We start from the raw sequence: 72,089 nt of genomic DNA on the forward strand, positions 1-72,089 counted from the left end.
TTTGAGCATTTTTATCCTGAGGTTATAACACTTATGATGCAACTACAGCCCAGCCCATGCAGCAGTATATTAATGACTAATGAATTAATGAACAATCGAGAATCCTCACGGCAACTTTTATCGAGTGGAAAGAAGTTAGCGTTCATCCTCCACCTTCACTGTTTATATTATGCTAACATAGCTGTGTCGCTAGCTATCACTTAGCTCATTGTTATATATCAGTTATATATCAGCTAGCCAAACTAAAGTAACCCTACAAACGCCACTGCTGTTTACTTTTCTGTCTTCATTTATGTCAGAAGTGATAGCAGAGCTGTACATCTTAATTTGTTTCAGAAATCTCTCAGTCAGGACAGGCTATATTATATTTAGATGGAAGCTAGCGAGCTAACTCCTTGCTAATTTCTAACTCCGTTAAGTTTAATAAATTCCGTTTTCATGGATGCCTGGATGTTTAACTTAATTGCTACACCTGGTAGAGCAGCCACACTGATCTTTTTATTACAGATGAAAGAATTTAGACACTTTTTAACTCTCAGTGATGCCGCAGGCTTATGGACATGCAGCAGAGTTTGGGACCAGACACGGCTAATGAGGTCAGACTTAAAGAACGAATAGAGCTTTTTGAAGAAACAGTAACAAAAAGTTAAAAAATAGTTTAATTTACTTGCATGGCTCAAGGACAGTCGCTAGCTTTTGGAGTTTTACCAGCTCTGATGGAGTTATAATGACTAGCTTGTGCTTTTGTTTGGCTGTTGCCCCAGTCTTGTTTGCTCTTGGTGTAGTTCCTCCATATTAGCAGGGCTGTCTATAAGGCGTCTAATTTTTCTTGCTTTTCAGTGTCATAAAGCTGTTGAATTTTACTTGAAATAGTCTTTTGGCAGAGCAGTTGGAAGTTGGATCACCTGACGCTAAGTGTAGTACATTTTCTAACCCCCTATCTTCTACCACTGATAGTGGGTTACAGTCCAGAGCAATCAATTTTGCAAGAGAATTTGTAAATTTGTCCAATGTTGACTTACTAATTTTAGTCCTTAAGTTAGTCATTTCATCAAGTTTGGGCTGCCATTACCTTTTGTTGGTACTCAGACTGCTAGCAACATGTTTTGCATTTAGATGGTAATGGAAAGTTGAAGTGCTTCTGTGGTATGCAAACTCCATTTTTCACAGTTTGCACAAAGCCACACTTTCATCAAGCCTTCCATTGGGTAGTCTTTTGAAATTAAACTTGCCTCCAATCATTCCTAGCAATGCACTTTCTTCTGATTCTGATGTGTGCATCAGTGTAATCGATATACCAGAAAATTGTGCATTGACAAAAGTTAGCCTTTGCCTGGAATGCAAACTGCAATTAAATACATAATTTTTTTAGTACATTGTTTTTTTCAAATTAATTAATTGCAATTAATGCTCCTAGTTTTTATATAACCAATTCAAAGTACTTATAGAACAATCAGGTAATAAGATAACACGCAAATTATTTTTGCTACTCCAAAAAAATATTTCTGTCCACTCTAACATAAAGGAGAACATCACAAGCCTGATACCTGCAGGCCTGAAAGCAGGAGGTGTATCACCCCTCATGTCTTCAAATCAAATCAAATCAAATCACTTTTATTGTCACATCACATGTGCAGGCACACTGGCACAGCACATGCGAGTGAAATTCTTGTGTGCGAGCCCCACAAGCAACAGAGATGTGCAAACACAACAACACAAACGAGCAAAATACAAGAATGGCCAACCTGAAACTAATAAATATATGTACAATATATAATAGTGTATGCATTTCTGGATGTGTATACTAAATATTTTCCTACGTGTGTGTGTGTGTGTACACATTTTTACAAATTAAATAGTAAAAAAAAAAAAAAAAAAAAAAAAAAATAATAATAATAATAATAAAATATATAAAATATACAGAGTTGAATATGTGCAAATATGTTGCCTCTTCGACCTGGAGGCAACGTTTACATTGCAAGCGGCCTTTGGTGGCGTTTTGGCAGTAACTGCAATATTCAGCAGTTGCCTCATTGTTCAACACACTGCACAACACACTTACTACACATTCCTAACATGCCTAACATACCTAGACCCGGTTTGTAGAGTACGCTTGGGGAGTGTGATTGTGTGTACAGCGTTTCTTTATGTCTGTCTCCACGTTGGTTGAGTGTGGAGTGAGTGCATATGAGAGCATGAGGGTGGGAATGGATGTTTGTGTCTGTGTGTGCCTGTATGTCTGTGTCTATATGTCAGGTTGGGTATCAGACGCCACCTCTCTGGGGACATCTCAGGCCCTCCAAGGTTTGGAGGCCTATCTCCACCCACCACCACTTCCCCTGCCGGTGGCGGACTCCCTCAGGTGTCGGTGTGTTGGTGGTTCTTTGTGTCTGGGGGTGGGCGTCCGGGTACACACCGGCTCACTCCTTGGCGGCCGCTTGTCGGGGCCTGGGGCCTGGGGCTCGCTCGGGCCCCTTTGGAGGTGGGGTGCCCCCGGCCTCTCGGCCTAGGGCTCGGTCACTCAGGCGCAGCTGGGGGCCGGCGGAGCTCACGGGCGCGTCACTGCAACCCCCCCTGGCTTCTGCTCCGCGGCTGCTGAGTGAGCCCTCATCTGGGACTCTCCTCAGCTCTTACTGGAACAGTGGCGCGGCTGCCCCTCTGTTGGTCTTCCATGGTCTCTTGTGTTCTGGGGGCCTCTGGATGTCTGGAGTTTTGATCTCCTCCATACCCGCTTCACACCCTGGAGGACGGGGCTGTGGCCCCCCCACACTCCCTAGCAGATCATTACATGGAGAAACCTTTGGAATGCAAGCATGCTGATCCACACAGGTATGCACACATGGGTATTCACAGACGCGGACTAAAGCTTTCTTGGCTGCTGCCTCAAAGCACACTGTGCGCTGTCTATCTTGCGTGCTGCACAATATCGTTTATTACTTAGTAAATACTAATATCTATGACTAGCTAGTTTATTGTGATGGTGCTTTGTTTTCTCTATTATTATGTTGCTCTTTGTTGTTTGCTGTCTCCTCTGTTTGTTTGTTTGTTTGTTTGTTTGTTTGTTTGTTTTTTTTTTCTCCATACAGGTGACCCAGGAGTTTTTTTTTTTCTCTCTTCCCCCCCCTTCTCACCGTCTCTTCTCCCCTTGGGTTTTCTTTCTTTCCCTCCCCCTCTCTCTCTCATTCATTCCCCCTGTCCTATTTAAAAAAAAAAAAAAAAAAAAAAAAAAAAAAATGACAAAGGATGAACTGAAGCTCTGCCATCACGTAATGTCGCATACTGCTGTTTCTGATGTCATTTAAAAAAAAAAAACAAAAAAAAAAAAAAAAAAACATGCCAATCTCTTACATCTCAAAACTCGCTCTCTCTCTCTCTCTCTTTCTTTCAGCTGTTTTCCCCCTCTTCCTAAACAACCAAAGCCATTTTGCCATATCATCTTCTGAGTGGTCGATATGGCACATTTTTCCATCTATATGAAAAAGGTGTTTTTTCTTTTCTTTCTTTTTTTGATCGCAAGAAGAGACTGCTTTTGAGCGCTTTCCTTAGAAAACACTGTTTTTACCGTTTCTTTCTGCAGTAAACATGACAACAATATTCAGGAAAAAGACATTGTGTGTATTTGTTATTGTAACTCTGGTTTTATGTGGCCTATTAACACAATTTAAAAACTGGTACATACTTTGAAGTTCACACTTTTAAAACAAAAATTGGAGGCTCAGGGTTGACATAGCATCTTGTTGCTGTGTCATCTTAAATTGGTCATGTGTAGTTTGATTCATCATCGGATACCTTCATGATGATATAGAGCAGTGGTTCCCAAACTTTTTTTGCTGGGCCCCCCTTTGTTTTACAAAAAAAATATTCGCCCCACTCCCGCGCGCCCACGCACAATCACATCCTCCAACCACACACACCCATATTTTGCTCCATTGCGGTTTATTTCACACCTCAAACATTTAGTAAACAATTAAGCAAATACAAGTAATCTGCAGGTAGTAAGAAAATAAACTACTAACTCTTTTACGCTGCGTCCGCACGTACACGGGTGATTTTGAAAACGCAGCTGTTTCGTCCACACGTAAACGGCGTTTGGAATCACCGAAAACGGAGATTTTTAAAAACTCCTTTTTTGGGTTTATGTGTGGACGAGGAATACAGAGTTCGTCACACAACGTTAAAGGTATGTGCCTTTTTCCACGTCACGCTGTGCGCCACGTTATTGTTTACAGGAGATAAATTGCAGAACGGCAGATAGTCAGATTAACAGTATTTTGTCTCTATCTTCAGGCTTTACACACTTACATTTACACATGCAGTTACTGTCCCTCTATTTAGAAAGGCAGAGGCGTCACGGTGTAATTATGTTACATGTAGTTGTTTTTTTTTTCTGTGTAATAATATTCAACATTGCTATCAATACATTTTTCAAAATATGCCTCTCTGTGCAAAATGGGTTTAAAAACATGAACAACTGTGGGATATATATATATATATATATATATATATATATATATATATATATATATATATATATATATATATATATATATCTAAGACTCTTAGATAACTTTGAAATGTTAATCTTTGGTTTATTTCAGTGTTTTATTTGTTCCTCAGTCCGTGCTCACATTCTCGGCAAGCGAGTATGGACTTGCGTACTTGAGAATTGAGAAAGGGCCATGGTAAACTAGGATTATTTTCCATTTTTTATTTTATTTATTTTAACCTTTTAGAAATATGTTTCATGTTACCAACATAATTTGCAACATTTATAAAGAGAACACAGTTGAGATCTAGTTCAACGTTGACATCTGCTCTGTCTTTTTGTGATTTTTAGATGCCACTGCAAAGAAGAAAGTATGTGATGGAAATGAAGACATACAGAATCTTCAAAACCAGTACACTGACACATCACAGCTCAGAGTTACTAACATGGTGTACAAGGCCATGTATGCAGTAGCACATGCCATCCATAATGCAGTGTGCAAGGAAATAAATGGCACTGCAAAGTGTGACAAGTTAACCAAGTTAGAGTCCAAACAGGTCAGAAGAAATAAATATGTTGATGCCAGTGTCTTTCATCAACTGCAATATGAGTTGATATGTAATCAGTGTTCCCTCTAAGCTGCGCGCGTGCGCAATTGTGCACTGCTGGCACGGTCTCTGCGCAGAAAAAAATCTGCATTGCGTAAACAATTCTAACCTGAATTGAAATTAAAGTAAATACTTTAACAATTCTGTTTTGCAGTGTTAGTCAGTAAGTGACTGGCTGCTCCTGTATGGGATTAGAACGATGCCACCTTATCCCATAGCGCAGCTAATCACGCGACTCACATTCGTATATACGCAGCTAATCAAAGTCGTTGACAGGCTATGACAGCGTCCTTATGTGCCGGTGTTTTAGCTAGCAAAACGGTGTGGCTGACAGTGTGGAGTGAATCCACGTTAATGACAACGTGTACAACCATTGGAGATGTGAGCGGGACAGACGGAACAATTGACGGAAAAAGTGTGGACTTATATACCAGTATATACCAGTTTTAAATTGTGTTGATAGGCCAGTTATGATAAAAATATATGCAATGTTTGGTTTTCTTCCTGAATATTATCGTTGTTTATATTTACTGCAGGAAGAAACGGTACAAACAGCGTTTTATAAGGAAAACGATCGAAAGCACTCTCCACCTGTGAGCAAAGATGAAACCAAAACACCCCCCACCCTTTCCTATTGGTGGAAAAATGTACCATGTCGACCAATCAAATCATGGCATGTAGTGTTAAGAAACGGGAGGAAGTTTTAGGAGTGACGGCGGTGTTTTGAGAAGTGAGAGATTTGCAACGTTGGGACGCAAATCTTGTGTAGTTAGTGTGTAGTGTAGTCAATAGTTTTGTTGTGTGTGTCAGAACAATGAGGCGACTGCTGAATGTTACAGGTGTTACAGCAGTGATACATCTCCTGTTGTCAGGTCTGCAGGTATCAGGCTGTTGTTCTCCTTTATCTCATAGTGGACAGAAATAATTTTTTGGAGTGGCACAAATAATTTGTGTGGCATCAAATTTGTTGCAGAACAGCTGATTGTTCTGTAAATATTTTGAAATGTTTGTCTAAAAAAATGCCTTGGCTGCATGTTTAGGTAAACAGCTGCAAAAAACTTTGTTGTTTGCAAAACTCAGTAACTTTTTTGAAGAAGTAACTATATAATTAATTGCCCAACATTGGTCTTTATATACTGTATATTGCAGACAGAGAGTTACAGGAATCTCTCCCAGACCACAGACTCATAATAAAAGTCAGAGCTCTATTTAAAAAAAAAGAAAGAAAGTTGTGTTTATAAATTGGAGTTCAAGTTATTTTTACTTCCAATAGTGTTAACATACTACACAGGTCATGAACAAGATTTTTTAAAATTTCAATGTAAGTGGGCTAAAGCACTTAATTAAAAGTAGTCTAACATAAATATAAATGCTGTTATTGGATTATTTTAATAAACCATGTAACTTGGATGGATTCGATGATGGCGTGGCCACAGTGCTCACGTCTACTGTTGCTCACAGTGGTCCAAGGGACCGCTCAGGGAGTTTGCGTGTTCGCTCAGACACATGAAAGATTAGAGGGAACATTGTATGTAATATTAATATTTGTTATTGAAATAGTGCATTTTTTTTCCTTTCCCCTCCCATTATACCTAATTTCATCTTTTCAGATTTTAATTGAGCTGAAGAACGTAAATTTTTCCCGAAATGGCTATGATGTGTCATTTGACGCTAATGGGGATCCTGTGGCTATTTATGAACTGGTTAACTGGCAGAAAAATGAAAAGGGCGCAACTGACATGGTGACTGTAGGGCTGTATGATGCATCACGGCCCGTGGGCCAGGAATTCCAGATCGACAAAAACATTACCTGGATGGAGGGTAGCATGAAAGTAAGCATTCAAACTTTACTAAACAATGATTACAGCTGCATAGTAAATATTTACATGTATTCTCCAACATTTATGTCTTTGACAGGTGCCAGTGTCAGTGTGCACGGACAGTTGTCCTCCAGGAACTCGTAAAGTGTTGCAGAAAGGAAAACCCATCTGCTGCTATGACTGTACAGCATGTCCTGAGGGGGAGATCAGTAATAGCACAGGTAAAGAGAAATGATTGCCATGCATTTAAAATGTTTCATTGTGTATATATGAAAATCAAGAAAATTTTGTATTTATGTGTTTTTTATCCAGATTCGACTGATTGTTTACCTTGTCAAAAAGAATTCTGGCCTAACGCAAAGAGAGACACTTGCATCCCTAAGCCTGTAGAGTATCTTTCCTTTCAAGACCTCCTAGGAATTATCCTGGCTACATTCTCAGTTGTGGGTGCCTGTCTGACCATCGTAATTGCAGCTGTATTCTTTTGTCACAGGAAAACTCCAATTGTCAGGGCCAACAACTCTGAGCTGAGCTTCCTGCTGCTCATCTCACTGGCTCTGTGTTTCTTATGTTCATTAACTTTCATTGGAGCACCATCTGAGTGGTCCTGCATGCTGCGTCACACTGCATTTGGGATCACCTTTGTGCTCTGTATCTCCTGTGTACTTGGGAAGACTATAGTGGTTTTAATGGCTTTTAAATCGACACTTCCAGGTAGTAATGTGATGAAATGGTTTGGCCCTCCACAACAAAGAATGACTGTTGTGTCTTTCACCTTTCTTCAAGTTTTAATATGTACTGTTTGGTTGGTAGTGAGCCCTCCCTTTCCAATAAAAAATCTAACCACGTACAAGGAGAAAATCATATTGGAATGTGCATTAGGCTCTGCTGCTGGCTTCTGGGCTGTGCTTGGATACTTAGGCATACTTGCTGCCTTTTGCTTTGTTTTAGCAGTCTTAGCCCGCAAATTACCTGATAATTTCAATGAAGCCAAGCTTATCACCTTCAGCATGTTGATATTTTGTACTGTCTGGATCACATTTATCCCAGCATATGTCAGCTCCCCTGGGAAATTCACTGTAGTTGTGGAGATTTTTGCAATTCTGGCCTCCAGCTTTGGGCTAATAATGTGTATATTTGCTCCCAAGTGTTTTATCATATTGTTCAAGCCTGAGAAGAACACTAAGAAATATTTAATGAACAAAAATCAATCATAGTATATCAGAGCTTCTAGTACTTGCAATTATTGTACAAATTCAATGCAAAAACAAAACTTTTCAATTTTTTTTTATTTCAAAAATCTCTTTATTTATAACTTTTTTCTGTTAAATAGCTTCAAATTTTACTTTTAAAGATAAACTTTTTAAAGTTATTATTTTTTATTTATTTTTTGGTTTATTTTAATCCAATAATATTTAATTTGGAGTAAAGTAAATAAACAGAAAATCACCTTTCACAATAACACTACATGATTCCGAGTTATTTTTCAATAGTTTTCAATTCCCCCAAGCCCCCACCAGAGAATTGGAACTCAACAAAAAGAACCGGCCTTCAAAATTTCAGCATTCCATTATACTCAGTAATAAAAAAAACATCCACCATCAATCCATTTTCTTCCGCTGTATCTGGGGCTGTGGGGGCAGCAGCCGAAGTAGAGAAGCCCAGATTTCCCTCTCCCTAGCCACCTCCTTGAGCTTGTCCAGGGGAACACCAAGGCGTTCCCAGGCCAGCCGAGAGATATATCCAGCATATCCTGGGTCTGCCCCGGGGCCTCCTCCCGGTGGGACATGCCCGGAACACCTCACCCAGGAGTCATCCTTGTCAGGCGCCTGAACCACCTCAACTGGCTCCTTTCGATGTGAAGGAGCAAGGGCTCTTCTCTAAGCCCCTCCTCAATGGCTGAACTTCTCACCCTATCTCTAAGGGAGAGGCCAGCCACCCTTCGGAGGAAGCTCATTTCCGCCGCTTGTATCCACAATCTCGTTCTTTCGGTCACTACCCACAGCTTGTGACCATAGGTGAGGGTAGGGATGTAGATCGACCGGTAAACCGCTTTTACGCTCAGCTCTCTCTTCACCATGATGGACTGGTGCAGTGTCAGCATCACTACAGCCACACCACCAATCTGTCTGTCGATCTCTGGCTCCCTTCTCCCATGACCCGTGAACAAGACCCCAAGATACTTAAAATCCTCCACTTGGAGCAGGAACTTGTCTCCAACCCAGAGTGGGCACTCCACCCTTTTCCGGCTGAAAACCATGGTCTCAGATTTGGAGGTGCTGATCCTCATTCCCGCTGCTTCACATTCGGCTGCGAACTGTGTCAGTGTGAGCTGGAGTCCATCACCCGATGAAGTCACCAGAAAAAATTTATTTTTTCATGGGCTCTCCGAACTCCTCCCACACCCGAGTTTTTGCTTCAGCCACTGTCCGAGCCGCATTCCGCTTGGCTGGTTGGTACCTATCAGCTTCCTCCAAAGTCCCACAGGCTAACCAAGGTCGATAAGACTGGGGGCTCCCTTCTCCTCTGGTGTCCACCATTTGGTTCGGGGGTTACCACCACGACAGGCACCAACCACTTTGCGGCCGCAGCTCATTGCAGCAGCTTCGGCAATGGAGATGCTGAACATGGTTCATTCGGCCTCAATGTCCCCAGTTTCCCTCGGAATGCTGTTGAAGGTCTGCCGGTGTGCGTTTAATATCTCGCGGACTGGGGCCTTTGCTAGGCATTCCCAGCCTAGCAGAGACTGTTTCCAGAGCCCAAGCCCTGCGTTAAGCTGGTACCTCTCAACCTCAAGCACGACCTCAGGCTCCTTCCCCACCAGAGAGGTGACATTCCATGTCCCAATTGCCAGTCTTGGTAGGCGGGGATCGGTCCGCCAGGGCCTCTGCGCCTGGCGACCGCTTGGCACACAGTGCAAACAACTCCTATGGCATCTCCTATCGGTGGTGGGCCTGCAGGAAGATGGGCCCATATCCCCTTATTCTCTCAAGGGTCTTCTGAATCACTCTTTGTCTGGTCCCTCACCCAGGACCAATTTCCCATGGGAGACCCTACCACGGGACAAAAGCACTTGAACAACATACTGTAGCCCTGAGATCCCTGGGACACACAAACCCCTCCACGATAAGGTAGTGGTTCGTGAAGGGGAATTTAATGCTTCTTTCAGCTGTATTACAACAATGTTCACCACTTCCTGTTCTGACAAGTGATCAGCGTGTGACACAGGAGAATGTTAGGGATAGGGTAAGTTGGAAGCTGATGATCTACTGCGGAGACCCCTAAACAGCGTAGACAAAAGAACAAGAACTAGGAATAATACTGTGGAAGAAAATTTTTCCCAAGAAGCAATAACATATAGTATGGTAAGTAATAAAATGTAAGTTTCTATGGGGCATTTCAAACAAAACATATTTAACATTAAGATCTTTATGTGGTACTAAACTCATGATCATAAGGTAATATAAGTTCACATTTTAGGATACTTTTCATACTATTATCCTGATAATAATCCTGGTCCTTTGTTTGAATGTAATGATGTGATTATTAAATGTCTTTTTCAATGATGCTGTGGCTTATTTCCCAGAAACAATTTTTAGTTTCTATGTAAAAACCATAAATCAGGAAGGCATAATAAAGAAAACTACACATTTCTTTTTTATTTTGTAGTAATAACAGATTGATTAATGTCATGAGGTATAATGATTGTCTATATGCGGTAATATAAGGCGCTTGGAAAGAAAGTAACTAGACTTCTTTGAGTTTTTTGAAGGTGTTTCAACTCTCATCCAAGAAGCTTCTTCAGTTCAAAACCAGATGTGAACTGCATTGTTGGTACCTACAGTGCAGTTTTGAGATTTCTTTTCAGGCGCCTCAAACCCCATTTAGATCTCAATGAGTGATGGACCTTCTGAAGATCTGTCCTCCTTTTCTTTATTTTTAAGTTGACTTATTGCCGGCAATGCGAACCAAGCTCTTGCAACGGTTGTATAGGGATTGAATGGCCCGTAGCAATGGGCCAGACACCCCATACTCGCGCAACACCTCCCACAGGACGCCCCGAGGGACACGGTCGAATGCCTTCTCCAGGTCCACAAAACACATGTAGACTGGTTGGGCAAACTCCCATGCACCCTCAAGTATCCTCGAGAGGACAAAGAGCTGGTCCAGTGTTCCGCGACCAGGACGAAAACCGCATTGTTCCTCCTGTATCCGAGGTTCGACTAGCGGACGAACCCTCCTCTCCAGCACCCTGGCATAGACTTTCCCGGGGAGGCTGAGGAGTGTGATCCCCCTATAGTTGGAACACACCCTCCGGTCCCCCTTCTTGAAGATGGGGACCACCACCCCGGTCTGCCAGTCCACAGGTACTGCCCCTGATCTCCACGCAACATTGCAGAGACGTGTCAACCAAGACAGCCCTACAACGTCCAGAGCCTTCAGGAACTCGGGGCGGACCTCATCGACACCAGGGGCTCTGCCACCAAGGAGTTGTTTAACTGCCTCAGTGACCTCGCCCCCGGAAATCGGTGGGTCACACCCCTCATCCCCAGACTCTGCTTCCTCCCCGGAAGACGTGTCAGTGGGATTAAGGAGGTCCTCGAAGTATTCCTTCCACCGCCCGACAATTTTCTCAGTCGACGTCAACAGCGCTCCGCCAGCACTATACACAGTGCAGGTAGAGCACCGCTTTCCCCTCCTGAGACGCCTGACGGTTTGCCAGAATCTCTTCGAGGCAGTCCGAAAGTCTTTTTCCATGGCCTCTCCGAACTCCTCCCACACCCGAGTTTTTGCTTCAGCCACTGCCCGAGCCGCATTCCGCTTGGCCTGTCGATACCTGTCGGCTGCCTCCGGAGTCCCACAGGCTAACCAAGCCCGATAGGCCTCCTTCTTCAGCCTGGTGGCTCCCTTCACCTCTGGTGTCCACCATTTGGTTCGGGGATTACCACCACGGCAGGCACCAACCACCTTGCGGCCGCAGCTCAATGCAGCAGCTTCGGCAATGGAGACGCTGAACATGGTCCATTCGGACTCAATGTCCCCGGTCTCCCTCGGAATGCTGTTGAAGCTCTGCCGGAGGTGTGCGTTGAAGATCTCGCGGACTGGGGCCTCTGCTAGACGTTCCCAGCACACCCTCACTACGCGTTTAGGTGCACCAGGTCTGTCCAGCGTCCTCCCCCGCCACCTGATCCAACTCACCACCAGGTGGTGATCAGTTGACAGCTCAGCCCCTCTCTTTACCCGAGTGTCCAGAACACTGGAGCGGTTCGCAGCCGAGTGTAACGCAGCGGGAATGAGGATCAGCACCTCCAAATCTGAGGCCATGGTTCTCAGCCGGAAAAGGGTGGAGTGCCCACTCCGGGTCGGGGATGAGTTCCTGCCCCAAGTGGAGGAGTTCAAGTATCTCGGGGTCTTGTTCGCGAGTGATGGGAGAAGGGAGCTGGAGATCGACAGACGGATTGGGGCTGCGGCTGCAGTAATGCGGACGCTGCACCGGTCAGTCGTGGTGAAGAGGGAGCTGAGTGTAAAAGCGAAGCTCTCAATTTACCGGTCGATCTACGTCCCTACCCTCACCTATGGCCACGAGCTGTGGGTAGTGACCGAAAGAACGAGATCGCGGATACAAGCGGCGGAAATGAGCTTCCTCAGAAGGGTGGCTGGCCTCTCCCTTAGAGATAGGGTGAGAAGTTCGGCCATCCGGGAGGGGCTTAGAGTAGAGCAGCTGCTGCTCCACATCGAAAGGAGCCAGCTGAGGTGGTTCGGGCATCTGGCAAGGATGCCCCCTGGGCGCCTCCTGGGCGAGGTGTTCCAGGCATGTCCCACCGGGAGGAGGCCCCGGGGCAGACCCAGGACACGCTGGAGAGATTATATCTCTCGGCTGGCCTGGGAACGCCTTGGTATTCCCCCGGACAAGCTGGAGGAGGTGGCTGGGGAGAGGGAGGTCTGGACCTCTTTGCTTAGGCTGCTACCCCCGCGACCCGACCTCGGATAAGCGGACGAAGATGGATGGATGGATGGATAGACTTTCTAAAAATCATCAAACCATTAAACAATTCTAAAATTGTAATATTGTAAAGTTAAATAGATTTTAGAAGGATGTTTGTTTGTATTTTAATCCTTGATTTAAAATTTTTTTTTGCATTAATACATCTCATTTTGCATTCAGAGTGTGTTTATTGTGACACAGAATCTTCTTTTTTGCTCATGAATATGTCATTTGAAAACTGTGAGTTAGATCATCATTCAGACTGTATAGCTACTTATGAGCTATTTATGGTTGATTTATGATTAGAATATTTGTATTGAGAAAATAGTGGGGCTGTCAACATTAACGCAGTAACGCGCATTAATCTGTCATCACCACGATTAACGTGATTAATATTTTCATCTGGAGCACAGAATGACTCAAATCCCTGAATTGTGATTGTCAACACATTTTGCACAGTTTGTACAAAGTTTGTCCATTCTGCGCTCCGGATGGCCTAATTGTAAATGCAAAACTATCTGTTTCTAATTAATAGCATATTGTTAACCTATTAAAGCTTAAAAAAATGTGTGACTATAACCTGGAAACACCTGTGGTAAGTTCTGTATAATAAGGATAAATAGAAACAGCAAAGAACAAACTAGAAAGGTTTAGCATGGGAGTATCCTAGCAGTGCCTTCATAATAGTGTAAAACCCGTCCCACATTCTATTGAGAGGGGCCCTGAGTTCCTGTTGTCACTTACTACTGATACTCCGTTTTTTGCTTGTAATATGAAATGTGCATTAAAATAGACTATATTACAATTAGGGATGGGTACCGGTTCTGACATAAACGGTAGTAACCAGACCGAAAAGCAGCGCACATTTCGGTGCTTTATTTCGGTGCTTTTTTTTTCCTGAGCTGTGATACACTTTAGATTCTAGCCAATCATTTTACGTTTCCGAGGATAGTAGGCGGGTCCAGGTACGTACGTTCTTTTAGAGCAGAGCTACAGATTAAAAATGTCCAAGGCAAAGCGGTCAAAAGTCTGGCTGTACTTCACAGCAAAATATGCAAACTCAGCAGCCTGCAACAATGGTTTAAGCTGATACTGTGATACTGTCAAAGGAGGTAACTCCTCAAATCCGATGAAACACCTGGCGACGCATAGTGGGTTTTTTTTGTTTTTTTTTTAAAGCCAAGAAATGCGCCGTATTTGATAGCTTGCTGCGAGACCTCACACCGTGCACATCTACTGCAGGTGGGTTGCCTGTTATCGGACCCGGAGCAATATCCCCCAAAAACCCGAAGAGGAGAGTCCTGGCCCCTAGCCCTGCCAGTGTAGCAGAAATGATGACGGATGATGATGGCAGCAGCAGCCGTTCTTCTCTGCGTGAGTAGCTTAATGTTGTTGTTCGTGTGTAATTTACGTTGAGTAGGCTAACCACGTTATTACATTAATGCATGTAAGGTGAACTAGCAAACATCATCATAGCTACATGCGGCTGTCTTCTTGTTTGATGGCAGATGCTCCCTTCACCCTGGCCAAAAAGGCTAAAATGACCAAAGAAAAAGTGGAAAACAGCTAAACATGAGAGGTTTTTGGACAAAGTTTGTGTTTTTTCCATTGTTTAAGCACTGCTTCCAGCCAAGAGTGATGCCATATATGACCCATAGCTGCAGAAAAGGCTAACATTGTTATCTTTTTACAAAAAAACAGCTGAACATGAGAGGTTTTTGGACCAATTTTGTGTTCTCCATTCTTTAAGCACCGGTTTGAGCACCGTTTAAGCACCGGCACCGTTTCAAAAGTACCGATTTGGCACCGGTATCGGATAAAACCTAAACGATACCCATCCCTAATTACAATAAACCACACGCAAGCAGTCCACTTTAGTGACTCATTAGCAATGTTGGGAAGGTTACTTTTAAAATGTATTCCACTACAGATTACAGAATACATGCCCCAAAATCAATTTTATAACGTATTCCGTTACGTTACTCAATGAAAGTAACGTATTCTCAATACTTTGGATTACCTATTATATTATCATGCTTTTTACAACTACATGAATGTACTATTGCTGTGTGAATTATTACTTTTACTGAAGGTTACTCGCCATACCAATACCAACTAGATGTTTAAATCTTAATATAAAATTAGTAACAGTAGTGTGGACATTAGGTAAGGCTGCACTTTTTGCAGCGATCTTGTATAGAAAACTATTTCACACGTATATAAAACAGGTCCGCGGCTCTGAACCGTAGTAAAGAGACCTCTGGCTAATAAGTCGGGTTCCGTGTGGGGCTCGTAGCCAAAAACTAGCTTTACTTTGTTGTCTGGGTCAACTTTGCTAGCGAGAGACAGAGTGAGGCGTTGAAAGGTTGTTTCAACAGAACTTACAGCCGAGTCTTAATAGCTTACTTACAACTGGGCTCGTCAGGCACTCTTTTTGGCTGCAGTGGTTATTATTATATTTGCATTCTTCCAGCTCCCGTTTCTGGTCGGTGACAACTCGTACTTTTCGACTCTCCTTTTTCTCCCTCCCTCGTGCTCACAAAACGGACTACACTGCCTATGAAGCTACATTCTTTAGGGCTATGCCTGTAACACTCTGCCTATTGCCTTCATATTAAATCATTTTTGTGAATAATTTTTAAAAATGTTTCTTCATGTCTATATGCGGCCGCAAGTAGGGGTGACATGGGCTGCGAGATTGAGACACAGGTATTAGAGACTCTTAACGCGTGTTTTGTTTGGGGCGTGGAAACCAAAAATGGTGAGGGCATAGCCGAACACATGAAATAGGAAAATACCGCAGTGTAATCCCTTTATTTCAGCAAAGTAACTGTATTTTGAATATCACCTTTTTAAACGGTAACTGTAACAGAATACAGTTACTCATATTTTGTATTTTAAATACATAACGGCGGTACATGTATTCCGTTACTCCCCAACACTGCTGATTAGTTCCAAAACACAAAAGAAAAATAAGTAAAAATAACAAAGTTTGTTGAGCAATAATAAAGTATTTAACATCAACTGAAACCAAGTAATTAAACAATATTGTGGACCTACATACACTCTCACCAACACACACACACCTTAAGTGCAACAGTGTTTCTCTGTTAACAAACACTTTGTTGCTGACCTGAGTCGTGGCTCGGGTGTATTGGGATCTAAAACAACATGGCCGCTTCACTTGTTGCCAAGCAGTAAAATAAAAAGCATGTATACACAACAGTACTCCCGCCTCCAGGGAGTTCAAGGGGATAGTTGGGGAAACTGGGTCAAGGCCACCAGCAGGGCACGGCAGCAGCAGCACTCACAGGTGCTGTATCTACGTGTTCCCACGTTAACACATAAGCAGAAGAGACCTCTCTGGCACGCCAGCAAGATGTCCGTGTCCTCCTACCGAATCAGATAACTCAGCTAAATGCCAGTTCACATGCTATTACATTCAGTCTTAGCAATATTAGCATTAGCTTAATACATAAGAAGAGAGCAGGACAGTTTGTCTTGTAATTGGAAGATTGCCGGTTCGAGCTCCAACAGTCTTGGTCCATGGGCAAGACACTTCACCTGTTTCCTACTGGTGGTGGTCAGAGGGCCTGGTGGTGCCAGTGTCCGGCAGCCTCGCCTCTGTCAGTGCGCCCCAGGGCAGCTGTGGCTACAATGTAGCTTGCCATCACCAGTGTGTGTGTGTGTGAATTGGTGGATGACTGAATGTAGTGTAAAGTGCTTTGGGGTCCTTAGGGACTAAGTAAAGCGCTATACAAATACAGGCCATTTACCATTTTTACCAAACATCCTTGGTTAAGCTAGCGGCTTCAGTCTATTTCACAGAGGTGTGCTTCCACATTGAAATGGATGAAAACGCTTACGTCTCAGTCCTGCGCATGCGCAAAAGTGAGTGAGAATTAAAGAATTTGAAGAAAAGCTATCTGGAGCATGTACAAACTGATATTCATCTTTTAAGTTTCACATCTCAAACAAAAACAACAACTGGTGAAAATATAAATAATACGTAAACAACTTAACAACCCCCAAAGCATCTAGGTCACGTCATGTGACAGTGCAACATCTAAACACAAGAGGTGGGAGGGGTAGCAAAGTGTGCCTGCTCTCCTTACACAGGAGCGGCGAGTCTGGTGACCTGGCTGTTTCGTCTTTGCCGAAACCACAGCATTGCAAACAAGAGCAGAACTTAAAGCAAAGAATCAATCTCATCAAGCTAGTATCGATCCGATACCGATGCTGACTTGGTATTGATACAATCGATTTTTGGATCGATCTACCCACCACTAACACACATCACATACCTTACAGGCCTTTATATACATTCTTGAACACAGTGAACATTTGTATTTAACCATCAAAATAAATGAACTATTTATATAGCCAGGGCTACATACCTAATGTCAGTCTTATCCCCTGGGTATTCCATGCCCCATAAACATCCAGTCCACAGTGCATCAAAACCTACGTCACACATTCACGCAAGGTCAGCCATCAGATGCACACTCTTAGGTGTTCAACCCCATCCACCATGATAAGATGGCATTTGATGGAGCATACAATTGATCTGAAAGCATTATTTAAACTAAATAACCTAGAAAAGTAAGTAACCTAGTTTGCACATTTTGATTGTAATGCTGCCTCATTTTCAATTATCGTGAGGACCACACATTTAAATATAGCTCACTTTATCTCAGTCTTCCCCACTGTTTAGTTGTGTTTTAAAACATTACTCTAGAACAGCGGTGCTCAGCCACCGGGCCCGTCCGTGAGTCATTTGGTTACCGGGGCGCAAGATTTGAGGCTCGGTTGTGACATTTATGGCTTTCAGGGTTTTGATAATTATTTTTGTATTTTTTGTATTGTTAACTCTGTCTCCCTGGGTCTTTTCTTATGCGTTATGAATAAATCTTCTTTATTTTGGCACCAGTGCTGGTTTTATTTTGCTATTCATCGGCGACACCTTAAAAATATTGTTGGACATAAACCGGTGCGTGGCACAAAAAAGGTTAGGGACCACTGCTCTAGAATACCTTGAGTGGGTTTCCTCAAAGTCCTCCAAGTGCTGGATGAACATATGTTTAAAATATAACTTGGTCAACTAGTAATCACGACTACAAATGTGCTATGGAAATGCTATTACCTTACGTGTCTGTCTGCTAGTACTTGTGCAAGGACTAGCATCCACAATGTAAGAAAATAATGCATCTGGCTAGATGGAAATGTCTACCCATATCACTCATGGGAAGGGTTGCCGCTATAAAAATGATGGTCTTACCAAAAATAAATTATTTATTCTCAATGATCCCAACTAAACCGCCACAAGATTGGTTCAGATCTCTAGATTCATGTATGTCCAAATTCCTTTGGAAAAATAAACCCCCACGTATAAGCTTAAAAACACTACAAAAGACCAAGGATAAAGGAGGACTAGAACTGCCTAACTTTCAGCACTACTTCTTAGCCAACAGGCTTCAGTTTATCTCAGGATGGCTAAAACATACCCTCTTAGATGAACCTTGGCTAGATGTAGAACAAGCACTTTGCAATAATCTAGAGATCTCAGACCTACCATTTATCAGCTCAAACATCCAACGACATGAATGCTTTAAAAGCATCAACATCAGCTCTTCTCTGACAGCATGGTGGGAGTTTCTAAAATTGACGGCGTCTTCATTAATCCCATGCAAACGTACACCTATCTGGAACAACCCTGACATATTACAAAACAATAATATGATAAACTTTTCAGATTGGAGTGGTAAAGGAATCAAATATTTAGAACATATACTAGAAGGAACAGAATTTATTTCATTTGACGGACTACCCATATGGAAAAGCTATTTATAAATCTTATAAAGTTTGTATCTGTCTTGTGTGAAACTTGTATGAAAAGCATATACGAGTGAAAATAGATATAAGATCACTTGAAAAAATTATATAATGAAACTTGTATGTTTTGGATACTTACTAAAACAATGTATGAAAGTAATGAGAAAGTGGCCACTTTCATGAGTAAATCATGTAAGCCTTATATGATTTACTCATGAAAGTGGCCACTTTCATGAGTAATCACATATAAGTTTTTACTATTTCTTTTCCATATGGGTAGTTACACAATATAGGATCAACAAGAAAAGATTTTTAGAATATTAACAAATGAAATCCATAGTAAAAAAGAAATTTAAACCGGGTCAAGTTGAACTACAAACACCACCAAGTGTGGTTCAATTTCTTACTCTTAAAACCCCCAAATTACTATCCAAAATATACAGAATGCTTTCTAAAACAGATGAATCAATATCACTTCCTATTGCAAAATGGGAAGCGGATTTATCACTTAACTTAGACCTAAACTTCTGGTCTCAGATTTGCTTAAAAACCTTTCATCTAATTAGAAATCCCAGTCTTCAATTAATTCAATACAAAATATTACATAGAGTGCACTATACAGGTCATCGGATGTTCAAGATGGGCTTTACGTCTACCAACAACTGCTCACACTGCCAAACCAATTCACCGGACAATTATATCCACGCTCTTTGGTTCTGTCCACCAGTTCAGAAGTTTTGGCGCGAGATATGTGAAGACTTATCGAAGTGTCTGAAATGTAACATTCCAACTTCCCCCTTAGTGTGTTTGTTAGGCAGCTTAGATAATGTCACTTCAGAAAAGAATATCGCCCATATGGTTTTCACTGCCCTATGCATAGCCAAGAAAACAGTCCTCATGAACTGGAAAAATAAAAATAATCTTAATTCTAACCAATATAGAAATTATCTATTAGATTACATTAGTCTTGATACAGCCTCTGCCACCACATCAGATCAATTGCTCTGGGCTCCTTTGATCAGCTCCATCACCTAGTGGGGGTGGGGGGTCATAGTTTGGTCCCGCCTTCACTGTTGTGATTGGTGTGGGGGTAGGGACAGGCTTAGGGCGTCGGGGGGTTCCCCGGAGGCATCTTCCTTGGGGGGCTCAACCCGGGGTAGCGGTCACGTCCGGTTAGGGGCTCTGTTGGCTCTCAGATGACTGTTTCCTCGCGGCTGCGTGCAGCGGGGCTAGGGGAGGGTCTGTGCTGACGGACGTGGGTTACTGACCTGGTAGCCTGGCTGCCCCTGGGTGGGTCCGGGATGGGCGTGAGGTTCTGGGGGCGCTCCGTCTCTGGGCTGGGGCCCAGGCCGGGCCTCGGGGGCTTGGGTCCTGGTTGGTGTGTTGCCGGGGTTGTGGGCGGGTGGGTGCATGGGGGCCCAGCCCTGGAGCGGGGTGCCGCCGGTGCATCGAGCCACCTGGGAGGCTCTTCAACTGGTGGGGAAGATTGTCACATCTTGCAGGAGCTTTCCTCTCCTCAGGGGCTCTCTCTGCAGGAGGGGGAGATACAGGAGAGGTGGAAGAAGATCTCAGCCTGGGTGTTTATTGTCTTATGTAGTCTGGAAGATGAGTGGATGGTGGGGTGGGTGCAGTCTTCTCTGTGGTGGGGTTGGGTGGACTGTCCCGGACTCTGTGGGGCCGGGAGGCGCTGCTGCGCTGGGCCCCGGTCTGGATGGGCCTGGGCCCCCTTTCCCTGGCGGGTCGCGGAGTATGGGGGTGCCTACTGGGGTCAGCGGGGGTGCTGGCCCCAGGGAGGGGTCACTTGCCCCTCCCTTCCTTCCCTCCCCATCTCCAGCTGCCTCCCTCTTCCCGCTCCACCACAACCACCCACACATGCAGTTCCTTGGAGTAGGGGTATGTCACCAGGGTGCAGAGGAGGCCACCCCCCCTGTCCCCTTCTGGCTGCCTCTGCCTCAATTTTATCCCACAACTTAGACATTCACATTACTCACACTCTCATTACACATACATATAGGATCTTGGGGGTGGGCACGATACACGGAATCCAAAGTACCATCAGGGTGTACACCCCACCCCTGGCGTCGTTGCCCACCTCTCAATGTTAAATACACGTAGACATTGAGGGCTAGCAGGAGGGACCATGCGCTTACCTGCTGCTCTCTGGCAGGTAGCTCCATGCCCTCCTGGGTTTTAAATGCACCTTAGAACACACATGCATCAACACTACAATGAGCGGGTGGAGGGAGGTTTGGAATCTTCTCTCACCCCCGTTCTCTGCGACCTGCTGGAGTGGGGGGGCTAGGAGGAGGAGTTGGCCGTCCGACTGCGGTCTGGAGTGTGGGGCCTTCCTGCTGCTGCGGTCTGCCTCCCCCCACCGCAGGGAAAAGGGTAACACCACCTGGGTCTGGGTGCAGTTTCCCCCTCCAGGGGCAAGGGTACCTAGACCCGGTGTGTAGAGTACGCTTGGGGAGTGTAATCGTGTGTACAGCGTCTCTTTATGTCTGTCTCCACGTTGGTTGAGTGTGGAGTAAGTGCATATGAGAGCATGAGGGTGGGAATGGATGTTTGTTTATGTGTGTGCCTGTATTTCTGTGTCTATATGTCAGGTTGGGTGTCAGGCGCCACCTCTCTGGGGACATCTTAGGCCCTCCAAGGTTTGGAGGCCTATCTCCCCCTACCACCACTTCCCTGCCAGTGGCGGACTCCCTCAGACATCGGTGCGTTGGTGGTTCTTTGTGTCCGGGGATGGGCGTCCAGGTACACACCGGCTCACTCCTTGGCGGCCGCTTATCGGGGCCTGGAGCCTGGGGCTCGCCCGGGCCACTTCGGAGGTGGGGTGCCCCCGGCCTCTCGGCCTGGGGCTCGGTCACTCAGGCACGGCTGGCTGCCGGCGGAGCTCACGGGCGCGTCACTGCAACTCCCCCTGGCTTCTGCTCCGCGGCTGCTGAGTGAGCCCTCATCTGGGACTCTCCTCAGCTCTTTCTGGGACAGTGGCGCGGCTGCCCCTCTGTTGGTCTTCCTTGGTCTCTTGTGTTCTGGGGGCCTCTGGATGTCTGGAGTTTTGATCTCCTCCATACCTGCTTCATGCCCTGGAGGACGGGGCTGTGCCCCCCCCACACCCTCTAGCAGATCATTACATGAAGGAACCCGTCCCTCTTCTCAGCTGTTTCTCTTTCCCTCTTTCTTTCTCCCCTTCTTTCCCCCAGTCAAGTCTGTCCCGTATTCAGTAAATGAAAATAAAATGAACAATAAAAGGTGAATCAAATGGACCATTACGGCAAGGCTGGGATGGTCAATTTGGTAAAGTAAATCCGTTGGGCATCTTTCTTTGCCTTTAGACAACAATTCTGATGGCAAAAGAGCCAAACGGGACAGGCAAAAGAAAAAAGAAAAAAAAATGCAACATTAACTAAAGTGAAATCCGTTTATTATGAGCTAACTAAGATTAAAACAGCTATCAAAGATGGAGTGGAATGTTGTGAGAACAGAGAAGCACCTGAGCTACTATTTTAGTGAGGTTAAGAAACACATAAAAATCCCAAATATGCAACATTTCCTCCCAATGCTTTGAATGCAGACTAATGAATGACTTTTGTGCTCAAAATTTTAACTTGTTTAGGGGCGATCGTGGCTCAAGAGTTGGGAGTTCGCCTTGTAAACGGAAGGTTACCAGTTCGAGCACCGGCTTGGACAGTCTTGCTTGTTGTGTCCTTGGGCAAGACACACCCGTTGCCTACTGGTGGTGGTCAGAGGGCCCGGTGGCGCCAGTGTCCGGCAGCTTCGCCTCTGTCAGTGCGCCCCAGGGTGGCTACAATGTAGCTTGCCATCACCAGTGTGTGAATTGGTGGATGACTGGAAGTGTCAAGCGCTTTGGGGTCCTTAGGGACTAGTAAAGCGCTATACAAATAAAGGCCATTTACCCTTTTTTAATTCCTTTGTATTACTACAGATAGTAGTTACAGAGTAAAGACAATGTTAGTAGTAGTAATGGTTATGTAGTACAGTCATATAATAAATCCCGACAATTCCAGAATTTTCTTGCAATTTACACTTTCCAAAAAATAGATTTAAATTATTAATACTATGATATTTTTCTGTCTTAGGTATACCAGCATAAGATTGTGTGTGATAATATATGTTTTTCTCCCCCCAAAATTGGTGCAAAAACAAAAATATACACTCTTTCTACTCTATGAAACATTACTTAAGGATTAAAAATCTGTTGATGTTCCAATCTAAATTAAATAAAGCTGTATTGTATCATTTGCTGTTGCCAATTATTGTGAGGGAAATCTTGGGCCCAATCAAAACCATACTGTGAAGACTTAGAAATTCAACACCATGTAAGGGTTAATCCATGACCACATATTCTCAAGAAGGTGAGAAGATGACAAAACCCCTTTGTTTGAAGACCTATATAAACCAATGGAAACAATGTGTGCCCATATACAGACAATTTTAGATGGAAATGGAGATTGCAGCTCTTGTAATTGGTTTGGTATTGCCTGTTTGTTTGTTTCACCTCAACTCAGCTGTTGCCTTTGCAGTGTGTCTAGATGGTATGAGACAAATGACTAGGCATATAGGAGCTCAAGATGGTACGACGGCATCCTCTCTGAACTGCAAGCTGCAGGGAAGCACTCGTCTACCAGCATTTTCAAAGGATGGGGACTTTGTTATTGGTGGTGATTTTTCCCTTCACGTCTACATGAACACAGTTTACAGTGACTACACCAGCATGCCTGAGCCTGTAAAATGCAAAGGAAGGTTAGTAAGTAAGAAGTTCAGTAATGGGAAGAAGAAGAAGTAAAAACATGTTGGACTGTATGAGGAGAGAAATGTTTTCATGTGTGTTATGATCTACGGAACTACATTGATTCAGTATAGTGTTAAAAAATGTAAACAATGGTCTTTTATTCTTTATAAAAAAAAATGTTGTATTTTAAAAAACAAATTATACAATATGTTAAATAACAGTTTTATAAAGGAAACACAGGAAAGGAATTATATTTAAAAGGAAATGAAAAGACTTTAATTTGTTTAAATTATCCTGTTGTTGATTTTTTCTTTATTTTATTTTTTAACATTTAACTTAAACTAAATCTACAGTGTATATTATAACAGTGACACAACTATTTGCAGTATTATCACCAGTGAACTGCAATCATCGCGTACAATGGTTTTTGCCATAGAAGAGATTAACAACAGCACAGAGCTGCTGCCCGGAATCAGGCTCGGGTATCAGATCTATGACTCATGTGCATCAGTGCCTGTAGCAGTGCATATGGCATTTCAGTTTCTAAATAGCTTCGACCCTGTGTTTTCCACGGATAACAATTGCTCACATTCTGGTATGGTGATGGCTGTTGTTGGTGGCTCGGGGTCTACGACATCCATCAGTTTGTCCCAAGTCATCAGTTCTTTTAACATTCCCCAGGTAAATGCCAATTTCCAATTTCTGTCAATTTTCGTATTTAAAATATGCTATGTGATATTTGTGTTTGCGGTATTTTCTGAGCTACACTGTTTTATTTCTTTTGGTTTAGGTGAGCCACTTTTCGACATGTGCATGCTTGTCTGACAAGCAACAGTACCCAAGTTTTTTCAGAACAGTCCCCAGTGATCAGATTCAAGCTGAAGCACTAGCCAAGCTAGTGAAACACTTTGGCTGGACTTGGATAGGTGCTGTTCGGTCAGATTCGGATTATGGAAATAATGGCATGGCTTCATTTCTAAAAGCAGCACATAAAGAGGGGATCTGTGTGGAATACTCTGTATCTTTCTATCGGACAGACCCACAGAGCAGAATTCAGAGAGTGGCAGATGTTATCCGCAGGTTTCCTCATCAGAGATAATTATTGTGCATTGACTTGTTTAATTATTTGTAAAATAAATGTTTGATCATGTGAAGACATTTAAAAAACATTTTTCTAATGCATTACATTGTCTCTCCAGGTCTAAAGCTGTAGTTGTTGTGGCATTTGCATCTTTTGGAGACATGAAGATCCTGTTGAAGGAGCTCACATCACATGAGCCTTCCCCACCCCGCCAGTGGATAGGCAGTGAATCATGGGTAACCAACCCAGAATTAACGAGGTTCAGTTTCTGTGCTGGGGCCATTGGATTTGGGATTCCGAAGTCTATAATCCCAGGCCTCAGAGACTTCCTGCTGAAGCTGTCCCCCTCACAAGTGGCTTCTTCTCAAATACTTACTGAGTTCTGGGAGGATGCATTTAACTGCACACTGACCAAAAGTAAGACATTTTTCTTGGTTTAAATTATCTGATCAACTGCTGATGTCGGATGTAGCTTCATTGGTTGACCTATTTTAATTGAAAAGTTATTAATCATGACCAAGTGTGAGGAGAAAATACAGGTGTAACTTGAAAAATTTGAATATCATGAAAAAGTTCATCTATTTCAGTAATTCAACTTAAAAGGTGAACGTAATATAAGATTAGACTTACTGCATGCAAAGTGAAAAATTTCACACCTTTATTTGTTTTAAGTTTGATTATTATGACTTACACCTTATGAAAACCCAAAATTCAAAAGCTCAGAAAATTAGGATATGGTGAAAAGGTTCAATATTGTAGGCTCAAAGTGTTAATGTCTAATCAGCTAATTAATTCAAAACAGCTGCAAATGGTTCCTGAGCCTTTATCTCTCAGTCTGGTTCAGTAGGAATCCCATTTATGGGGAAGACTGCTGACCTACAGTTGTGCAGAAAATCATCATCCACACCCTTCATAAGGAGGGGAAAGCCTCAAAAAGTCATTACAAAAGAACTTGAATGTTCCCAAAGAGCTGTATCAAAACACATTAATAGAAAGTTATGTGTAAGGGAAAAGCATGGAAGAAAATGGTGCAGCATGGATGACCACAGCCTGGAGAGGATAGTTAGGAAAAAGGCCATTCAAAAGTGTTAGTTAGTTAGTAAGAGTTAGTGCATCAAGAGCCTGGACATGGGCTTCAAATGTCGTATTCCTCTTGTCAAGCTGCTCCTGAACAACAGATGTCAGAAGCGTCTTACCTGGGCTAAAGAAAAAAAAGAACTGGTCTATTGCTCAGTGGTCCCAAGACCTCTTTTCTGACGAGAGTACATTTTGCATCTGAGGTTGTGCTGAGGCTTTTATCTTTACACTGTTCCTGCAGCAGGGCCTCAAGGCTGGTCCAAAACTCTTCTCGCTCTCCTCCTTGCAAGACACTTTAAATCCTTAAAGTGTGGCCAAGCACAGTAGCTATCTTGGGCCACAGATGGTTGAGGGTAGCTACACGTTGTGAAGGTGGTTTTAAATTTCACCATGTAGTTTGAGTCATCATCGAAGACCTCCATGGTGTGATGCAGGTGGCAGAAAACAGATAAACCCCTGAACATGAGACATATGTCTCACCTCCAAGAAGCTCAGTCACACACCTGTAGTAGACAGTTCAAGAAAGTAAATATTAATCTACACAATAACTGTCAAATATCCGGTCTTTAAGTGATGACGTGATGAATCCTGCTTCCAGGCCCAAACTACCCTGCTTTTGTGTTTTTAACATTTTAATGCTTTGTATCTAGTTCTATTTATTCTCAAAAAGCCCCTAAAAACAGTCAGTGATCACTGTCGCCCTCTCTCGGTTTTTATTAACGCTAAAGCTCAGTTTTTAAAACTTTACAATGCAACTACAGCCCAGCCCATGCAGCAGTATATTAATGACTAACCTCGGATTGTGGATGAATTATCTCAGTTGTTCTCTTGACTTAAGTTTGGTCCGTTTACAGCATCCTGCCATGCGACTGCATTTGTCTCTAACCATTGAGAATCCTCACGGCAACCTTTATCGAGTGGAAAGAAGTTAGCGTTCATCCTCCACCTTCACTGTTTATATTATGCTAACATAGCTGTGTCGCTAGCGATCACTTAGCTCATTATTATATATCAGTTATATATCAGCTAGCCAAACTAAAGTAACCCTACAAATGCCACTGCAGTTTACTTTTCTGTCTTCATTTATGTCAGAAGTGATAGCAGAGCTGTACATCTTAATTTGTTTCAGAAATCTCTCAGTCAGGACAGGCTATATTATATTTAGATGGAAGCTAGCGAGCTAACTCCTTGCTAACTTCTAACTCCATTAAGTTTAATAAATTCCGTTTTCATGGATGCCTGGATGTTTAACTTAATTGCTACACCTGGTAGAGCAGCCACACTGATCTTTTTATTACAGATGAAAGAATTTAGACAGTTTTTAGCTCTCGGTGATGCTGCAGTGATCATTTGGCTTATGGACATGCAGCGGAGTTTGGGCCCAGACAAGGCTAATAACGTCAGACTTAAAGAACGGATAGAGCTTTTTGAAGAAACAGTAACAAAAAGTTAAAAAATAGTTTGATTTACTTGCATGGCTCAAGGACAGTCGCCAGCTTTTGGAGTTAAAACGACTAGCTTGTGCTTTTGTTTGGCTGTAACCAAAGTCTTGTTTGCTCCTGGTGTAGTTCCTCCATATTAGCAGGGCTGTCCTTAAGGTGTCTAATTTTTCTTTCTTTTCAGTGTCATAAAGCTGTTGAATTTTACTTGAAATAGTCTTTTGGCAGAGCAGTTGGAAGTTGGATCACCTGACGCTAAGTGTAGTACATTTTCTAACCCCCTATCTTTTACCACTGATAGTGGTTTACAGTCCAGAGCAATCAATTTTGCGAGAGAATTTGTAAGTTTGTCCAATGTTGTCTTACTAATTTTGGTCCTTAAGTTAGTCATTTCATGAAGTATGGGCTGCCATCACCTTTTGTTGGTACTCAGACTGCTAGCAACATGTTTTGCATTTAGATGGTAACATGAAGTGCTTCGGTGTTATGTGTTGAGACAACGCCAGTCTCTGCGATTCTTTTGGTCCTGGTAGTGATCACGTTTCCATGTTTTACACAATCCTTTTATTACCCATTATTCTTACAGATGCATCTGGAGATCAGCACACTGCATCCTATGCAGTCCTATTCTGAAGGGTGATCTAAAGAGTAACACAGCAGTTACAGTTATAACCTCTGGTCTCCTTCCCCCTACAGTAAACACGCCCACAATAGAAAAAAAAGTGGTACAGTTGCCAGAGGTGTTGACGCCCTGACCCCCATCTCCTTTTAAGGTAGTGTCCATTTGCCCTTTGTCTGCCCCTCACCCTCAGTAGCTTTTGCTTCCTGCCCTGGGGGTGGGTGTTGATTGTCCTCCTGCCCTGCACCTCAATTCTTTGTTCCCATTCCAGGCCTATTTCCTATTTTGTATACCCATTAACCGCCATAATGTAATATTACAAGAAATCCAAAACTATATTCCCTTTAACTCTGATGTATATTAAGGAATCTATTCAAACTCCTTTTTCACAGTTTGCACAAAACCACACTGTCATCAAGCCTTCAGTTGGGTAGTCTTTTGAAATTAAATTTGCCTTTCATCCATCCATTGCTAGGATCATTCCTAGCAATGCACTTTCTTCTGATTCTTTGTAGCTCTGATGTGTGCATCAGTGTAATCGATATACCAGGAAATTGTGCATTGACAAAAGTTAGCTTTTGCCTGGAATGCAAACTGCAATTAAATGTGTAATTTTTTTAGTACGTTGTTGTTTTTTTCAAATTAATTAATCGCAATTAACACGTTAATCAGAATCAGAATCAGAATACTTTATTCATCCCGAGGGAAATTAGGGTTACAGCAGGCAGCACGCTAATGGCGCATGCGCACTTACAAAGGAACCTTCTGACCAACTTTACACAAACATCACATTTGGCAGACATGTCAGAAAGGTAGGCTGATAGGAAAAAACAACGAAAATACACTACATGAGGTAAGAGGAGGAGAAAAAAAACCTCCACTCAGACTGAGCTCCTAGTGGGAGAACAGTTTGATAACAGAAAAAACACCTCAGCACAAAAGCACATGACTATCAATACACCATAGAAACACAAGACAAGCAACAGGGGCGGGTAAAGGGTAAGAGAGAGCCAGTGTAGACAGCGCATCCGGTCCTGCAGCATCTGTGCTGGTCCAGTTGACTGCTATCTTCCCCGGTAGGGCACAAGCATCGAAGGCGTTGGAAAGGGAGGGGGAATGAGTGAGTGCTTATCAGTGTAAGTGTGTGTGTGTGCGTGTCCATAGTTTAGCTGAGACAGTGTCCTTCGGCCTATCAGGCTAAGTAAACAGTCCTCCAGCCAATCCAGGTGTCCTTGCATGGGATGGGAAGAATAGCCGTAACACAGTTGTTATCAGGGAGTGATTGTTTGGCTCCAGCCTTGGGCCTGCAGCTGGTGCCGTGATGGGGATCCGCAATGTTTATGTTCGTTTTGTTAATTTCCATGCAAGCAGCCCAGGAGAATTTTTCAGGCTGCTCTTTAACACTCCGACACTGGCCTCTCGATCTCCCGTTGGAGAGTCACGAGCCTCCCCATGATGGTATCAAACTTCTGTTCCATGGTGTTATCGTTCTTTTGATTCTGAGACCTCACAACTGCAGTGATCCGTTCCGCGATGTTTTCCAACTGTCGCTCAAGGGTCTCATTTTGAGCAGGCCTCTCTCTGATGTTTCCCCTCATACGCTCAATGGTGTTGTTTTGAGCCTTCACAGCAGCTGCAAGCGTCTCCAAGGTGTTGACCATATTACGTTCGTTGTGAGAGGTTGCGCCTCGTTCCATTTCGATTCCAGCGGGCAGCCTTGGGGGGGTTTGAACAGCCGGTTCCGCTCTCTTATTTCTCCGATAAACCAGGGCTAAGCCAACTCCGATCAGCATGAACCCTGTTATCATGGTTCCGAATAGATAGATATCTTCAGCGTCCTCGATCGACAGTCCCGCCAGGCACATGATCCTCCAGTTCTGCCACCCGTCCATCGTGTATCCGGCAGGGAAAGTCGCTCCAGGGCACTCAGGCTCTCCCGAGCCCAGATTTCTCGTTGAGAAAAGGGTGTCAATAGCATTCAGAGACCAGCTGATCAAATCCATAATTCTCTTTTAGGTTTTAGAGAACGACAGTGGGAGGCTATTCCAGGGAAAGTAATGCACACAAGACAAGACAAGGACATAGAGGCAAATTCCGACTCCTAGTTTTTAAATAACCAATTCAAAGTACTTACAGAACAATCAGGTGTTCTGCATTAAATAAGATAACGTGCAAATTATTTTTGCTACTCCTAAAAATTTTTTCTGTCCACTCTAACATAAAGGAGAACATCACAAGCCTGATATCTGCAGGCCTGAAAGCAGGAGGTGTATCACCCCTCGTGTCTTCGACCAGCGTTTACATTGCAAGCTGCCTTTGGTGGCATTTTGGCAGCAACTGCAACATTTAGCAGTTGCCTCATTGTTCTGACACACAAAACAAAATGTTTGACTGCACGACACACTTACTACACACTCCTAACATGCTAATGTCTTGCATCTCAAAACTTGCTGCCTCTCGCTTTCTCGCTGCCGTTTTCCCCCTCTTCCTAAACAACCAAAGCCATTTTGCCATATCATCTTCTGAGTGGTCGACATGGCACATTTTTCCACCAACAGGAAAGAGGTGTTTTTTTTTCTTTTCTTTTTTCTTTTTTTGATCGCAAGAAGAGTCTGCTTCCAAGCGCTTTCCTTAGAAAACACCGGTTTTTTTTCTGCAGTAAACATAACAACAATATTCAGGAAAAAAAAAAAACATTGTGTGTATTTGTTATCGTAACTCTGGATTTACGTGGCCTATCAACACAATTTAAAAACTGGTACATACTTTGAAGTTCACACTTTTAAAACAAAAATTGGAGGCTCAGGGTTGACATAGCAGCTTGTTGCTGTGTCATCTTACATTGGTCATGTGTAGTTTGATTCATCACCAGATACCTCCATGATGATATAGAGCTTTTTGAATAAAGTAGTCATGAGGCGTTCTCGTGTAGTCATGATACGTTACCAGTGGGAGACCAAATACTGTTCCAATTCAACGTACGCATCAAGCCAAGATTGTGATTGCGGATGTGTTCTCGCTCCGCCTTTTTTATTGAGCATGCATTGGTGGTGACTTGTGTGTACTTGGTATAGCTAAATATCCCAGAATGCATTTCACTGAAAACCCAAACGCAGCAATGGCAGAGCGTGGCTAAAAACGTTTAAATATTACTCTTTCTGGGTCACAAAACAAACTTTTAATTTATTTTCAAGAGAGAATGTAGCTGTGTAAGCTTCGAATATCTGCTCGACTTATCAAGATATCAAATATTTCCAAACGTGCTCCGACGTTTTCAGAGATGCCTGTTACCCACCAGCTCCATAGCAGACCGGGAGGTCGAGGATCACTAGAGTTGGCAAGAACAATGGACTCCTGGCACATCGTTTTGACCCCCCCCCCGCGGTGTTTCGCTACTCAGGTTAAATATGATATATAAATCTCTTAGATAACTTCGAAATGTTAATGTTTGGTTTATTTCAGTGTTTTATTTGTTCCTGAGTAAATCGGTTTAGCTGAGATTAGTGTTAAGCTTCATAACATATTAACCCTCTGGGGTCCAGGGTGTAATTGGCCGTTTTTGTCTACTTTTGATTTTACATCTATATCTTACCTTTAAAAACTGTTTGTCTTGCCTTGTTTGCTTTCATTATTTTCAGCACAACCTCAAATATCTGAAAATGGAGTTAATTTTTCATTTTGGCATACTATATTAGCACAATTGATCTAAACTCAGAAAAAAATTTCAACCGCCTACTGGTGTTGGCCAGAGGGCCAACACCAGTAGGCGGTAGGGTAAAGTGGCTATGGCGCGATGGCGCAATATGGCAGCCTCGCTTCTGTCAGTCTGCCCCAGGGCAGCTGTGGCTACAACCGTAGCTTGCCTCCACCACTGTGTGAATGCGAGAGTGAATGAATAGTGGCATTGTAAAGCGCTTTGGGTGCCTTGAAAAGCGCTATATAAATCCAATCCATTATTATTATTATTATTATTATAGGAGAACACCACAGGCCTAAACCCTGCAGTTCTGACAACAGTAGTTCTACCAGTCCTGTTTTCCATGTGGGGATAGCGTTTACACTGGAATCTGCCTTTGGTGGCTTTTTCTGGAGCAAATGTGACATTGACTAGTATAACTAACACACAAAACAGTGACTACACTACACACTAAATATAGCCTCCAAACACACTCAACGTCACTAATGTCTCACATATGAAAACACGCTCTCTCTTTGCTCGCCCGCTTTCTGTCACCAGTGTCACTCCTAAAACTTCCCCCTCTTCATACACAACAAAATACCACATGTTGCCATATCATCTTTTGATTGGTTGATATGGCACAATTTAACACCAATAGGAAATGGGTGTTGTTTCTTTTTTCACTTGCAAGCGGGGAGTGATTGCAGGCGCTGTCTGTAGAAAACAGTTTTTACTGTTTCTTCCCGCTGTAAACACCACTGTTTTGTTTAGAAAAAACAATAGTGTGTATTTGTTATCACAACTCTGGTTTTACGTAGCCATTTAAAAACTGGTATATAGTTTGAAGTCCGCACTTTAGACCCACATTGAAATGGAGACTCTGGGTCGCTGCATCTTGTTGCTGTGTCGTCTTAAATTGGTCATGTGATTTTGACGCACCGGCGCGTTCATCGACCCCAGAGGGTTAATCACAGTTAAATTAAGAGGGGACGGCAGTAAAAACTCCGGACCCGTGATATCATCAAGTGTGGTGTTCCAACTGTACAAATCGCGAGTCCGTGCTTGCATTCTCGTGTTCTTGGCAAGTCCGGACTTGCAGAGAACATGAGTACGGACTCGTGTACTTGAGAATTGAGAAAGGGCCATGATAAACTACTTTATTCTTCCTCAACCAATCAGAAGCACTCGTGTGATTGTTTGCCCTTTTTGTAATTTTTAGATGCCACTGCAAAGAAGAAAGTATGTGATGGAAATGAAGACATACAGAATCTGCAAAACCAGTCCACTGACAAATCACAGCTAAGAGTTACTAACATGGTGTACAAGGCCGTGTATGCAGTAGCACATGCCATCCATAATGCAGTGTGCCAGGAAATAAATGGCACTGCAAAGTGTGACAAGTTAACCAAGTTAGAGTCCAAACAGGTCAGAAGAAATAAATATGTTGATGCCAGTGTCTTTCATCAACTGCAATATGAGTTGATATGTAATATTAATATTTGTTATTGAAATATTGCATAATTATTTTTTTTCCTTTCCCCTCCCATTATACCTAATTTCGTCTTTTCAGATTTTAATTGAGCTGAAGAAAGTAAATTTTTCCCGAAATGGCTATGAAGTGTCATTTGATGCTAATGGGGATCCTGTGGCTATTTATGAACTGGCTAACTGGCAGAAAAGTGAAAACGGTGCGACTGAGATAGTGGCTGTAGGGCTGTACGATGCATCACGGCCCGTGGGCCAGGAATTCCAGATCGACAAAAACATTACCTGGATGGAGGGTAGCATGAAAGTAAGCAGTCAAACTTTAGTAAACAATGATTACAGCTGCATATTAAATATTTACATGTATTCTCCAACATTTATGTCTTTGACAGGTGCCAGTGTCAGTGTGCACGGACAGTTGTCCTCCAGGAACTCGTAAAGTGTTGCAGAAAGGAAAACCCATCTGCTGCTATGACTGTACAGCATGTCCTGAGGGGGAGATCAGTAATAGCACAGGTAAAGAGAAATGATTGCCATGCATTTAAAATGTTTCATTGTGTATATATGAAAATCAAGAAAATTTTGTATTTATGTGTTTTTTATCCAGATTCAACTGATTGTTTACCTTGTCAAAAAGAATTCTGGCCTAACGCAAAGAGAGACACTTGCATCCCTAAGCCTGTAGAGTATCTTTCCTTTCAAGACCTCCTAGGAATTATCCTGGCTACATTCTCAGTTCTTGGTGCCTGTCTGACCATCGTAATTGCAGCTGTATTCTTTTGTCACAGGAAAACTCCAATTGTCAGGGCCAACAACTCTGAGCTGAGCTTCCTGCTGCTCATCTCACTGACTCTGTGTTTCTTATGTTCATTAACTTTCATTGGAGCACCATCTGAGTGGTCCTGCATGCTGCGTCACACTGCATTTGGGATCACCTTTGTACTCTCTATCTCCTGTGTACTTGGGAAAACTATAGTGGTCTTAATGGCTTTTAAAGTGACAATTCCAGGTAGTAATGTGATGAAATGGTTTGGTCCTCCACAGCAAAGAATGACTGTTGTGTCTTTCACCTTTCTTCAAGTTTTAATATGTACTGTTTGGATAGTAGTGAGCCCTCCCTTTCCAATAAAAAATCTAACCACGTACAAGGAGAAAATCATATTGGAATGTGCATTAGGCTCTGCTGCTGGCTTCTGGGCTGTGCTTGGATACTTAGGCATACTTGCTGCCTTTTGCTTTGTTTTAGCAGTCTTAGCCCGCAAATTACCTGATAATTTCAATGAAGGCAAGTTTATCACCTTCAGTATGTTGATATTCTGTACTGTCTGGATCACATTTATCCCAGCATATGTCAGCTCCCCTGGGAAATTTACTGTAGTTGTGGAGATTTTTGCAATTCTGGCCTCCAGCTTTGGTCTAATAATGTGTATATTTGCTCCCAAGTGTTTTATCATATTGTTCAAGCCTGAGAAGAACACCAAAAAATATTTAATGAACAAAAATCAATCATAGTATATCAGAGCTTCTAGTACTTGCAATTATTGCAACATTAAGCTGGAATTGTACAAATTCAATGCAAAAAGAAAAGTTTTCAAATTTTTTTTAATTTCAAAAATCTCTTTATTTACAACTTTTTTCTGTTATTAATTAATGTTATTGTTATTTATTCATATTATTAAAATTTGGGCTATAATGGTTGTAATGATGTATATCAACTTGAAATGCTCCCAAAAATGGCACTACAGCATGTAAAAATATAATATAAGCTCTGGCAGACTTGGTTCTATGGTATGTCTTAAAGGGTTAAAAGCGTCAACATTAGCTCTTCTCTGACAGCATAGTGGGAGTTTCTAAAATTGACGGAGTCTTCATTAATCCCATGGAAACGTACACCTATCTGAAACAACCCTGATGTGTTACAAAACAATAATATGATAAACTTTCCAGAGTTGTAAAGGAATCACATGCTTAGAACATATATTAGAAGGAACAGAATTTATTCCATTTGACAGACTAGTTACACAATATGGGATCAACAAGAAAAGATTTTTAGAATATCAACAAATTAAGTCCATAGTAAAAAAGAAATTTAAACCCGGTCAGGTTGAACTACAAACACCATCAAGTGTGGCATAATTTCTTACTCTTAAAACCCCAAAATTACTCTCCAAACTGTACAGAATGCTTTCTAAAACAGATGAATCAATATCACTTCCTATTGCAAAATGGGAAGCGGATTTATTAGTTAACTTAGACCAAAACTTCTTGTCTCAGATATGCATACAAAGCTTTCATTTAATTAGAAATCCCAGTCTTCAATTAATTCAATACAAAATACTACTACTTTCTGGGGGTGCTACGTCACCAGGCTGCCCTGGCTGGGCCTTGGGTCCTGGTTGGTGTGTCGCCAGGGTTTTGGGTGGGTGGGTGTATGGGGGCTCAGCCCTGGCGCAGGGTGCCGCCAGTGCATCGAGCCACCTGAGGGGCTCTTCAACTGGTGGGGGAGGCTGTCACATCTTGCAGGAGGTCTCCTCTCTCCAGGAACTCACTCTGCTGGTGGGGGAGATATAGGAGAGGTGGAGGAAGAACTCAGCTTAGTGTCTATTGTCTTGTGTAGTCTGGAAGATGAGTGGATGACGGGGTGGGTGCAGTTTTCTCTGTGGTGGGGTTGGGTGGGCTTTCCCGGGCTCTGTGGGGCCAGGCGGCGCTGCTGAGGGGGCACTTGCCCCTCCCTTCCTTCCCTCCCCATCTCCAGCTGCTTCCTTCTTCCCGCTCCACAACAATCACCCACACATGCAGGGCCTTGGGGTAAAGGTGTGTCACAAGGGTGCAGGGGAGGCACCGCCCCTCTCCCCTTCTGGCTACCTGTGCCTCAATTTTATCCCACAACTTAGACATTCACATTACTCACACTCTCATAACACATACAGTGGGGCAAAAAAGTATTTAGTCAGCCACCGATTGTGCAAGTTCCCCCACCTAAAATGATGACAGAGGTCAGTAATTTGCACCAGAGGTACACTTCAACTGTGAGAGACAGAATGTGAAAAAAAATCCATGAATTCACATGGTAGGATTTGTAAAGAATTTATTCGTAAATCAGGGTGGAAAATAAGTATTTGGTCAATAACAAAAATACAACTCAATACTTTGTAACATAACCTTTGTTAGCAATAACAAAGGTCAAACGTTTACTATAAGTCTTTACCAGGTTTGCACACACAGTAGCTGGTATTTTGGCCCATTCCTCCATGCAGATCTTCTTGAAAGCAGTGATGTTTTGGGGCTGTCGCCGAGCAACACAGACTTTCAATTCCCGCCACAGATTTTCTATGGGGTTGAGGTCTGGAGACTGGCTAGGCCACTCCAGGACTTTCAAATGCTTCTTACGGAGCCACTCCTTTGTTGCCCGGGCGGTGTGTTTTGGATCATTGTCATGTTGGAAGACCCAGCCTCGTTTCATCTTCAAAGTTCTCACTGATGGAAGGAGGTTTTGGCTCAGAATCTCACGATACATGGCCCCATTCATTCTGTCCTTAACACGGATCAGTCGTCCTGTCCCCTTGGCAGAAAAACAGCCCCATAGCATGATGTTTCCACCCCCATGCTTCACAGTAGGTAATAATAATAATAAATTTTATTCATGAGCGCCTTTCAAGTCACCCAAGGACACTTTACAATAGAATAAAACACTTAGTAAAACAATGGGAGAATAAGAACAATAAAATACAAGCACAAGATAAAATGAACAAACAGTGGACTCACAGTGAATATGCAGATTTGAACAGATGAGTTTTGAGTTGGGATTTAAACTGGGGGAGAGAACCAGTATTTCTTATTTCAGGGGACAGAGAGCTCCACAGCCTGGGAGCAGAACAGCTGAAAGCTCTGCTTCCCATGGTGGTGAGGCGGAAGGAAGGTACAGTAAGCTGGATAGAAGAAGAAGAACGAAGTGAACGGGCAGAACAAGTGGTGGTTAACAGGTCAGAAAGGTAAGAAGGAGCGAGGTTATGAATGGCCTTGAAGGTGAGCAGAAGAAGTTTGAAAATTATCCGGAATTTCACAGGGAGCCAGTGAAGTTCCTGAAGAACAGGGGTGATGTGCTGGTAGGAGGGGGTTCTGGTGATAATGCGAGCAGCAGAGTTCTGAACCAGTTGAAGCTTATGGAGGGATTTTTGGGGGAGACCATGCAGAAGAGAATTGCAGTAGTCAATACGGGAGGTAACAAGACTATGTACAAGAATGGACGTAGACTGGGTGGAAAGAGAAGGAAGCAATCTGTTAATGTTACGTAGATGGAAGTAGGCAGCAAGGTATGGTGTATGGTGTTCTTGGGATGCAACTCAGTATTCTTCTTCCTCCAAACACGACGAGTTGAGTTTATACCAAAAAGTTCTACTTTGGTTTCATCTGACCACATGACATTCTCCCAATCCTCTGCTGTATCATCCATGTGCTCTCTGGCAAACTTCAGACGGGCCTGGACATGCACTGGCTTCAGCAGCAGAACACGTCTGGCACTGCGGGATTTGATTCTCTGCCGTTGTAGTGTGTTACTGATGGTGACCTTTGTTACTTTGGTCCCAGCTCTCTGCAGGTCATTCACCAGGTCCCGTGTGGTTCTGGGATCTTTGCTCACCGTTCTCATGATCATTTTGACCCCACGGGATGAGATCTTGCGTGGAGCCCCAGATCGAGGGAGATTATCAGTGGTCTTGTATGTCTTCCATTTTCTGATGATTGCTCCCACAGTTGATTTTTTCACACCAAGCTGCTTGCCTATTGTAGATTCACTCTTCCCAGTCTGGTGCAGGTCTACAATACTTTTCCTGGTGTCCTTCGAAAGCTCTTTGGTCTTGGCCATGGCGGAGTTTGGAGTCTGACTGTTTGAGGCTGTGGACAGGTGTCTTTTATACAGATGATGAGTTCAAACAGGTGCCATTCATACAGGTAACGAGTGGGGGACAGAAAAGCTTCTTACAGAAGACGTTACAGGTCTGTGAGAGCCAGAGATTTTCCTTGTTTGAGGTGACCAAATACTTATTTTCCACCCTAATTTACGAATAAATTCTTTACAAATCCTACCATGTGGATTCATGGATTTTTTTTTCATATTCTGTCTCTCACAGTTGAAGTGTACCTCTGGTGCAAATTACTGACCTCTGTCATCATTTTAAGTGGGGGAACTTGCACAATCGGTGGCTGACTAAATACTTTTTTGCCCCACTGTACATATAGGACCTTGGTGGGCACGCTACATGGCATCCAGAACACCATCAGGGTGTATAGCCTGACCCCTGGCGCCGTTGCCCACCTCTCAATTTTACATACACGTATACATTGAGGGCTATCAGAAGGGGCTATGCGTTTATCTGCTGCTCACTGGCAGGTAGCTCCATGCACTCCTGTGTTTTAAATGCACCTTAGAAAACACATTCATCAACACTACATATGAGCAGGCGGAGGGAGGTTTGGAGTCTCTGTTGCCTGTTGGGACGGGGGGGGCTGGGAGGAGGAGTTGGCCGTCCGATTGGGCTCTGGAATGTTGGGCCTCCCTGCTGCTGCGGAGTCGGGGCGGTCTGCTTCTCCCCACCCCAGGGAAAAGGGTAACACCACCTGGGTCTGGGTGCACTTTCCCCCTCCAGGGGCAAGGGTACCTAAACCTGGAATATAGAGTACGCTTGGGGAGTGTGATTGTGTGTACAGTGTCTATTTAGGTCTGCCTCCAAATTGGGTGAGTGCTGAGTAATTGCATATGAGAGCATGAGGGTGGGAATGGATGTTTGTCTCTGTGTGCGCCTCTATGTCTGTGTCTATATGTCAGGTCGGGTATCAGACGCCACCTCTCTAGGGACATCTCAGGCCCTCCAAGGTATGGAGGCCTATCTCCCCCCACCACTCCCCCTGCCAGTGGCAGACGCACTCAGACATCGGTGCATTGGTGGTTCTTTGTGTCCAGGGATGGGCATCCAGGTATGCACCGGCTCACTCCTGGTGGCTGCCTGACGTGGCCTGGAGCCTGGGGCTCTGTCAGCGGAGCTCACGGGCACATCACTGCAACCCCCCTGGGCTTCTGCTCCGCGGCTGCTGAGTGACCCCTCATCTGGGGCTCTCCTCAGCTCTTTCCGGGAGAGTGGCACGGTTGCCCCTCCATTGGTCTTCCTTGGTCTCTTGATCTCTGAGGGCCTCTGGATGTCTGGAGCCTGGATCTCCTTCATACCTGCTCCATGCCCTGGAGGACGGGGCTATGGCTCCCCACACCCTCTAGCAGATCATTACATGAAGGAACCTTTTAAATACAAGCGTGCTCATGCTCACAGGTGTACACACAGGTGCTCACACACACAAACTACACCCTTTTTGGCTCCTACCTCAAAGCACACTGTGCGCTGTCAATCCTACATGCTGCACAATAATATTCAATATTTAGTATTTACTGTTATATTCACATAGATCACTGCAATGATGTTGTTTATTATATTGCTCTTTTTGTTTGCTTGTTTTCTGTTTTTTCTTTCTCAACAGGTGATCCAGGTGATTGATATATGTATTTTCTGTCTGTTTGTTTTGTTGGTTTTTGTTTTTTGCCCTTTATCACCGTTCCTCTTCCCCGCTGTTTTTCTTTTCCTGAAAAGGCTGACAATCGCGGTGTTTTTAGCTCCTGCCGTTATCTTAATGGCCATTACACAGTACAAAACACAGCTCAAAACCGCCACGTATATGTGCACAAAACTGCAATGTAATGCTTTTAATGCTTACAAAACAATGAAGGATTACCTCTTAAATATCTTAACAGTGTACACATTGGAAATATATCAACTTTTAAACACTTTTACCTGAAAACAGGGGGAAAAGAATCACGAGAGTGATTATGACTTGCGTCTCTCATGCAGTAGTTTATTGCAGTGAGGAGAACGCGCGAAAGCCCCCTAGTGGAGAATAGAGACACTACTAATCGATCCCAGAAAAGGCTTTGTTAGATTTGTATTGTTGATTGTCATTTATGCTTAGAAATATTTACTTATATATGCTTAGAGTTTTGTAATTAGTTGTAGATTGGTAGAGGTTTTGATCCTTGATAGTCTGCAAACTTTGTGTGTATTAGACAGCACTTTGGGAGCATGAGAGGTCATACCGTGTCTTATTGTTTTATGGTAGGATTAACGTAGCTACGTCTGTTCTAGTCTAAGTGCTCTTTGTTTAGATGAACTGCAGGACTTCCTCACCGTGTTATCTAGGATGAACCATCTAGGGTGAGGGGGAGGCTACCCTCTTCCTGACCAAGGATGTTTGACCCTTTGATCAGCAACACACACACACACACACACACACACACACACACACACACACACACACACACAGGCAAGGTACTCTTTGTTTGTATGTAGACGTCGTATGTTAATGAACCTATGCATATTCATGTAACCTCAATAAAAGGACAGTGTTACGGGAGGACGGACGAGAGCTACTGGGGTCAAGCGAAGGAACGGTGCCTGTCCGGTTCTCTCCCGTGCACGAGTACCATGAAGAAGTTTGCCTACTTGTGTCTTGCTTGCAGTGTAATTATATTGTCTTAACGTTCCAGCGAATAGGTTTATGCTACAAACCTATCAGGCTTACTAGCCGATCACTGATGTATAGATTGCAGTTCTCTTAAGTAACATGAAAGCCATTAATATAACATGAAAAATAATAAACTCTTAACCATTTTCTTACCATATTTACATTATTTTCGTCCTTATATCAACTGATATGAATTAGTATTAACTGAACAGTTTTATATGCAATAGTCATTCAACCTGTCACACTCTCCCCCACTCAAAAAATGTCGTCCCGACATTATACCAACAAGATGCTTTTCAGTCTATATTCTCTTGTAGTCAGGACATCAACAGTAGAGTGAACCAATGTCCTTAATTCTGTGGGTTTAACACCTGTTTCACCACAGTCCATCACTGGTGACTGAAGACAAAGTCTATAACCAGTCCATATGTGAGTCTTCACAAAGTCTATTGTCTATGGTTATAATCCACAGATGGGGAAAAGTTCATGTCTTTTTCTTGATGACAGTCTTTAAGTACAGTTCTCAAGTCATCAGTGGAAAAGTGTCAACTTACATTTGCTGGAGTCCATACAAATCAATGGGCTGGGTGCAGTATGACTGCACAGCTGGAAACCATGGAACCAGGCCCGGGTACACAGGAAGCAGTTGCGGTGCTGGCTGAACACTGTAGCAAGATGGGGTGCCCAGTTGGTCATACGTCATCCGTCTTGGCGGGTGTCTCTCTCGCTGTGGCCGCTGAGGTGTCTCCTCCTCAAGTCTCTCGAGTACAACAGGTGGAGGAGGGGCAGGTATGTCACCTGCAGTGGGCTCTGCCTCCTCACAAGTTGTCTCCACGGCAACTGGGTCAGGCGCCTCCAGATGGTCTCCAGCAAGAGGCTCTGGTGTTGGTGCAAGAGCAGGGACTGAAGCTGCGGGCTGAGACGTTGCTTTGAGAAGTTCTTGTTCTGATGGCTGGGCCACAGGTTGAGGTGGTGCGTAATGACAGCGGTATTCATCAACACTGCCCTCATCATCAGAGTCTGGCACAACAGCGACAGGTTTATCAGTCTTTTTCTGTTCATGTCTTGTACGATTATCTTTTTCAGGCACTTTTTCAAAAGGTAAGTGGTCACATGACATAAGCAAGTTTCTGTGAAGCACTCTAGAGCGCCCTCTGCCTCTCTCCGGTCTTACCTCATAGATAGGGAGGTCAGGCCCCATTTGTCTGACTACTGTGTGAACAGTGTCCTCCCAATAGTCTCTCAGTTTCCCTGGGCCTCCTCTAGGTGTCAGGTTTTTGACCAGAACTCTCTCGCCAGGTTGTAACACAGAACTCCTTACTTTTGTGTCGTAGTGTCTTTTGCCCTTGTCAGCAGCTTTCTTTGCATTCTCATTTGCTATAGAGTAGGCTTGTTCCATGCCCTTTCTCCATTTTTCAACATAGTCTCTGTGGTCACTAAAATCTGTTTCTGAGTACAGTCCAAAGAGCATATCTACTGGTAGCCTGGGTGACCGTCCAAACAGTAGGTAAAATGGGGAATAGCCAGTGACTTCACAACGTGTGCAATTATATGCATACATTAACTTGTTGATAGATTCCTTCCAGTTTGACTTTTGTGTTTCAGTTAGCGTTCTAAGCATTTGCAACAATGTCCTGTTCATACGTTCAACTTGACCGTTCCCCATTGGGTGATAGGGTGTTGTCCTAGAACCGGCCATGCCACACAGTTTCTTGAGCTGACTGAATAGCTGATTTTCAAATTCACCTCCTTGGTCATGGTGAATGCGACAGGGGAAGCCAAACTTTAGGGCATAGTCATTGAATATCAGGTTTGCAGCAGTTTTGCCTGACTTTGAGGTGGTGGCATAGGCTTGGGCAAAACGTGTGAAGTGGTCAGTTATCACTAGAATATATTCATAACCGCCTTTGCATTTTTCAAGAAGGAGAAAGTCTATACACACCAGCTCAAAGGGCTGCGTAGTTACGATGTTTGTTAAAGGAGCTCTTGTTTCATGGCTGGGCTTTTTCTGCTTTACACAGGAGCAAACGTTGGTCACATAATGCTCGATGTCTGACTGCATGTGTGGCCAAAAGAAGCGTTCACGTATCAAAGACACTGTGCGATCAACACCTTGATGGCCCATATTATTGTGCAGCTCTTCAAGTACAGTCTTTTTGAACTGATCTGGCAGGACTAGCTGTTTCCGGGCAGAAGTGAGTCTGTACAAGATGCCATTGTTATCTAGTCTTAACTTGCCCCACTCTCTGAACAAGCATTTTGTCTTAGGGTCAAATGTTCTTAGCTCTTTGGGCAGTGGTTTTGAATCTGTCTGTTTACACTGTAATACAGGGCTTATAACAGGATCAGACTTTTGCGCTTCATTAAGCTGTTCTTTTGGTATGGGTGTGAATGTTGCTTCTGCTGGCTCACCTTCTGCTGTGACTGACATTGCTGCAGCTGAGAGTGTCCATGCGGCAGGTGTGTCTTTCTGTACCTCAATGGCCTGGATAGCAGCTGCAATAGTGTCCGGTGGCACTTCCTCAGAGCAGTCTCTCATCAAGGTTTCGACATCAAGTGGCATTCTTGATAAAGCATCTGCATCACTGTTTTCCTTCCCTGGTTTGTACTTAATGGTGAAGTGAAAATCAGCGAGCTCAGCGACCCATCTTGATGTGGTGGCATTCAGTTTGGCTGTTGACAGAATGTACGTTAGCGGGTTGTTATCGCTATAGACAGTAAATGTTGGGGCATAGTACAAATAGTCTCTAAATTTGTCAGTGATAGCCCACTTCAATGCTAAAAATTCTAGTTTTCCTGCATGGAAGTGGTAGTTTTTTTCAGCCGCTGTTAGAGTACGGGAGCCATAAGCAATAACTCGCAGCTTACCATCTTGTCTCTGGTACAACACTGCGCCTAGCCCTTTGTGTGAGGCGTCTGTGTGTACGATGAACGGCTGTGTGAAATCTGGGAACCCCAGCACTGGTGGGTGGAGCAAACAGTCTATTAGTTCCTCAAGCGCACGTTGATGCTGGTCAGTCCACACGATTTGTTTTGAGGAGGGCACAACTTGACTGGCTCTCTTTGGTCTTGCCCTTGTCCCTTTTGTGGTGTCTGAGTTCTCTGTGGTTTTGTCAGCTTTTAACAGTTCATACAAACAACCTGCTTTTCTGGAGAAGTCTTTTATGTATTGTCTGTAGTAGGAGAGAAGGCCTAACATTTTTCTGAGCTGACCAACATTTTGTGGTTTTATACCTTTGAGTGCTTTGACTGCTTCAAAATCTGCAGGATCCACTTTACTGCCTTCTGCAGACACTATTCTGCCCAAATAGCGCACCTCAGACTTAAACATGTCACACTTACTTGGCTTAAGCTTTATACCAAAGCCTCTCAATCTCTGGAGCACTTTTCTCACGTCCTCCAAGTGATCTTTGAAAGTTTTGCTGTAAACTAATGTGTCATCCAGATAGGGGATGCAGATGTTGTCGCGCAGTCCATCCAGACACTCTTCCATACAGCGCTGAAATGCTGCAGGGGCATTCATAAGTCCAAAGGGGATGCGAATCCACTCATATAATCCCCAGGGGGTCACAAAAGCAGTGAGTGGACGACTTCCTTCTGACATGAACCCCTGGTGGTACGCTTTCCCCTGATCTAAAAGCGAAAACGAGGAGTTTCCACCCAAACTGTCCATAATGTCCTGGACGCGTGGGATGGGCTGGCGATCAGGATGGGTTTTCCGATTCAGGTCTCTGTAGTCTATGCACAGTCTTAAAGTACCATCTTTTTTTCTAACACAAACAACTGGTGAGGAGTATGACGAGTCTGACTTCCTGACCCAGCCTTGTGCTATTAAATCATGCAGGTAACTTTTCATCTCTTGGTAGAGCGGCCGTGGCACAGACAGGTATGTGCGTTTGACTGGTTCGTAGTCTTTGAGTGATATGGTCATTTTCAGTTTTTCAATACAGCCTATATCATTGTCTGTTTTAGAGAAAGACTGGCATTCCTCTCTGAGCATCTGTTTCGCTAATACTCTCTGCTCTTCACCCAGGTGGCTAAGATCTACAGGTGGGTCCCACTCTTCACTAGCGCTACACTGGGCTTGTGTATTTGTCTAGTTAACAGTAGCTACAGATGTGGCTTTTTCAAACACCTGGGCAGGTAAAACAGCTGTAATAGTCTGAACCGAGCCAACTAATGTACGGCCTGGAATGACAATTTCATGGTCAGTTGGGTTAGAGACACCTAGTGTTATGACGGGTAAAGTACCCTTCTTAACTTTAACCAAAGTGTCAAAAAACTCAAGATCGTCTGGCCACTGGGGGTTTAAGTCTGGCTCAAATATCATGACCATGTCTTGTTTAAATGGCCCTGCTGCTATACGACCCTCAACATGCATGTGGCTTTTTTTAGGTACAGTAATACAGTTTTTCTTTGTCATCACTTTGTACTCGTCAACTGCATCTGCACTAACAGCCTGTATAAAAGCTTTCACCTTGTGTCTTTTGAGGCTGGAAAATGCTTTTCTCACTGTGCTGTACAGTTTAGCTTGGTCAGTCTTATTCACAACGTATTCAATTACATTGTAGCCTATAATTGGGCATGTGAGCTGAAAACCTTTCATTATCAACATGGGGATGGTCAATTTCTCAGTTTGTTCCGTTCCGGAAACAAGTTGGAAGGTTGTCTCAACCCACCCAAGATATGGCATGTTGGTCCCATTTGCTGCGGTCAGGGTGAGTTCAGATGTGTCCATAATATCTGCTACATCTCTCAGCTCTGTGTGTGGCAGATAGTCCTTTTTCCACTTCTCATCGATGATTGATACCTGTGAGCCTGAGTCCCATAGAGCTTGAAGCCTGTGGCCGTCCAGGAAACACTCAACCAGACATTGCCTGCCCACCAGAGATGTGACTTTGTGAGGGGAATTTACATGAGCTGGCGACAGTGGTACCTGGACAGTCTCATTTTCTTTCTTAGTCTTTAAGCCAGTGCATTGTCTCTTATGTTGTCTCCAGTGTTGTTTCTGGCATGTTCTTGAACAATAAAGTGCGTTTTTACATGCTGAACACTGTCTCATGCCTGACTTTTCTTGTTTACAGTTGGAGCAATGTTGGGACTTGTGGATGATGGGCATGGTTAACACTCGTCCCTCGGTGGTAACCATTGCTGGTTTAAATGTTTCTCTTTATATGGTCTCATACCTCTGCTTCTACATCCAGCCTGAAAGTGTTCTCTACTCCCACAGAGGTAGCAGTGGGTGCAGCGCTCGTTGACTCCATTCTGCTGGCAGATGTGGCACCTCCTCTAACGGCGGGCTGGACTACCTGTGTAGTGCTGTACAGGATACTGAGGGGGTGGTGGCCTTTGACGGGGGCCCTGGAAGCTATAATACTGCTGGTCCCTATCATACTGCATAACTGGTGGTGGGGCATATGACTGAGGACCAGCCACCGGCTGCTGTAGAGTCTCTTTAATCTGAGCTATCTCTGCACTGAGACCTTTCAGGGAGGCTACACCTGTCTTAAGCTCCGCTAACTCAGTTAAAAGCTCGGGTGGTATCTTAGCTTTAACTTCTTTCACAGGGTTCTTAGCCGGTGACACATCATCTGACTGCACTGCACTCACACTTGTAGCAGTCTGTGATGCTAAACATCTCTTCTTGTTTTTCCTCTCTGCCTCGTTGGCACAAGCCATATTTAACCTCTCTAACAGGAGTTCATCAGGTGTCTTAGAGTCTAACAGGAGTGGCTGCATATCTATCCTGACACTGTCACTCTGGAAGCCTGTGAGTATGGTGTGCAAACACATACGCTGGACTAAAGCTGGGTCGTATTTGAGTCCTGACTCAGATTCTTGGGAAGCAAATAAGACTTTCTGCTTTAGATCTAAAACTCTCATCAGGAAGCTTTGAGCAGTCTCTTTTGGGGTCTGTACCTCAGAGGCAAGTTGTTTATACAGTTTGGTGGCGCTCTTCTCCTGGAAATGGGAGCGCAGTATGCGGCGTAGAGTCGGAAGGGTGAGTTGAGCTTTTCCCTCCAAATAGCTGCGTAGTTGTAGACCTGGCAAGATAGCTCTGATGACAGCATCTACAATGTCAAGCTCTGAGTAGCCTCTGCTCAGTCCATTTTTGATCTGGTGAGCAAGACTGGAAAATGTCAGTTTGTCTTTTTGACCTGGTTCGCCAATCTGGCCTGATATTTTGAAATCTTTCTGCCAGTAAGGGCTTGGTCGTTGGGGGGTACTTGACACAGATGAGTTAGGGACAAAGCGATTACCTTGGGAGTGAGAAATAACCGCTGTGTTAACTGCATTAGCTGTCTCTGTTACCAGTGAGGTTGCAGTATTTGGTTGCTCTCTGTGCCCTGAATCACCCTCTTCATTTGCATTTGGTTCAGTCTCAACAATTGTCTCTTTCATTATTTCAGCAATCTTATCATTAAGCAAAAAAAGTTCTGACATTCCTTCATCCTCAAGTACTGTTATACCTTCTCTCTCAATGTGTATTTGGATGTGTGTTAGCAGTGACAGTCGTGCTTTTCTGCTAACATCTATTTTCTCTGCAATGCCAAGGAACTCGCAGATTGACACTAGTTGGTCTTTGGACAGAGTGTGCATTTCACGCACAACCTCTTCTCGCAGCTCTTCCACTGAAGACATTGTGGCAGTAGGCTGGAAGAATTTTGCATGTACGGGTGACGCTGAGCTGAGTCGCTTTTGCAGCCCCTGATGATCTCTGGCTGGCCTCAGGAAACGTGCGCTAAAACACAGCTACCAGTTCGCCTCGACAGCAACACTTTCCTCACTGCAGTCTGCCTGGGTTGTAGTGGGGGGATTTAGCTGGCTTGGACTACGATGTGCAGATTGTGGACACCGGACATCTAAGCAGCTATCCCAGCGGTACCTCCAAATGTTACACCCCTGAAAACAGGGGGAAAAGAATCACGAGAGTGATTATGACTTGCGTCTCTCATGCAGTAGTTTATTGCAGTGAAAATGAGCAGGAACGTTTCACATTCTGTACTGCTAAATGTCACATGGTGGAAGAAAAACACTAAATAATAAACCGAAATACTAAAGTGCTTACTATACATATACTTGAGCAGGTTTCCTGACAAAATGGCTGACAATCGCGGTGTTTTTAGCTCCTGCCGTTATCTTAATGGCCATTACACAGTACAAAACACAGCTCAAAACCGCCACGTATATGTGCACAAAACTGCAATGTAATGCTTTTAACGCTTACAAAACAATGAAGGATTACCTCTTAAATATCTTAACAGTGTACACATTGGAAATATATCAACTTTTAAACACTTTTACCTGAAAACAGGGGGAAAAGAATCACGAGAGTGATTATGACTTGCGTCTCTCATGCAGTAGTTTATTGCAGTGAGGAGAACGCACGAAAGCCCCCTAGTGGAGAATAGAGACACTACTAATCGATCCCAGAAAAGGCTTACTAGCCGATCACTGATGTATAGATTGCAGTTGAAAAATAATAAACTCTTAACCATTTTCTTACCATATTTACATTATTTTCGTCCTTATATCAACTGATATGAATTAGTATTAACTGAACAGTTTTATATGCAATAGTCATTCAACCTGTCACATAAACGGATGTGTGAAAACAGGAGCGGCAAGTACTGGTGTGCTGCAGAGGAGAGCTTTGGCAGATTCAAAAGCATTCTGGCATGTGGGCGACCATACGAATGGTTTTGACACACTTGTGAGACTGGTGAGAGGTTAATTACATCTGCAAAATTCTTACAGAAGCCACGATAATAGCCGGCCATTCCAAGGAACCGGCGAAGTTCACGTCTAGTGCGAGGCACAGGGAAATCTAGGATAGCCTGGATTTTAGCCAGAAGGGGGCACACCTGTCCCTGACCCACCTGCACATGTAGAGTTTGCCTGGGAGAAGACGCTCTTGTTTGATAAGTGGTTAGCTGCAAGTAAAGCGAAGGACTTTGCTCAGCTAAGAGAATTGGTCCTCAAAACGTGTCTTCCAGAGAATGTTGTTGTATATCTCAATGAGCAAAAGGTGGATTCGTTGTCTAAAGCTGCTGTTCTCGTAGATGAGTTTGTGTTGACCCATCGCGCTACGTTTTCAGCTGTGCGCCGTGAATGTGCTACGTTGCCTAAACCTGCGAGGAGTTTGAGGGTTTCTCCTAAGCGTCAAACACGCCCTGATCAGGTTCCCATGACTGTCCGAGAATGCTTTTATTGCCATGATACTGGCCATCTCATTGCCAATTGTCCGTCGCTCCGTCGCAAAGAGCAAACTCACACATTGAAAAAGCCAAAATGTGTTGGTTTTGTTCAGTCGGTTTCTACTCCTAATCCCGTCAGTGATGAACCAGGAAATGACAGTCTTGACAGCAGTTACCGACCTTTCATTTCACAAGGGTCGCCTCACTGACTGGAATAGAGGAGGATCGCGTGCCGATTGTAATTTTGCGCGACACTGGGGCTGCCCAGTCTCTCATTTTGGAAAGCGCGTTGTCTTTTTCAAGTAACTCGTTTTGTGGTGCTGATGCTCTCGTGTGGGGAGTGAAAATGAGTGTGTTACGGGCTCCGCTACACAGAGTCTTCCTACAGTCACCTCTCGTTTCGGGCCCGGGTGCGCGCTCGCTTGCCCGTGCAGGGGGTTACTATGATTCTGGGGAATGATCTAGCCAATGGAGAAGTGAGGTTCCCATGACTGTCCGAGAATGCTTTTAGGGAAGCAGGTGGGTCAGGAACAGGTGCGCCCCCTTTTGGCTAAAATCCAGGCTATCCTAGATTTCCCTGTGCCTCGCACTAGACGTGAACTTCGCCGGTTCCTTGGAATGGCCGGCTATTATTGTGGCTTCTGTAAGAATTTTGCAGATGTAGTTGCACCTCTCACCAGTCTCAAAAGAAGAACTAGGAATTTAACAATTTAACAATTCCCAAGAGGCAATAACGTATAGTATTATGAGTAATAAAATGTAAAATCTATGGGGCATTTCGAACAAAACATACAGTGGTATGCAAAAGTTTGGGCACCCCTAATAATTATCATGTTTTTCCTTCATAAATCATTGGTTGTTTGGATCAGCAATTTCATTTAAATATATCATATAGAAGACAAACACAATGATAATTGAGAAGTGAAATGAAGTTTATAGGATTTACAGAAAGTGTGCAAAAGTTACTTAAACTAAATTAGGCAGGTGCATAAATTTGGGCACCCTTGTCGTTTTATTGATTTGAATACCTTTAGCACTAATAATTGGAACATGAAATTTGTTTGGTAAGCTCATTGACCCTTCACCTACATACACAGGTGAATCCAATCAAGAGAAAGGGTATTTAGGGTGGCCAGGCCAATTGAAAGTTTTTCTCCTCTTTGCATCTTCTCTCGAGAGTGTCTACATAGGAGCCTCAAAACAACTCTCAAATGACCTGAAAACAAAGATTGTTCAACATCATGATTTCGGGGAAGTATACAAAAAGCTATCTCAAAGATTTCAGCTGTCCGTTTCCACTGTGAAGAACATAGTGAGGAAATGGAAGACCACAGGGACAGTTCTAGTAAATGCCTTGAAGTTACAGGTCAAGAAAAATCTTAGAGAAGCAGAGGCAAAGGATGGTAAGAACAGTCATAGTCAACCCACAGACCAGTTCCAAAGACCTGCAACATCATCTTGCATCTTGTGCATCGTTCAACTATTCAGCGTACTTTGCACAAGGAGATGCTGTATGGGAGAGTAATGCAGAAGAAACCTTTTCTGCGCGCATGCCACATACAGATTCGTTTGAGGTATGCTTAAGCACATTTGGACAAGCCAGCCATTATGGAATAAGGTGCTGTGGACTGATAAAACTAAAATTGAGTTATCTGGGCATAATAAAAGGCGGTATGCATGGCAGAAACAGAACACAGCATTTCAAAACAAACACTTGCCACCCACAGTAAAATGTGGTGGTAGTTTCATCATGCTGTGAGGCAGTGTGGCCAGTGCATATTAGCAAATTCTTGAAAATAATGTTCAAGAATCAGTAACAAAATTGAAGTTGCATCAGGGCTGGATATTTCAACAAGACAATGACCCTAAACACTGTTCAAAATCTCCTAAAGCGTTCAGGCAGAGGATCAAGTACAACGTTCTGGAATGGCCATCTCACTCCCCAGACCTGAATATTATAGAAAATCTATGGTGTGAATTAAACGGGCTGTCCATGCTCGGAAACCATCAAACCTTACTGAACTGGAGATGTTTTGTAAAGAAGAAAGGTCCAAAATACCTTCAACCAGAATCCAGACTCTCATTGGAAGCTATAAGAAGTGTTTGGAGGCATTATTTCTGCAAAAGGAGGATCTACTAAATATTGATGTAATTTGTCTGTTCGGGTTCCCAGTTCCAAGTAACTTTTGCTCACTTTCTGTAAATCCTGTAAACTTTATTTCACTTCTCAAATATCATTGTGCTCATCTGACATATGATATATTTAAATGAAATTGCTGATCCAAACAACCAATGATTTATGAAGGAAAATCATGAAAATTATCAACGGTGCCCAAATATTTGCATACCACTGTATTTAACATTAAGATCTTTATGTGCTACTGAACTCATGATAATAAGGTAATATAAGTTCACATTTTAGGATACTATTTTTATACTATTATGACTTTTGTGCTCTAAATTTTAATTCCTTTGTATTACTACAGATAGTAGTTACAGAGAAAAGTCAATGTTAGAAGTAGTAATGGTTATGCAGTACAGTCATAATAAATCCCGACAATTCCAGAATTTCTTGCCATTTACACTTTCCAAAAAATAGATTTAAATTTTTAATACTCTATGATATTTTTCTGTCAAAGGTATACCAACATAAGATCTTGTGTGATTATATATGTTTTTTTTGCAAAAACAGTTGGTGCAAAAGCAAAAATATACACTCTTTCTGCTGTATGAAATATTAGTTAAGGATTAAAAATCTTTTGATGTTCCAATCTAAATTAAATAAAGCTGTATTGGATCATTTGTCGTAGCCAATTATTGTGAGGGAAATCTTGGGCCCAATCAAAACCATACTGTGAAGACTTAGAATGTCAACACTATGCAAGGGTTAATCCATGACCACATATTCTCAAGAAGATGAGAAGATGACAAAACCCCTTTGTTTGAAGACCTATATAAACCAATGGAAACAATGTGTGCCCATATACAGACAATTTTAGATGGAAATGGAGATTGCAGCTCTTGTAATTGGTTTGGTATTGCCTGTTTGTTTGTTTCACCTCAACTCAGCTGTTGCCTTTGCAGTGTGTCTAGATGGTATGAGACAAATGACTAGGCATATAGGAGCTCAAGCTGGTACGACGGCATCCTCTCTGAACTGCAAGCTGCAGGGAAGCACTCGTCTACCTGTATTTTCAAAGGATGGGGACTTTGTTATTGGTGGTGATTTTTCCCTTCACGTCTACATGAACACAGTTTACAGTGACTACACCAGCATGCCTGAGCCTGCAAAATGCAAAGGAAGGTTAGTGAGTAAGAAAGTCAGTAATGGGAAGAAGGTGTAAAAACATGTTGGACTGTATGAGGAGAGAAATGTTTTCATGTGTGTTATGATCAATGGAACTAGATTGATTCTGTGTAGTGTTAAAAAAAAAAGTCATTTATTCTTTATAAAATAATTTGTTGTGTTTTAAAAAACAGAAATTATACAAAATGTTAAATAATAGTTTTATAAAGGAAATGATTTAAAGGAAATGATAAAGGAAATGCATTTAAATGTATTATATTTTAAAGGAAATGAAAAGACTTTAATTAGTAATCCATAATTTTCCACTAATTTCTTATGCTAATCTTTTGTGCTCAATTTAACTGGTCAGGCAACATTTTGATGAACATTTGATCAACAGATACAACCAGCAAATTATCCTGTTGTTGGTTCTATTTAATTTAAACTAAATCTACAGTCTATATTCTAACATTGACACAACTATTTTCAGCCTTTACACCAGTGAACTGCAATCATCACGTGCAATGGTTTTTGCCATAGAAGAGATTAACAACAGCACAGAGCTGCTGCCCGGAATCAGGCTCGGGTATCAGATCTATGACTCATGTGCATCAGTGCCTGTAGCAGTGCACATGGCATTTCAGATTCTAAATAGCTTCGACCCTGTGTTTTCCATGGATAACAATTGCTCACATTCCGGTATGGTGATGGCTGTTGTTGGTGGCTCGGGGTCTACGACATCCATCAGTTTGTCCCAAGTCATCAGGTCCTTTAACATTCCCCAAGTAAATGTTTTCAATTTCTGTCAATTTTTGTATTTAAAATATGTATGTGCATGATATTTGATTTTGCGGTGTGTGGTGTTTTATTTCATTTGGTTTAGGTTAGCCACTTTTCAACATGTGCGTGCTTGTCTGACAAGCAGCAGTACCCCAATTTTTTCAGAACAATTCCCAGTGACCAGTTCCAAGCTGAAGCAATGGCCAAGCTGGTAAAACACTTTGGCTGGACTTGGATAGGTGCTGTTCGGTCAGATTCGGATTATGGAAATAATGGCATGGCTTCATTTCTAAAAGCAGCACAGAAAGAGGGGATCTGTGTGGAGTACTCTCTTTCTTTCCATCGAACATACCCACATAGCAGAATTCAGAGAGTAGCAGATGTTATCCGCAGGTGTCCTCATCGCAGATATTATTTCCGCAAATATTAGATTTACTGTCTTCAAAATTACATTTTTACAGTTACACTTTAAAATGCTTCTAATGCACAATATTGTCTGTCAAGGTCTACAGCCATGGTTGTTGTGGCACTTCTATCTTTAGGGGACATGAGGGCACTGTTGGAGGAGCTATCATATGAGCCTTCCCCTTCTCGCCAGTGGATTGGCAGTGAATCATGGGTAACCAACTCAGAATTAATGAGGTTCAGTTTCTGTGCTGGGGCCATTGGATTTGGGATTCCAAAGTCTATAATCCCAGGCCTCAGAGACTTCCTGCTGAATCTGTCCCCCTCACAAGTGGCATCTTCTCAAATACTTACTGAGTTCTGGGAGGATGCATTTAACTGCACACTGACCAAAAGTAAGACATTTTTCTTGGTTTAAATTATCTTGTCAACTGCTGATGTTACAAAGTCTAATGCTGCTTCATGGGCTGAGGCAAAACGGCCTCTTTATTCTTTAGTAGATGAAACATCCTGTATGAGTGGCTCTTTCTGTTGCCCCAGTGGTGTTTGCTCCTACTGTAGTTCCTCCATAGACATGCCTGTCTGTAAGGCATCTAAATTTGCTTTCTTTCCAGTGTCATAAAGCTGTTGAATTTTACTTGAAATAGTCTTTCGGCACAGCAGTTGGAAAATTGGGTCCCCTGACGATAACTGTAGTACATTTTCTAACCACCTGTCTTCTACCAATGATAGTGGTTTACAGTCAGAGCAATCAATTTTCGGAGAGAATTTATTACTTTGTCCAATGTTGAATTGCTAATTTTGGTCCTGAAGCCAGTCATTTCATCAAGTTTGGGCTGCCGACACCTTTTGACTGCTAGAGTCAACAGCTCCCACAGTTTCTGTGCTCACTGCAACATGATTTGCATTTAGATGGTACCATAAGGTGTTTCGGTGGTATGCAAATTCCTATTTTCACAGTTTGCACAAAACCACAATTATCAAGCCTTCCATCGGTTGGGTAGTCTTTTGAAATTAAATTTGCCTCCAATCATTCCTAGCAATGCACTTTCTTCTTACTCTTTGTAGCTCTGATGTGTGCATCACTGTAATCGATATACCAGGAAATTGTGCATTGACAAAAGTTAGCTTTTGCCTGGAATGCAAAGTTCAATTAAATGCGTAATTTTTTAGTACGTTGTTTTTTTTCTAATTAATTAATCGCAATTAACGCGTTAAATTCCCACTCCTTGTTTTTATATAACCAATTCAAAGTACTTACAGAACAATCAGGTGTTCTGCATTAAATAAGATAACACAAATAATTTTTGCTACTCCAAAAAAATATTTTTGTCCACTCTAACATAAAGGAGAACATCACAAGCCTGATACCTGCAGGCCTGAAAGCAGGAGGTGTATCACCCCTCGTGTCTTCGACCTGGAGTTAGCGTTTCATTGCAATCTGCCCTTGGTGGCATTTTGGCTAGTGATGTGCGATACCACTGATTTTCCTTCCGATCCAATACCAAGTAATATTCAGGGTAGTATCGATGATACTGATCCGATACCGATACTTTGTACAAAAACTTATTTTATTCATTGTATCTCAAATTATAGCATCATAATGATTACAGGACATCAGATTCCTTGTTCTTATCACTTAATAATGCAGAGTTCATCATATAGAAATAAAAAAAAAAACTGAAGTTGTGCGCTATTTGAACACCTTGCCGACGTCTGTCTCGCCCTTGCAGCACCTGTCCCTGTCCTCCTCTTCAGTTCGCCTCAACATACGCTCGTCATATTCTGTGATATGATTTACTCTGAGGTGTTTGACAAGGTTAGTGGTGTTGCCACAACCATACATGCCAACCCTCCCGATTTTTCCGGGAGAATACCGAATTTCAGTGCCCCTCCCGAAAATCTCCCGGAGCCAACATTCTCCCAAATTTCTCCCGATTTTCCACCCGGACAACAAAATTGAAAAACCATATCGTAGAATGGCCAATTTCAATTTCCAACAATGCAGCTACTTAGTTTTAATATTAGTCTTATTTCTCTTTCTGGGTCTTCAAATATCTGAGCCGACTGACACATCGTCTTCAAACCCCTGCGGTCTTTCGCTACTCGTGTTAAACATGATATATAAGTCACATTGATAACTTAAAAATGTTATTGTTTGGCTTTTTCAGTGTTTTATTTGTTCGTGAGTAAATCGGTTTGGCTGAGATTAAAGTTATTAGATTAGATTAAATTAAATTTAACTTTATTAATCCCTCGGGAGGGTTCCTCCAGGGTTTTCACACAGCTAAATAAACGTCAAACAGAAAACTGATTAAACAAAGTGTGAGACGGTTGAGAGTTTATGTCAGTGCCCGGTTATATTTTAGATAGCAAGGAGCAGATGGCAGAGTTTCCCTCCACTGAGAGAGCTTGTGACGTACTACCCGGCTTTCTTTAGACCGTGAAGGCCAGGTCCTCAGGTGGAAGCAGCCTCTGAATTGACATATTTTATCCGATAAATAAACCCTGTAAAATTTATTTATCCCCCCCCAACAGCCCTTTTGAATGTCTCCCTAGTATGGCCACAACACCTCACTCTTGGAGTACTTTTTTGCCACATGTATCGCAAACCACGTCTCAGCTGTTTGTGGAGGTAAAATACGTCCGCACTTACAACTGCAACATTTAGCAGTTGCCTCATTGTTCTGACACACAAAATAAAACTATCGACTCTACGACACACTAACGACACATTCCAGACACACTAATCTCTTGCATCTCAAAGCTCCCTCTCTTTCTCTTTTGCTCTCTCATATCATCTTTTGATTGGTCAACATGACACATTTTTCCACCAATAGGAAAAACTGTGTTTTTTTTCTTTTCTTTCGTTTTTGATCGCAACAAGAGAAGAGAATGCTTTCGAGCCCTTTCCTTAGAAAACACTGCAGTAAACATAACAAAACTCTGTTTTTTTCGTGGCTTATCAACACAATTTAAAAACTGGTACATACTTTGAAATTCACACTGTTAAAACAAGAAATGGAGACTAAGGGTTGTCCAGGGTTGACATAACATCTTGTTGCTGTGTCATCTTAAACTGGTCATGTGTAGTTTGAGTTAACATCAGAGACCTCCATGATGATATAGAGCTTTTTGAATAAAGTAGTCATGGTAAACTACTTTATTCTTCCTCAGCCAATCAGCAGCACTTGTGTGACTTTGCCCCCCCTCCCCCAGCTCCCGGTAAGATGAAGACAGCTTCAATCATCTGTGTGCTGAAAAATAGCAACGCATTCACATCGCATTTCCTTGTTAGTAATGGCAATGTGATTGTACGATAGAAAATGCAATTAGCTAGATTACTGTTAGTGTTATGTCCTATATGTCTGTGAAGGTTCTCAGTCATCCAGGTCATCGTAGTCAAAGGAGCTTGCAAAGAAAAGCGTCTGGACTTCTTTAAGTTACTTGAAGACGTTTCACCTCTCATCCGAGAAGCTTCTTCAGTTCTAAGGTCAAATGGTGGAGAGTCCCAGATATAAACCTAGTGGGAGTATCCCCCCACAGAGGGACAAAAGGACCCCCTGATGATCCTCTAATCTGATCTGGGGGTCCTTTTGTCCCTTTGTAACTTAAAGAAGTCCAGACATTATGTCCTATACTAATTATTCGTGGTAGGATTATTTTCCATTTTTTATTATATTTTATTTTATTTTTTATAAAATAAATATGTTTCATGGTACCAGCATAATTTGCAACATTTATAAAGAGAACACAGTTGAGATCTAGTTTAATGTTGACATCTGCTCTGTCTTTTTGTGATTTTAGATGCCACTGCAAAGAAGAAAGTATGTGATGGAAATGAAGACATACAGAATCTGCAAAACCAGTACACTGACACATCACAGCTCAGAGTTACTAACATGGTGTACAAGGCCGTGTATGCAGTAGCACATGCCATCCATAATGCAGTGTGCCAGGAAATAAATGGCACTGCAAAGTGTGACAAGTTAACCAAGTTAGAGTCCAAAGAGGTCAGAAGAAATAAATATGTTGATGTCAGTGTCTTTCATCAACTGCAATATGAATTGATATGCAATATTAATATTTGTTATTGAAATAGTGCATCTTTTTTTTTTTTTTGCTTTCCACTCCCCTTATCCCTAATTTTATCAGATTTTAATTGAGCTGAAGAAAGCAAATTTCTCCCAAAATGGCTATGATGTGTCATTTGACGCTAATGGGGATCCTGTGGCTATTTATGAACTGGTTAACTGGCAGAAAAGTGAAAACGGCGTGACTGAGATAGTGACTGTAGGGCTGTACGATGCATCACGGCACGTGGGCCAGGAATTCCAGATCAACAAAAACATTACCTGGATGGAGGGTAGCATGAAAGTAAGCAGTCAGAATTTGACAAACTTTAGTAATAATAATAATCGATTGCATTTATATAGCGGTTTTCGAGACCCTCAAAGCGCTTTTACATTTCCACTATTCATTCACTCACACATTTACACACTGGTGGAGGCAAGCTACAGTTGTAGCCACAGCTGCCCTGGGGCAGACTGACAGAAGCGACGCTGCCATATCGCGCCATCGGCCCCTCTGGCCATCACCGGTAGGCAACGGGTGAAGTGTCTTGCGCAAGAACACAACGACGAGACTGTCCGAGCTGGGGCTCAAACCGGCAACCTTCTGATTACAAGACGAACTGCCAACTCTTGAGCCACGATCGCACGATCGATTAGTAAACAACAACACACAGCTGCATAGTAAATATTTACGTTTATTCTGCAACCTTTATGTCTTTCACAGGTGCCAGTGTCAGTGTGCACGGACAGTTGTCCTCCAGGAACTCGTAAAGTGTTGCAGAAAGGAAAACCCATCTGCTGCTATGACTGTACAGCATGTCCTGAGGGGGAGATCAGTAATAGTACAGGTAAAGAGAAATGATTACGATGCATTTAAAATGTTTCATTGTGTATATATAAAAATCAAGAAAAAATTGTATTTATTTGTTTTTTATCCAGATTCGACTGATTGTTTACCATGTCAAAAGGAATTCTGGCCTAACGAAAAGAGAGACACTTGTATCCCTAAGCCTGTAGAGTATCTTTCCTTTCAAGACCTCCTAGGAATTATCCTGGCTACATTCTCAGTCATTGGTGCCTGTCTGACCATCGTAACTGCGGCTGTATTCTTTTGTCATAGGAAAACTCCAATTGTCCGAGCCAACAACTCTGAGCTGAGCTTCCTGCTGCTCATCTCACTGACTCTGTGTTTCTTATGTTCATTAACTTTCATTGGAGCACCATCTGAGTGGTCCTGCATGCTGCGTCACACTGCATTTGGGATCACCTTTGTACTCTGTATCTCCTGTGTACTTGGGAAAACTATAGTGGTTTTAATGGCTTTTAAAGCTACAATTCCAGGTAGTAATGTCATGAAATGGTTTGGTCCTCCACAGCAAAGAATGACTGTTGTGTCTTTCACCTTTATTCAAGTTTTAATATGTACTGTTTGGTTGGTAGTGAACCCTCCCTTTCCAATAAAAAATCTAACCACGTACAAGGAGAAAATCATATTGGAATGTGCATTAGGCTCAGCTGCTGGCTTCTGGGCTGTGCTTGGATACTTAGGCATACTTGCTGCCTTTTGCTTTGTTTTAGCAGTCTTAGCCCGCAAATTACCTGATAATTTCAATGAAGCCAAGCTTATCACCTTCAGCATGCTAATATTTTGTACTGTCTGGATCACATTTATCCCAGCATATGTCAGTTCTCCTGGGAAATTCACTGTAGTTGTGGAGATTTTTGCAATTCTGGCCTCCAGCTTTGGGCTAATAATGTGTATATTTGCTCCCAAGTGTTTTATCATATTGTTCAAGCCTGAGAAGAACACTAAGAAATATTTAATCAACAAAAATCAGTTATAGTATAGAGCTTCTAGTACTTGCTAATGTTCATCAATTCCTGTTCTGACAAGTGAGTGGTGTGACACATGAGAATGTCAGGGATAAGGTGAGTTGGAAGCTGATGATCTACTGTGGAGACCCCTAAACAGCGTAGACAAAAGAAGAAGAACTAGGAATAATACTGTGGAAACCAAATTTAACAATCCCCAAGAGGCAATAACGTATGGTATGGTATGGTAAACAAAACATATTACCTTATTATCATGAGTTTAGTACCATATAATGATCTTAATGTTAAATATAAGTTCAGATTTTAGTATACTTTTTTCTATACTATTATGCTGATAATAATCCTGGTCCTTTGTTTGAACATGATGATGTGATTATTAAATATCTTTTTCAGTGATGCTGTGGCTTATTTCCCAGAAGCAATGTTTAGTTTCTATGTAAAAACCATAAATAAGGAAGGCATAATAAAGAAAACTACACATTTCTTTTTTATTTTGTAGTAATAACAGATTGATCAATGCCATGAGGTATAATAATTGTCTATATGCAGTAATATAAGGCGCTTGGAAAGAAAGTAACTAGACTTCTTTGAGTTTTTTGAAGGTGTTTCATCTCTCATCCAAGAAGCTTCTTCAGTCCTAAACCAGATGGTCCCAGATATTTAATTCCTAGTGGGAGTTGTCCCTTAACAACGTTGTTGATCCACTATTAATCATGTGACTTATGAACAAATCTTCTTTATTTTGGTACCAGTACTGGTTTTATTTTGCTGTATTTATCCGCGACACCTTAAAAATATTGTCGGACATAAACAAAAAAGGTTGAGGACCACTGCTCTAGAATACCTTGAGTAGGTTTCCTCAAAGTCCTCCAAGTGCTGGATGAACATATGGTTAAAATATAACTTGATCAACTAGTGATCGCGACTAGAAAAGTTTCATATCTCAAGAAGCTTCTCCAGTTCTAAACCAAATGGTGTAGTCCCGGGTATTAAATTCCTAGTGGGAGTTGTCCCTTAACAAGGTTGTTGATCCACTATTGATCATGTACCTCACCACATGCAGCAATGTGTGAAAAAGGCATGGGTCATTATGAGCAGATGTTTCAGGTGAAGTCATTGTGAGACCGTGCCTCGCCCTATTATGTGACCCACTGAGAACGTATGACCGAAGATGTGAACTGCATTGTTGGTACCTACAGTGCAGTTTTGAGATCTCTTTCCAGGTGCCTCAAACCCCATTCAGATCTTGCATCAGGTGATCTCAATGAGTCATGAACCTTCCGAAGATGGAACACAGTCTTCTGTCCCCCTTCTGTGCTTCATCACCCCCAAAATGAATCAAAGCACCCCCAAAGATTTCTTACTTTTTTTTGACAATATTTGCTGTTTGTGTGACACACTACTAAAAATATAAAAAGCATACAGTACTTGTTTGAGACATAACATTTTAACAACAAGTTTAGATAACCCCCCTCCCAAAATGGTTTGTTCCAACTTGGCTCTCCTCTGCTCTGGCTCTAGCGCCGTTGCTGCCAGAGCGATGGTGGCTGAGACGCAGCGGACCGGAGGTGTAAGTGCCTGGCTTAAAACAGGACATATTAGCTGCATTTAACCTTCAGTTACTCTTTATATAGTTAGGTAGGAGTCAGACCATGTTTCTTTTTAGCCGAAAAACATTACACCAGGTAACCTGCTGTGTTGAAAACTTGTTTTCTGACAATGTTTGCTACCCTACAATCCGTCCTGCTGTGTAGTAAATTCAGCGACATTTGACCGTCCTGTTGCTCCTATTCAAATTCATACAGCCTATTTAAAATCTAAAACTTTAAATTGTCCGCAGCCTACTCTTGGTTACCACTGGCCTGTTTGTAATGAATACTAACTAGCTAACTGACTGAATGCCCATTAACCTTATAACTCCTGTTGTGTGTGTGCATGTGTGTGTGTGTGTGTGTGTGTGTGTGTGTGTGTGTGTGTGTGTGTGTCTGTGTCTATCTTTTATTAGATGTTCATGTGGTTTGGTTATTTGCCTTTTGGTTGAAAGTAGACTGAGAGAGGACTTTTTGTTAGTGATCTTAATAGAATTTTTTTCATATTAATGTAATTTTTCATCTAATTGAATCTATTTGTGTATGATTGTCAGTCCAAAGAGGGAGAGAGGAAAGAGAGGAACGTGAGGAGAAAGGGCAAGATCAGGAAGAACCAGGTAAGAAAACAGACAGGGAATAGTGACATGCAAAACAGAAACTGTTAAACTGACAAAGAGAAAAAAAACCTGATTTTACTCACACAATCTGGAGGTTGTGTCCTCCCTATATTAAAGCTGCTATACAGAATCTGCAAAACAAACTGGGTTGAAACATTTTTGACCCTCTTTAACAACATTCCAACATAACATTGTAATTGATTGGAGAGATTAAAATTAATGATGTGTTTTTATGTGGTTCAGCCACAACTCTACTAAAACCTCAGCCAGTTTTAGGTAGGCCAACTTTTGGACTGTCCAGTTGTCTGTATGACTGACGCAGTACGTAGATCACATTTGCACACTATCAGAAAATGCCAAACGGTGCCCTGGTGGAGTGTGGAGCTGTAAAGAGAAGCAGAGTGCTCTGTTTATATTCTAAAAATGTTTTAAGCTTGTTTTAACGATTCTGTACAGCAGCTTCAAATGTTTTCCAAAAGCACACATACACTTATCAGTGTTTCTCAAACTTTTTACAGTGTGTACCACCTGATAAAAATGTCAAGCTCTCCTAAGTACCACTATGAAAGCATGAAAGTCATAAATGTTACAACACAAAATTATTATTATTAAATTAGTGAAATTAGTATCTGCAATAAAGATTTTTTCATACATTGTATACATTCTACCACAGGCAAAGTTGCCTCCATTTTTATAGCTTTTATTAATATTTTGTAATAATTTATTCTGTTTTGGGAGTGTTTTTTTGTGCATCTGTATTATATTATACATACACATTAAAAGTGAATCTCTGTCCAAAAAGTGCACTCAGTTTACTTTTTACTCACTATGAGCATCATTCATTATTCTCCCCCGGTAATTAAGGTTAGGATATGTATTTTTTCTAATCCATTCTTCTTTTGCAGCATTTAAATAACCTTGATCAGATTTGATGGTTTTGTTACAGACTTTTCAAAAAGTGTTTTGCTTTTCTTTCACAAATGTGGGGATTAAATTGTGTTAAAATGTACAAAACAGTGATGTCATGTTTTGTGACGAGAACCCAGGCACAGAGAGACTTGATGAATTTAAGAATCTTATGATTTAATAAAGAAATTTGCAGACTTGCACAGAGATGGTAAAATTATGATGACTGATAACGGAGACGAAGACAACAGACGATGAGGACAGGGAGGAACAGGGTTTAAATGCACCAAAGTGACAGTCAGAGAGAACTCGGGACAACATTTAAGGATGCAGGGACTGACAGAGACAGGTTTATCTTGCCTGGCTGGGCAGCTCTCTGGACGCTCAGCACCCCCAAAGCTCTGATCCTAGAATTGCGCCTGCATAGCGCATAGTCTAAGCTTTATGTTCCATAGTCTGGCCTCTTAGCCTTCACAGTTCATGGCTTTCACAGTTCATAGCCGTCACAGTTCATAGCCGTCACAATTCATAGCTTACACTATTTCCTGCTCTGTAATTAAACTAAGCACTGTAAATAAAGCACTGTATTCACGCCAGCTTTGCCTCCCTCTGTGTCTGCACTCACCGCCTGGCCCTCTTGGCTGTAACACTTTCTCACCTGTCTTTCTGTCTCCTTTCACTTTTTAAAGGTTGCTATGTTAGAAAAAATGCTTTGCCCTGCCATGCTTGTTATTGATGTGGTAAATAAATAGTTTATGAAAATATCACTAAATCTGTCATTTATTATTTTAATATTCAGTAATGATCATGTCTCACCTCTAGTCTTCTCTGTCTTAATTTCAGGTTTCCACCATGTGTTGTAGATAGTTCAGGAGGTTAACAAAACCAAGCAGTCTTTGGGTTTTGGCTAAGTACTGTTTAGAATACCAGAATAGGGAGGATTGTGTAGGTTTAAGTTTATTAGTGTCATGAACCGAAGTTCCGTGCGCAAGCTGGACCCAGAAGCAGAACACACACACCAGGGTAGGAGGGAATAAAGAAAGCAAATTTATTATAACTAAAGGTGTCCCGTGAGGGTAGCCGAAAAAACAACGTATGGAACCAGAAGAAACCGAGGGACTGGGGAGGTGAACTGCGCAGGGAACGCCGAGAGCGGGGCTGTGAGAAGCTGCAAAACAAAAAAGAGAAACAGATTACTGGGGTGCGGAATAAAGGCAGCATACGAGGGAAGGTGGAGTATACGTCTTACGGAGGTAGCCGGGCTGAGTGAACCAGGGGGGGGGCTCCAAAAGGGTCGAGACGGCGAGGCTGATAGTGCTTCCGAATCTCAGGCGGACAGGTGGACAGGCAGGTGGCTCGCAAAAACGCCGAGTTGTGATCGACTACGGACTGGCGTGGAGCAGCAGGTAGGGCAGGATTAAATAGTCCACCTGGTGATCGCCTGGGATGGGATGCAGGTGTGGGGTTAGCAGCCACGCCCGTGGGCGTGGGCATCCCAACAGCACCCCGGACGCCGGGCCGCGGACCATGACAATTAGACTGATATATATATATCAACAAGACAGTGTACATCACTGTCACAACAGTGTTTGTTTTCATTCAAAGGATTTATGGTTTTTCCTATAATGGTGGGCTGGTCTCTAGTCAAAATGCCCAGGCCAATTTTTTTGTCCCAGTCCAGCCCTGTATGCATCTCATCTGCAGTCTGGAGTTACCTACATCTTCCTACTCGGAAGGCAGAATTTCCGAATTCCGAGTACAATTGAAAGCACCACGACTGCAGTTTCCGTATTGGACCTAAAAAGCGCATATGACGCTGTGACGTAGACTAAAATCATAGCAGCAGTCGACGATGGTCCAGGTGTGTGATTTCTCTCATGGAAATATGCACATAATTTTTTCCTTTCTGTTGCTAGGTGGCACAGTGCACTTGTGACAGGATAGTGCTAACATGTAAGCAAGCTAGAAGACTGGCATCCTTGCTGGGTATCCGGTTAGGGAAGCAACACATTAATAAGAGAATTCTGAGTAAAACCAATGTTACTTTCCCTAGTAACTAGCTACTTTGAAAGTAACGAGTACCTTGAAGTAACTGAGTTACTTTTGATAGAAGTAACTAGTAATGTAACTAAGTTACTAATTTAAAGTAACTTACCCAATGCTGTTTATTACTATTACTGAAGGCTACTTGCCACACCAATACCAACTAGATTTTTAAATCTTAGTATAAAATGAGTAACAGTAGGGTGGACATTAGGTAAAGCTGCACTTTTTGCAGCGATCTCGTATAGAAAACTATTCCGTGCGTATAAAACGGGCTCGTAGCTGAAAACTAGCTCTACTTTGTTGTCTGGGTCAACTTTGCTAGCGAGAGACAGAGAGAGCAGTTGAAAGGCTGCTTCAACAAAACGTTTTTTTTTTTTGGAGGAAAAAATGAACACAATGTCCAGTCGAGTCTTAATAGCTTACTTACAACTGGGCTCGTCAGGCACTCTTTGCCTGCAGTGGTAATTATTATATTTACATGCTTCCATCTCCCATTTATGGTTGGTGACAACTCGTACTTTTTGACTCTCCTTTTTCCCCCTCCCTCACGCTCACAGGCACATACTGTAACGGGTATGGCAGTCCATTCTCCCTGCAGCACGTAATCGTAATACACTGCCCATGAGGCTACATTCTTTAGCTACAGTCTATACTCTGCCTATTGCCTTCATATTAAAAAACTTTTCAAACAATGATTTTAAAAAAAAAATATTCGCTTTATTATGCGGGTCGCAAGTAGGGGTGACATGGCCTGAGACTGCGATTGACACACAGGCATTAGAGCCTCTTAATGCGTGTTTTATTTGGGTTTCTACCGGTGTGGAATTACCAAAAATAGAGAGGGCATAGCCCAACATATGAAACAGAAAAAGACTGCAGTGTAATCCATTTATTTCAACAAAGTAATTGTATTCTGAATATCATCTTTTTAAACGGTAACTGTAACGGAATACAATTACTCATATTTTGTATTTTAAATACATAACACTGGTATGTATTCCGTTACTCTCAAACACTGTGTAAATGCAGAAAAAAAACATGCATGGCTAGTATTGAGGCATAAATAATTCATATTTCACTACAACATCGCATGGATTTTCTGAAAAATATAAAATAATTAAGGATTTCAAATTTTGTGAGCAGAGGTCTGTACTGCAAAGCAAATTCAACAGACCCAGGGCATTCTGTAGTTATCTGGTTTTACTTAATTACCCCAGAGTGTCCCCTCTACATTCACAGGAAAGGTAAGGTGATTGTAGCTTCTGACTAACAAGAAACATAAGTGTGCTGGAAGCAGAGTGACCAAACACTGGAGATAGCTACATATGATGAACAGTTATAATGTGGGAATGCTGGACTGCATCTGCCGGAGATGCAATAAGGAGAGATTGTGGTGGTTTTTAGCACCAGACAAAGGGGAATAATAATATATCAGAGGAAATGAAAAAAATATTATTCTTTTCTGTGTTTTGTAATGAAAAGTGTGTGACTCTAGGAAAACAGCTTAACAAACTTGAATTTAAAGCAGTGGTTCAACTTAAGAAATTAATGATTTGTTCAAGCAGTGTTATCCTCTCTCCTGTTGCACTTTGCTGTGATTGGGTGATCTAATGATGACTCATAAGAAACAATAAAATGACACAAGCACCAGATATATTAAAACACTTCACTGTGGTGTCATACACTATGCTAGAGGACCACTGGTTTAAGCACAAAGTTTTTATGAGTTTACTGTGGATAATGCATTCAACCCTTGTTGGTTATTTTCTTTGGGTGTTTTTTAATGTCTTCTTTAATACGATTTGTATTGTGTTCTTTGATGTTAACATTACTAAGTCACTAAGTGTGGAGGGAGGTGTTGTGGAAAAAGAAGAAGCTGCGATGACAGAGCCAATGCATGGTTTAAAGATCAGGGGAATGAGAAGTGTTGATTCTAGTTTATCTCAGTGTGTAAAACTGGGAGGCAGTGACCTCCCAGCCTTGCACTCTGATGGGGATGTTGTGATTGGAGGGTTTTTCCCTCTGCATTATGTTGTCACTGAGCCACAGCACAGCTACAACAGTAAACCTCAAATTACATCATGCAGCAGGTGAGTGTAGTATAGTGTTTTTTTTTCTTCTTCCTTGTAACACAAAGTCAAAAAAGCATAAGCTTTGACCATATTGCCATGTTTCTATAAGACTGTTTAAATGATATTATTTTATTAAATGAATAAATACGTTATGGAGTTTTTCTTATCTACAGCTTTTATCAAAGAGCCTTTCGCTGGATGATGACTATGGTGTTTGCAGTGGAGGAAATTAACCATAATTCAAGTCTGTTACCAGGTGTTAAACTAGGCTACCATATCATGGACTGCTGTGACCATATCCCCACCGGCCTGCAGGCTCTTTTTTCGTTACTCAGACACTCTAAAACTGTCGACAGTAAAGTTGAAAGATCAGAAGATACTGAATACAATGGTATCAACGGGGAAGGGTTAAAGACTGTAAAACTAACTACAAAAGAAATAATGACCTCATTGAAAAATAGAAATGAAATTTCAAATAGTGTTAAAAACACTGGATATTACCTAAATGAAAATACAAGAGAAGAAATAAAGACGAAAGAGTCTTCCACATGTCTGTATTATTCTCCGGTGCCTGCTGTGATTGGTCTTGCATCCTCTTCCCCTACAAGAGCTGTCGCTCACACACTTGGCCCTTTCAACATACCACTGGTAATATACTATACAACTTTATTTAATAGTGTTGTGTATTTGATTTGTGTTTTAGCTCAATAATACAGAAAGAAATCACTTTCTCTCTAGGTGAGTTATTTTTCCACCTGTACCTGTCTTACTGATAAGCATTTGTACCCATCATTCTTAAGAACTGTGCCAAGTGATCTCTTTCAAGTTAGAGGTCTCGTAAAGCTTGTCACATTTTTAGGCTGGTTCTGGGTGGGCACAATAGGAACTACGGTGAGATAAAAACTTTTTTAAATGCTACAATGAGACATTTTTAGACAGCAACATGGTTTATAAATGCTTTCTGTATATACATTTCAGGATGACTACAGCCTTTATGGCATCCAAGCATTCTCTAATCAGTTTGGAAGGCAAGGTGGATGTGTGGCATTTCATCTCACCATCCCAACATCGCCCACAATGGCTGAAATACAAGAAATGACAGATACGCTGGAGAGTTCAACTGCTCGGGTTGTGGTGGTGTTTGCTACAGAAGGGAAGCTCCTAAATCTGTTCTTAGAAGTAAGTAGTGATATATAGTGTTATTATGCTCATAATTGTTTTCATGAAAATTGCTGCATTATTTTATCTATGATTTTCCAGCTAGCTCAAAGGAATGTGACAGGGATACAATGGATAGCCAGTGAAGCCTGGGTGACCTCGAGCCGACTGGCCTCACCCCAGTTTCTCCACATTCTACAGGGAACACTGGGCTTCACTTTCCCTGGAGTCAGCATCCCAGGCTTGAAAGAGTTTCTTTTGAATGTCCGACCCTCTCCCAAACCAGGAATGGAATTTTTCAATATGTTCTGGGAAGAACATTTTGGTTGTAAGCTAGAGTTTGAAAGCCAAAGAGCCAAAGACTATGAAGCAGATGATTTTAATGATAATGATAGTTTTCGTTACAACCCAGGTTTCCAAAACAATTCTCTTTATATGGTCGGATTTAATGTGGGACAAAAAAGTTTATTTAACATGTCAGCTTATAAAGACGGTGAATATGCTTTTGAAAAGCCTGTATGCACAGGGTCAGAGGATTTGAGAAACACTGACAGCAGTTATAGTGATGTATCTCAGGTTCGAATATCCTACAATGTGTATAAAGCTGTGTATGCCATTGCCCATGCTCTGCACACTTTTTTGAACTGCGATTCAGCAGGACCTAGCGGGGGATTGTGTGAGAAACACAGCTCATTTTCAAATGGTCAGGTAATTGAAAATATTATAAAATATTTAAAATCAACATTTATGTAATTCAACATTCATGGGATTCATGTGTAGTTTTTTGACATTCTTTGTTTTGTTTTTCTAATTTTCTTTTCCTGTAGTTTCTTCATCATCTGAAAATGGTAAATTTCCACAACCAGTTTGATGAGAAAGTGTATTTTGACACCAATGGAGAGCCTGTCCCTCTTTATGACATTATTAACTGGCAGAAGGACAGCAAGGATGAAATCAGGTGAGCTATATATACATAAAGGTGGAAATGAACTGCATGTTGAAGTAATTGTGAACAATAAACTGTAGTAACATTTAACATTAACCTAATTGCTTTTTCAAATATTTTATGCTACTTTATGCTAGATTTATCAAAGTTGGAACCTATGATGGTTCAGCACCACAGAGAGAGCAGTTGCAGATAATAAAGAACAGTATTGTATGGACAAAAGGACAGTTACAGGTAGGTCATAGTTATCTTGCACGTATTTGATATGACACCTAAAATAAAGATGTTTTAAACTAAAGTAAATTTGATACACTATCTCAGATTCTCAGATACAACATATTTATGCCCGTTATTTTACTTTTCTCTGTTCCTTGTTCAGGTTCCTGTATCTCAGTGTAGTGCTCCATGTCCTCCCGGCAACAGGCAGGCCACACGCCAAGGAGAACCCAAATGCTGCTTTGACTGTTTGCCCTGTGCAGATGGAGAGATCAGTAACAAGACTGGTAGTCTATATATGTTTATTATGTTTATTTTTTTTTTAATCAATTATTATGTAGTGTAATAAAGAAGGTCATTGAATTTAAAGTTGCACAGTTTAAACCAGAACCATCAAAACATGCTGATATGCAATTAGAAGTTACTGAATGTTTATACACATATATCTATGTTTTGTGTTACGAAAGGTTCTACTGAGTGCACAAAATGTCCTGAGTACTTCTGGTCAGACAAAGACAAGGTGAAATGTGTTGCAGGGGAAGAAGAATTCCTCTCTTTCTACGACACCATGGGTATCATCCTGGTTGCACTCACCCTGCTTGGATTCATCCTGACATCCATCATCACAATTATTTTTCACAGTTTCCGCAATACACCCATTGTCAAGGCCAACAACTCAGAAATAAGTTTCTTGCTTCTCCTGTCACTCAAGCTCTGTTTCCTGTGTTCTCTGGTGTTCATTGGTCAGCCATCTTGGTGGACATGCAGGCTCCGCCAAGCAGCATTTGGGATCAGCTTTGTTCTGTGTCTCTCTTGCTTACTTGTTAAGACCATTGTGGTCCTCCTGGCTTTCCGGACTAGTATATCTGGTTCCAGGGGTTGGAAGCTGTTTGGAACATCTCAGCAGAGGATTCTGATCATCTGTACGACAGCTCCTCAGGTAGGACGAACAGTCACTGTCACTTAAACATGAGTTTAACGTGTGTTTTGGTATTCTTCTATCATCCTATCCTCCCCTCAGATTTGTCTCTGTTCTGGCTGGGTGTTGGGAGCACCTCCCTTTCCATTCAGGAACCCAAACTACCAAGCTTTAACTGGAAAAGTGAGTATATTTTCTGTATTTACCTGATATATCATATCAACCATCAAAAAACGTCCCTATCTTTATCTTCATATCTATATCAATATCTATATATCTACATCTATATCTGTCAGGTACTGTGTCCAGGCAGGCAGGAAAAGACCCAAATGCAGACTCAAAGAGACAATAACTTGAACTTAAACACAGCTTTATTGCTGGACCCAAGCAAAACAACACAGCTGTCACTAATTAACAGACGGGACCAGGGAGACGCAAAACCAGAAACATTAACATAGGATAAAGACTGTGAAAGTAAAACAGGAAATGATGAGAAAACACACACCGATGAGACCAAGAATAACAGAAGAACACATAACAGAGAGAACTATAATTACAATACAAAGAGAAATACATAATCCAGAAAGTATAACCTAACTCAAAAACATAAACACTGGATCACCAGACCCAGGACCGTGACAATATTTATCTATATATATATGTATCTCCCGATAGATAGATAGATAGATAGATAGATAGATAGATAGATAGATAGATAGATAGATAGATAGATAGATAGATAGATAGATAGATATTGTCACGGTCCTGGGTCTGGTTATCCAGCGTTTAGGTTTTTGAGTTATTGATCTATATATGTATCTGTCTATATATATCTGTACATATATATATATATATATATATATATATATATATATATATATATATATGTATATATATATATATATATATATATATATATATATATATATATATATATATACACATATATATATATACATATATATATATATATATATATATATATATATATATATATATATATTATGGAATGCCCTTTAGGAAAATATTATATATATATTCCAACCAAAGTCTGAATATATAGTATGATCTTTTGAATATATAGAATGAAACTTGAGTATATAGAATGAAACTTGAATATATAGAATGAAGCTTGAATATATAGAATGATCTTTTGAATATATAGAATGAAGCTTGAATATATAGAATGAAACTTGAATATATAGAATGATCTTTTGAATATATATATATATATATATATATATATATATAAAAAAGCGAGAGAGAGGCTCTGAGAGAATTCATATAAAATCTCCCTGTATTCATACTTGTTTAACATCATTAGATTGTTGTGGAGTGTAAAGAGCCATGGCCTCCTGGATTCTACCTGCTCCTTGGTTACATTGGCCTACTGGCCTTTGTCTGTCTTCTCCTGGCATTCTTTGGACGAAAGCTACCGGACACATTCAACGAAGCAAAGTTCATCTCCTTCAGCATGCTAATTTTCTGGGCTGTATGGATTTCTTTCATCCCAGCTTATGTCAGTTCTCCTGCAAAATTTTCTGTGGCAGTGGAAATATTTGCTATCTTAGCATCCAGTTTTGGATTGTTACTATGTATATTTGTTCCCAAATGTTATATTATTTTACTGCACCCTGAGAGGAATATTAAGAAAGGGATGATTGGAAAATATCAAAGATGAACATTTATATTTTCAGTGTTTTTCAGGGTAACTAATAAAATGCTCACATTTGAATTTGAAGCTAAATAAAATACCCTATGAGAGATGTCTTTGTGAGATGTCTTTGTGATTCTGGATAGTGTTTTAAAATACGTTCAGCTGGAAGCTGGTTCCATAGAAGAGGGGCCTGAAAACTGAAGGCTCTGCATCCCATTCTACTTTTAAACACTCTAGGAACAACAAGTAAGCCTGCAGTGGAAGAGCGAAGTACTCTAATGGGATGGTAGGGTACTATAAGGTCATCAAGATAAGGGCCTGATTATTCAAGACCTTGTATGTGAAGAGCAGGATTGTGAATTCAATTCTGAATTTAACAGGGAGCCAATGAAGGGAAGCCAATACAGGAGAAATATGCTCTCTCTTTCTAGTCCTTGTCAGTACTCTTGCTGCAGCATTTTGGATTAACTGAAGGCTTTTCAGGGAGTTTTAGGACAACCTGATAATAATGAATTACATTAGTCCAGTCTAGACGTAATGAATGCATGAACTAGTTTTTCAGACAGGATATTTCAAATTTTAGAGATATTGAGTAAATGGAAGAAAGCAGTCCTACATATTTGTTTAATATTTGCATTGAGGGACATATGCTGGTCAAAAATGACTCCAAGGTTCCTCATAGTGTTACTGGATGCCAAGGTTATGCCATCCAGAGTAATAATCTGGTTAGATGCAATATTTCTAGGTTTTCATGGCCGAGTGCAGTAACCTCAGACTGATCTGAATTTAGAAGTAGAAAGGTCATCCACGTCTTTATGTCTTTAAGACATTCCTGCAGTTTAACTAATTGGTGTGTGTTATCTGACTTCATGGATAGATAAAGTTGAGTGTCATCAGCATAGCAGTAAAAATGTAAGCTATGGTTTCTGATGATACTGCCTAAGGGAAACGTGTAAT

The 72,089-nt window shown here is 42.0% G+C and overlaps 4 protein-coding genes across 4 annotated transcripts in view; all 4 read left to right on the forward strand.

The window, feature by feature from the left end:
• Positions 1-8,181, forward strand: part of LOC309688148 (extracellular calcium-sensing receptor-like) — a 10,813-nt gene extending 2,632 nt beyond the window's left edge. The window contains exons 4-7 of the mRNA XM_082503622.1: positions 4,838-5,043; positions 6,705-6,926; positions 7,012-7,135; positions 7,227-8,181. Of these exons, the coding sequence (XP_082359748.1) occupies positions 4,838-5,043; positions 6,705-6,926; positions 7,012-7,135; positions 7,227-8,131 (1,457 nt within the window). The 3' untranslated portion in view covers positions 8,132-8,181. The remainder of the gene's footprint in view (positions 1-4,837; positions 5,044-6,704; positions 6,927-7,011; positions 7,136-7,226) is intronic.
• A 15,267-nt stretch (positions 8,182-23,448) lies between these two features.
• LOC309688128 (extracellular calcium-sensing receptor-like) lies at positions 23,449-34,449 on the forward strand. Its single transcript, XM_082503603.1, has 8 exons — positions 23,449-23,499; positions 23,875-24,169; positions 24,279-24,568; positions 24,688-24,986; positions 32,603-32,808; positions 32,954-33,175; positions 33,261-33,384; positions 33,476-34,449. Exons 1-8 carry the CDS (start codon positions 23,471-23,473, stop codon positions 34,378-34,380), a joined length of 2,370 nt encoding a protein of 789 aa, XP_082359729.1. The 5' UTR covers positions 23,449-23,470; the 3' UTR covers positions 34,381-34,449.
• A 17,990-nt stretch (positions 34,450-52,439) lies between these two features.
• LOC309688139 (extracellular calcium-sensing receptor-like) lies at positions 52,440-59,017 on the forward strand (the record flags this gene model as incomplete). Its single annotated transcript, XM_082503613.1, has 7 exons — positions 52,440-52,700; positions 52,799-53,088; positions 53,200-53,495; positions 56,908-57,113; positions 57,256-57,477; positions 57,898-58,021; positions 58,113-59,017. The coding sequence occupies 7 exons, from the start codon at positions 52,440-52,442 to the stop codon at positions 59,015-59,017; spliced, it is 2,304 nt and encodes a 767-aa protein (XP_082359739.1).
• An 8,173-nt stretch (positions 59,018-67,190) lies between these two features.
• LOC309688144 (extracellular calcium-sensing receptor-like) lies at positions 67,191-71,156 on the forward strand (the record flags this gene model as incomplete). Its single annotated transcript, XM_082503618.1, has 8 exons — positions 67,191-67,415; positions 67,497-68,102; positions 68,222-68,352; positions 68,478-68,574; positions 68,720-68,843; positions 69,024-69,496; positions 69,578-69,658; positions 70,800-71,156. 8 exons carry the CDS (start codon positions 67,191-67,193, stop codon positions 71,154-71,156), a joined length of 2,094 nt encoding a protein of 697 aa, XP_082359744.1.
• Between the last annotated feature and the right edge of the window lie 933 nt (positions 71,157-72,089).

Source organism: Aulonocara stuartgranti (assembly GCF_965226115.1).
Source record: "Aulonocara stuartgranti genome assembly, chromosome: 14".
Lineage (NCBI taxonomy): Eukaryota > Metazoa > Chordata > Actinopteri > Cichliformes > Cichlidae > Aulonocara > Aulonocara stuartgranti.

Bases quoted from the DNA above. Each gene is read 5' to 3' on its own strand.
- LOC309688128 (XM_082503603.1), top strand. From the start codon at position 23,471: ATGCCTGAGCCTGTAAAATGCAAAGGAAG. The intron at 23,500-23,874 runs GTTAGTAAGTAA...AACTATTTGCAG, and splicing joins CCTGTAAAATGCAAAGGAAG to TATTATCACCAGTGAACTGC. The intron at 33,176-33,260 runs GTAAGCAGTCAA...TGTCTTTGACAG, and splicing joins GGATGGAGGGTAGCATGAAA to GTGCCAGTGTCAGTGTGCAC.